The sequence below is a fragment of the Poromitra crassiceps genome, assembly GCF_964638095.1.
Source record: "Poromitra crassiceps genome assembly, contig: HAP1_SCAFFOLD_238, whole genome shotgun sequence".
In the NCBI taxonomy this organism is placed as follows: Eukaryota; Metazoa; Chordata; class Actinopteri; order Beryciformes; family Melamphaidae; genus Poromitra; species Poromitra crassiceps.
This window is the reverse complement of record NW_028152155.1, coordinates 117139-189227: the sequence shown is the minus strand read 5'-3', so window position 1 is coordinate 189227 and position 72089 is coordinate 117139. Positions and strand designations below refer to the sequence as shown.

The 72089-nt window shown below is 44.0% G+C and overlaps 1 protein-coding gene across 1 annotated transcript; it reads right to left on the bottom strand.

Annotated features, from left to right (window-relative positions):
* Nucleotides 1–12045: 12045 nt before the first annotated feature.
* LOC310770827 (protein O-GlcNAcase-like) lies at nucleotides 12046–63447 on the bottom strand (the record flags this gene model as incomplete). Its single annotated transcript, XM_083663538.1, has 23 exons — nucleotides 12046–12182; nucleotides 12960–13119; nucleotides 13227–13419; nucleotides 15316–15407; nucleotides 15681–15855; nucleotides 25252–25430; nucleotides 27172–27375; nucleotides 27909–28154; nucleotides 36283–36473; nucleotides 36675–36842; nucleotides 37143–37427; nucleotides 38442–38524; nucleotides 39477–39584; nucleotides 40274–40419; nucleotides 56219–56371; nucleotides 56895–56972; nucleotides 58207–58308; nucleotides 58969–59271; nucleotides 59810–60055; nucleotides 60848–60946; nucleotides 61059–61121; nucleotides 62654–62767; nucleotides 63163–63447. 23 exons carry the CDS (start codon nucleotides 63445–63447, stop codon nucleotides 12046–12048), a joined length of 3810 nt encoding a protein of 1269 aa, XP_083519664.1.
* Between the last annotated feature and the right edge of the window lie 8642 nt (nucleotides 63448–72089).

Genomic DNA, 72089 nt, shown 5'->3' with positions numbered 1-72089 from the left:
TATAATAGTAAGAGTTACAGCTTAGAGTGACTTCACCTGTGTACTTTAATGTGCTGATAAAAACTGCTGTATAACAGTAAGAGGTACAGGTTAGAGTGACTTCACCTGTGTACTTTAATGTGCTGATAAAAACTGCTGTATAACAGTAAGAGGTACAGGTTAGAGTGACTTCACCTGTGTACTTGAATGTGATGATAAAAACTGCAGTATAACAGTAAGAGGTACAGGTTAGAGTGACTTCACCTGTGTACTTTAATGTGATGATAAAAACTGCTGTATAACAGTAAGAGTTACAGGTTAGAGTGACTTCACCTGTGTACTTTAATGTGATGATAAAAACTGCTGTATAACAGTAAGAGTTACAGGTTAGAGTGACTTCACCTGTGTACTTTAATGTGATGATAAAAACTGCTGTATAACAGTAAGAGTTACAGGTTAGAGTGACTTCACCTGTGTACTTTAATGTGATGATAAAAACTGCTGTATAACAGTAAGAGTTACAGGTTAGAGTGACTTCACCTGTGTACTTTAATGTGCTGATAAAAACTGCTGTATAACAGTAAGAGTTACAGGTTAGAGTGACTTCACCTGTGTACTTTAATGTGCTGATAAAAACTGCTGTATAACAGTAAGAGTTACAGGTTAGAGTGACTTCACCTGTGTACTTTAATGTGCTGATAAAAACTGCTGTATAACAGTAAGAGGTACAGGTTAGAGATACTTCACCTGTGTACTTTAATGTCCCATTTAAAACTGCTGTATAACAGTAAGAGGTACAGGTTAGAGTGACTTCACCTGTGTACTTGAATGTGATGATAAAAACTGCTGTATAACAGTAAGAGTTACAGGTTAGAGTGACTTCACCTGTGTACTTTAATGTGCTGATAAAAACTGCTGTATAACAGTAAGAGTTACAGGTTAGAGTGACTTCACCTGTGTACTTTAATGTCCCATTTAAAAACTGCTGTATAACAGTAAGAGTTACAGGTTAGAGTGACTTCACCTGTGTACTTTAATGTGCTGATAAAAACTGCTGTATAACAGTAAGAGTTACAGCTTAGAGTGACTTCACCTGTGTACTTTAATGTGCTGATAAAAACTGCTGTATAACAGTAAGAGTTACAGGTTAGAGTGACTTCACCTGTGTACTTGAATGTGCTGATAAAAACTGCTGTATAACAGTAAGAGGTACAGGTTAGAGTGACTTCACCTGTGTACTTTAATGTCCCATTTAAAACTGCTGTATAACAGTAAGAGGTACAGGTTAGAGTGACTTCACCTGTGTACTTTCATGTGCTGATAAAAACTGCTGTATAACAGTAAGAGTTACAGGTTAGAGAGACTTCACCTGTGTACTTTAATGTGCTGATAAAAACCGCTGTATAATAGTAAGAGTTACAGGTTAGAGTGACTTCACCTGTGTACTTTAATGTCCCATTTAAAACTGCTGTATAACAGTAAGAGTTACAGGTTAGAGATACTTCACCTGTGTACTTTAATGTCCCATTTAAAACTGCTGTATAACAGTAAGAGTTACAGGTTAGAGATACTTCACCTGTGTACTTTAATGTGCTGATAAAAACTGCTGTATAACAGTAAGAGGTACAGGTTAGAGTGACTTCACCTGTGTACTTTAATGTGCTGATAAAAACTGCAGTATAACAGTAAGAGTTACAGGTTAGAGTGACTTCACCTGTGTACTTTAATGTGCTGATAAAAACTGCAGTATAACAGTAAGAGGTACAGGTTAGAGTGACTTCACCTGTGTACTTTAATGTGATGATAAAAACTGCAGTATAACAGTAAGAGTTACAGGTTAGAGTGACTTCACCTGTGTACTTTAATGTGCTGATAAAAACTGCAGTATAACAGTAAGAGGTACAGGTTAGAGTGACTTCACCTGTGTACTTTAATGTGATGATAAAAACTGCAGTATAACAGTAAGAGTTACAGGTTCGAGTGACTTCACCTGTGTACTTTAATGTGCTGATAAAAACTGCAGTATAACAGTAAGAGTTACAGGTTAGAGTGACTTCACCTGTGTACTTTAATGTCCCATTTAAAACTGCTGTATAACAGTAAGAGTTACAGGTTAGAGATACTTCACCTGTGTACTTTAATGTGATGATAAAAACTGCTGTATAACAGTAAGAGTTACAGGTTAGAGTGACTTCACCTGTGTACTTTAATGTCCCATTTAAAACTGCTGTATAACAGTAAGAGTTACAGCTTAGAGTGACTTCACCTGTGTACTTTAATGTGCTGATAAAAACTGCTGTATAACAGTAAGAGGTACAGGTTAGAGTGACTTCACCTGTGTACTTTAATGTGCTGATAAAAACTGCTGTATAACAGTAAGAGGTACAGGTTAGAGTGACTTCACCTGTGTACTTGAATGTGATGATAAAAACTGCAGTATAACAGTAAGAGGTACAGGTTAGAGTGACTTCACCTGTGTACTTTAATGTGATGATAAAAACTGCTGTATAACAGTAAGAGTTACAGGTTAGAGTGACTTCACCTGTGTACTTTAATGTGATGATAAAAACTGCTGTATAACAGTAAGAGGTACAGGTTAGAGTGACTTCACCTGTGTACTTTAATGTGATGATAAAAACTGCTGTATAACAGTAAGAGTTACAGGTTAGAGTGACTTCACCTGTGTACTTTAATGTGCTGATAAAAACTGCTGTATAACAGTAAGAGTTACAGGTTAGAGTGACTTCACCTGTGTACTTTAATGTGCTGATAAAAACTGCTGTATAACAGTAAGAGTTACAGGTTAGAGTGACTTCACCTGTGTACTTTAATGTGCTGATAAAAACTGCTGTATAACAGTAAGAGGTACAGGTTAGAGATACTTCACCTGTGTACTTTAATGTCCCATTTAAAACTGCTGTATAACAGTAAGAGGTACAGGTTAGAGTGACTTCACCTGTGTACTTGAATGTGATGATAAAAACTGCTGTATAACAGTAAGAGTTACAGGTTAGAGTGACTTCACCTGTGTACTTTAATGTGCTGATAAAAACTGCTGTATAACAGTAAGAGTTACAGGTTAGAGTGACTTCACCTGTGTACTTTAATGTCCCATTTAAAAACTGCTGTATAACAGTAAGAGTTACAGGTTAGAGTGACTTCACCTGTGTACTTTAATGTGCTGATAAAAACTGCTGTATAACAGTAAGAGTTACAGCTTAGAGTGACTTCACCTGTGTACTTTAATGTGCTGATAAAAACTGCTGTATAACAGTAAGAGTTACAGGTTAGAGTGACTTCACCTGTGTACTTGAATGTGCTGATAAAAACTGCTGTATAACAGTAAGAGGTACAGGTTAGAGTGACTTCACCTGTGTACTTTAATGTCCCATTTAAAACTGCTGTATAACAGTAAGAGGTACAGGTTAGAGTGACTTCACCTGTGTACTTTCATGTGCTGATAAAAACTGCTGTATAACAGTAAGAGTTACAGGTTAGAGAGACTTCACCTGTGTACTTTAATGTGCTGATAAAAACCGCTGTATAATAGTAAGAGTTACAGGTTAGAGTGACTTCACCTGTGTACTTTAATGTCCCATTTAAAACTGCTGTATAACAGTAAGAGTTACAGGTTAGAGATACTTCACCTGTGTACTTTAATGTCCCATTTAAAACTGCTGTATAACAGTAAGAGTTACAGGTTAGAGATACTTCACCTGTGTACTTTAATGTGCTGATAAAAACTGCTGTATAACAGTAAGAGGTACAGGTTAGAGTGACTTCACCTGTGTACTTTAATGTGCTGATAAAAACTGCAGTATAACAGTAAGAGTTACAGGTTAGAGTGACTTCACCTGTGTACTTTAATGTGCTGATAAAAACTGCAGTATAACAGTAAGAGGTACAGGTTAGAGTGACTTCACCTGTGTACTTTAATGTGATGATAAAAACTGCAGTATAACAGTAAGAGTTACAGGTTAGAGTGACTTCACCTGTGTACTTTAATGTGCTGATAAAAACTGCAGTATAACAGTAAGAGGTACAGGTTAGAGTGACTTCACCTGTGTACTTTAATGTGATGATAAAAACTGCAGTATAACAGTAAGAGTTACAGGTTAGAGTGACTTCACCTGTGTACTTTAATGTGCTGATAAAAACTGCAGTATAACAGTAAGAGTTACAGGTTAGAGTGACTTCACCTGTGTACTTTAATGTCCCATTTAAAACTGCTGTATAACAGTAAGAGTTACAGGTTAGAGATACTTCACCTGTGTACTTTAATGTGATGATAAAAACTGCTGTATAACAGTAAGAGTTACAGGTTAGAGTGACTTCACCTGTGTACTTTAATGTCCCATTTAAAACTGCTGTATAACAGTAAGAGTTACAGGTTAGAGTGACTTCACCTGTGTACTTTAATGTCCCATTTAAAACTGCTGTATAACAGTAAGAGTTACAGGTTAGAGTGACTTCACCTGTGTACTTTAATGTCCCATTTAAAACTGCTGTATAACAGTAAGAGTTACAGGTTAGAGTGACTTCACCTGTGTACTTTAATGTCCCATTTAAAACTGCTGTATAACAGTAAGAGTTACAGGTTAGAGTGACTTCACCTGTGTACTTTAATGTCCCATTTAAAACTGCTGTATAACAGTAAGAGTTACAGGTTAGAGTGACTTCACCTGTGTACTTTAATGTGATGATAAAAACTGCTGTATAACAGTAAGAGGTACAGGTTAGAGTGACTTCACCTGTGTACTTGAATGTGCTGATAAAAACTGCTGTATAACAGTAAGAGGTACAGGTTAGAGTGACTTCACCTGTGTACTTGAATGTGCTGATAAAAACCGCTGTATAACAGTAAGAGGTACAGGTTAGAGATACTTCACCTGTGTACTTTAATGTGCTGATAAAAACTGCTGTATAACAGTAAGAGTTACAGGTTAGAGAGACTTCACCTGTGTACTTGAATGTGCTGATAAAAACTGCTGTATAACAGAGGTACAGGTTAGAGTGACTTCACCTGTGTACTTTAATGTGCTGATAAAAACTGCTGTATAACAGTAAGAGTTACAGGTTAGAGTGACTTCACCTGTGTACTTTAATGTCCCATTTAAAACTGCTGTATAACAGTAAGAGTTACAGCTTAGAGTGACTTCACCTGTGTACTTTAATGTGCTGATAAAAACTGCTGTATAATAGTAAGAGTTACAGGTTAGAGATACGTCACCTGTGTACTTTAATGTGCTGATAAAAACTGATGTATAACAGTAAGAGGTACAGGTTAGAGTGACTTCACCTGTGTACTTTAATGTGCTGATAAAAACTGCTGTATAACAGTAAGAGTTACAGGTTAGAGTGACTTCACCTGTGTACTTTAATGTCCCATTTAAAACTGCTGTATAATAGTAAGAGTTACAGGTTAGAGATACTTCACCTGTGTACTTTAATGTGCTGATAAAAACTGCTGTATAACAGTAAGAGGTACAGGTTAGAGTGACTTCACCTGTGTACTTTAATGTGCTGATAAAAACTGCTGTATAACAGTAAGAGCTACAGGTGTTAGAAAAGAACAGACTTGAATCATATGCAGCTCTAGTGAGGCAGCACCTTATAGAATATATTTTAGTTCATAGATTTGATTTCTTCAAAACAATAAACTTTGACTTTATCAATTCTAACTGCGATCCAGTGTGAGATTTTTGACATTTCCCCCAGTATCTTCTATCATTTTTCAATAAAAAGAAAAATACAGTCTTTGGTTCCATTCTGTTCTTGTGAGTCATCAAGAACTTGTGATAACGTAAAAATACAGTTTATGTAACATTGCCCCCCCACCCTCCACAGGCCCAGCTTCTGTTGGAGTGCTGTGTTGGTCGGCCTCAGGTGGTGGAGACGAAGCAGAAATTGGGCTTAATACAGCAGCATACAGCCTTTCTCTTTCTTGTGTGTAACAGTTACATTCCATGAGTACGTGTTTCACAGTTTGTTGATTTTTGCATGTCGCACGCAATCCATCTTCATGTTTTCCCATCTTTGCCAAGTCCCATGCCAGTCCACAGTGCCCCAGTCTCAATCTAGTCATCACAACTGTGTGTCTTCTCTCACTCCCTAAATAACAATGCTCTTTTCTTACACTATTTTGTATATCAAAGTAGTGCCGCCCCTTCTTTTCATTTTCCCACTCTTTCTGCCACACAGCTGTTATTCTTCTTTTGATAATGGAGCTACACTCATACGTCCCAATGGGCACTCTCAGATCGACAGCTTTCTTCAGGGACTTTTTAGCTGCCATGTCAGCTACCTCATTCCCTTCCACTCCCACATGGGCTGGCACCCACAGAAACCCCACTGAACCTCCAGCATGCTCAATCCTATACAACAGAACCAACAGCTCCACTACAAGATCTGAGCGGGCTCCCAGGCTTCCTCCCCTCAAAGTCATCAGAACTGAGGCCGAATCCTGGCTCGGCCTCACCTCCTCCACCCACTGCAATGCCCATATTATAGCAATTAGTTCTGTTGTATACACTGAAACCCCCTCAGACAGTCGTCTAGATCAGAGGTTCTCAAATGTTTTTCAGCCAAGGACCCCTTACAAGATAGAAAATATACCGGGGACCCCCTCATTCTGATTTGTGATTTTGGGCTAAGCTTAATTGTTTCCACGGTAACGTGCTTGACTTTTAATTTGATAGGTTTGTTATTAGAATGTAATCCATGAACCATTTTAGATTTAAAGCATAAGCTATTTTCGTTGAACTATGAAGATTTTGCACACACACATTCTTTTTTATTTTTTTTATTACATTACGTCATTTAGCAGACGCTTTTGTTTTGTCCAAAGCGACTTACAATATCACAATTTGTCAACAGTACAGAAAACCACTATGCAACAAAATCAATTACAGCCAAGATATTTTGATAGACTAGCACCATGTAGGAAGTAGTTTGAGAAGGAATAAGTAAAAAAAAAAAAAAAAAAAAAAAAGGGGGGGGGGGGGGGGGGGTTTACCTGAAAACTTTTCGCGGACCCCCTGGCAAAGTGCCACGGACCCCCATTTGAGAACCACTGGTCTAGATTTCACAATTTCCAAATCTGGAATGTAAAATGCAAATCCAGATTTTCCAGTTTTGGGATCTTGGGCCCCATCTGTATAAATTTGGAGATAATGTTCCCAGTTGTTTTTTAGCCTTCCCCCCACTACTTTACTATAATCTGTATTCTCATGTTTTCTTATCGTTTCTAAAACAGTGAAATCTATTTCTGGTGTAGGCAAAAGCCACGGTGGTACCAGTGAATTATAGGGGCCACCCCTACCTGTCCCGACTCCAGCTCTTCCATCTCTTTATTAACTTTGAAGTTCTCCCCTTGGTGTCCCCTTAGTTTACTTATATATTGCATTGCTAGTTTTGTTCGTCGTATTCCCAATGGAGTTTCCCCCATTTCTACAAGTAGAGCTGGAATTGGAGAGGTACGGAAGGCCCCACAGCAAACTCTCAGTGCCTTTGCCTGCCCTGCACGACCTCCACTTTCTTTTTCTTTTTTTCAAGATTTGTTTTATTTTTTGTACAGTTGCTCATTCGTTGACAATATTACATAAACATCTCTGCTTGAGCACACGCACATTGCGTAAAATAAAACAAGACAAACCAAACAAAATAAACAAATAAATCCCAACCCCATCCCTCCCCCCACCCATCTCCCTTGTATGGATCTCTACATACATACATACATACATACATACATATATACATATATACATACACACATACATACATACATACATACATACAAACATTTTCTAGCATTCATTAAAATTAGGTTTGGTCCAGGTAGAGATGCTAATTAGCTATGGTCACCTGTTCTTAGAGACGGTAGCATATCGATAAAGGGCCCCCAAATTTTCTGGAAGGTTGCAGGTTTCTTTCTTACATTATACAATATCTTCTCTGGAGTACAGTAAGACACGAGCTCGTTAATCCAGTGTCTCTGTGATGGAGATACTTGTGATTTCCAGTTGATCAGTATGCATTTTTTAACTGCAGTACTACCAAGTAGGATAAAGTATTTCTTGTACTGGTTCACTTCAGCAGAGCTCATGTCCCCCAATATCCATAATTTTGGGTCCTGTCCAATTTGAGAGCCTACTATCTCTGAAGTTAATGTAATAACGTACTTCCAAAACTCTTCAATCACGGGGCAGCTCCAAAGCATGTGTAGGAGGTCCTACCTCCAATTTCTTGAGAGATGATTTGGCTGCTGTTCCATAACATAAACACCCATAGTCTATTCTTGATCTTATCATTGCTCTGTAAATCATTAATTGTGCGTCCTGACCTGCACCCCATGTACTTCCTGAGAGGGACCGCATTACATTGACTACCTTTTCACACTTTGTGACTATGCTGTCTATATGCTTTTTCCATGTTAACCTTTCATCAAGGTGCACTCCCAAACATTTGAATTCTTTTACCCTCTCAATTGTCTGCCCATACATAAACAAACCCTGACACTCAGTTTTCTTATTACCAAATACAACATACTTTGTTTTTTCCACTGATATCTTAAATCCCCACCTGCTTCCCCAATCAACTATTTTATTCAGTGCTTCCTGCATTCTCTGTTGTGTGTTTAATATTTCTGCCTCTTTTCCAGACTGCCCCATCATCTGCAAATACGGAGAGTCCAAAACCAGCCCCAATGTCGTGAAAGAAAATCAGCTGTCTTCTTCTGTTTTCTCGTTTTATGGCGGTTGGCAGAGCTTTTCGTGCATTACGGCCACCTTCTGAAATTTTGCAGTAATGATTACATGGAAACTAATGAATCCTGAATTTCCCATAAAATACAAGCGCTAAAAGACAATAAAAAAAAGAGGTGTGTCCTATGTGTCATTACACACAACACAATTCAATTACTTTTCCAAAACTTTGTATGTAACTACTTCGATTACTTTTCCAGGTCTGGAAAATATGATTTTGAAATTCTACGACTTCCAGGTTTTCCATGACTGTGGGAACCCTTGTAAGGAGGTTTAAATAGATCATGTGAACGGGACAAATATCTTAACCTCTTCAATCCAAACAGAACATTCTGTGCAGCACCGATAAGAAGAGCAAGGCAGTAACACTTATCATTTATTCGTTTTGAATCTTATCTTACATACAAATGTTACATAAATTGTTACTTTTATGACCCCCCCCTCCCCTCCCCCATCCCCGAACTCAAATTCCAACAATGTATAATCAAAAATATACAACCGAATCGAATATTTCTCTCAGTTACAGCCTATATGTCTATGAAATCAAGTTGTCAGAGGAGAAAGCTCTACACCAACTGCAAAAAGAACCATTTCAAAACGAGCCAGGATGAACAGCAGGTGTGATGTTGAGTCTAACACCTCACAGCTGGGAAGGGAAGGGGGGCGGGGCCAGGATGAACAGCAGGTGTGATGTTGAGTCTAACACCTCACAGCTGGGAAGGGGGGGGCGGGGCTGGACAGAACAGGGCAGTGGGGCATCCTTTTAAGAAAAACAGAATGGTGGATATAACTTCAACAGACAGATATACAAAAGAATAACACTATGATCAACAGTGTTTACAGACTGTCTACAGTATGTACTGTATGAGAGTATTATGCACAGAGGTGCGTGGCATGCTTCCTCCCCCTATGCGGGATACGATGAGGTTATTCTAATGGCTGCCCACAGCAAACCCCAATACACCTCATCATGCCCATCAGAAATGTACACAGTATCAAAGCATCACATTGGCAGGCAGCTACTGAAAAGCATGAGCAACAGATGATCCGTTTTTTTCTTCTTTTTCTTTTTTAAACTCTCTAGATTTACAAAAAGAAATGGGAAAATGCGTCCGAGTATAAAACATTCAACAGAGATAAGAAAAGGCCCGGGAATATTGATTCCAGAACCCCCACAATTAGTACAACGGTGTGGGAGTCAGTGCCACTTTGGTGACAGGACTCAATAAGCTCAGCGGTCCAAAGTGCGCTGGCCAAGGCTTCACTGAGAGAACATACATTCAAGAGTGTGCAGCAATGTTGTAAACGGCGCAGGAAGGAACGCAGCCAAATGCAACCCAGAGATGTGACATGACTGACTTACTACCGTGCCAAGAAAAATATATAGTTTAGCACAGCAACACCTGAACATGTGCTAACACTGCAATCTCTTGAATATACCCCCAGATGACCACCTGCTTTGTGGTTCAGGTCTTGGGTTAGTGGGAGGGTTGAACGCTTACTCATTATTGTCGACGGGATTCCTACACATTTTTTTACTAAGAATGTGAATATTTACCAGCCTCCCATTTCAAATGTTACATTTTTCTGCTAAATAGCTGGTCGGAATGTCTCGATGCACTTTTCCACTGGGCACTGCTATCACGTTGGGTTTTGTAATAAGGACATTTTTCGTTGACTTCAAAAGGTAACGAGCTATACCAATGAGCAAGTTTCACATGAACTACTTTACCAATCAAAAACCCATTTATGAAACAAAAAAAACAATGTTTCCAGAACCTTTAGAAAATGTCAAAATTTCTATTAATTTTCCACCATCTGAGTTTTTCAGTCTGTGCTGGAGTGTGAGATCAGGTAGGTTACTGATAAGATCAGGTAGGTTACTGATAAGATCAGGTAGGTTACTGATAAGATCAGGTAGGTTACTGATAAGATCAGGTAGGTTACTGATAAGATCAGGTGGGTTACTGATAAGATCAGGTAGGTTACTGATAAAGACATTTGACAGCTGATGCCAGGGAGTTGCAGGCTGCACGGCCAGAATTTGAGCCACAAATCTTTTCGCTGTAACTGATTGACACAGATAAGAACGCCTTGAAGCAGAAACAAGCCCCTGAACACTGGACTCTGCAACATCAACTAAAATTCAAAGGCAATTAACCAAAAGGCAAGAGCTAAGAGCAAATATAAATGGAAAAAACTGCCGATTAAAAGAAAAGGGAAAAAGTATGGCCAAAAGCAAAGTGCTGGAAAGGGATTGGCTGAGAACTATGCTCATTAACCAATAGAAGAAGCTTCTCTCACTTCCCAAAATCTGAGGATTTCTATTGGAGTCTTCAAAAGTCTCAACAGATGCTGCACTTTGCTGGTCTGTCACTACCAACTATTTAGGGCTGTAGCAAACCACAAAAGCCATATATGTCACCCTCCATATGCATGCACCTGGTGTCTTATGGCATATACATGCCAGATTTTTCTGTCAGAGTGATGCCTCTTCACATCATTCTGTCAGAGACATACCTCTTCAAATCATTCTGTCATTCTATCAGACATGCCTCTTCAAATCATTCTGTCAGAGACACGCCTCTTCAAAAATCAGGAGAATATGGTGATGGTATACTTAAGGCCTCGTCTTTCCCCAAATCTGTTGAAGAGCCAATGGACATACCATAAGGTGTGATGATGAAAGACAACATCTCACATAACACCTTACAACCCGTATAGTAGTAGTGTCCTGGTTTTGTCCCAGCTTGGTAACAGCAGGACCTAAGAGGGTAGTAAGGCACTACGTGAGACACAGCTCTGCTCTCTCCGTGTCACATTCAGACACTTGACCTTATGGCACGCGGGGGCCAGAATCCGTGTGGCGACTAAATCAGAAAAGTGGAGTTGTTGTTTATGGACTTGTCACCTCCTGCCTCCTGGAGGTATAACGAGGGAAGAAGCCCAGAGGAGCCTAGAACTCAATGCTGGAGGACGACTCTTCCATGTCGGCTCAAATCAACGCACTTATCGAGACTACAGATCACGTCTTGGCCCTTTAAAGCTTTTGGATTCTCTGAATCCAACAGCACTGGGGGAAACTGTGCAACTGCTGTGCTTCTGTACACAATCTTAAAAACAGGTTCTCTCGGGGCTAGCCCAGATGCTAACGTAGTATAAAATCATCGTGGACGTTTGTCTCATGACGGTAGCAAACATGTTCATCAGCCTCGACGTCGACTGCTGACTGCTGCTTGCTCTCTCTCTCTCTCTCTCTCTCGGGTCTGTTTGGAGCGGGTTGTTGTTATCAGTGCACACTTCCTCATAGGCTGCGTCCCATAAGGATGACATCTTTGGGAAAGCCCTCCATCTTGGCGACCTCAAAGCAGCCCAGCTTACTGTAGAAGTCCAACATCCTCTTATCGCTTTGACGCACCTCGCAGAACGCGCCGTGCGACCCTGGAAGTGAAAGACAAAAAAAACTGACGGAAACAAACGCCAGTCAGCAAAAGAGGGTGGGCAGAGGGATTTTAACACTGGCATCAATTCCAGTTACTGACTCAGTGGCCATTTTCAAAAAGAAAAATATGTAATAAAACATATCTATCTAATTGATTCCGGTTGATCTCTCTCTTCGTCTTGCTCACACACGCTTCCTGTAGTTGTAGTAATAAGTAGTAGCAACAATGGTACATTGCCTTTACATATTGAAACAGGCAGATACAGAGGGACGGCGGAGGAGGATAGGATTTGTGAATATTGTGAGTTGAAGGAAGTGGAGAATGAATTTCATTTTATTTTGTATTGCCCATTGTATCATGACTTACGAGAGATACTATTTAAAAAAGTTCACTCCCCTGAGCTAAACTTGTTAGATTTTGAAGAAGGTGCCATACTTGAATTTCTCTTTGACAACATCTTTGCTTTTTCCGAATACATTTCTCATGCGTGGGATAGGAGGAAAAAGATGACATATGATAGATAATTCATATATTTTACTTACTACACATTGTAGTTAAATCGGTGTTTTGCTGTTCATGCCGCGTGTGCTGTGTGTGTGTTTGTATGGTTTTGTATTGTTTATGCACCGGAATCGATATGGTAATTACTTTATGTTGATGTGTCTGATAATCCCATGTGGGATGGGTCATGTAATTTGTCCTGACACGTAAATAAAACTTTCATTCATTCATTCATTCAACAATGGTAAAAAGCAGCAGCAGTAGTGCTCATTACCGTTGGCCTTGATGGAAGACAGCAGACAGCCCATCATGCTTTTAGCCACACTGGGGTCAGTGACCTGGGCGTGGATGTCGACCTTGATGAGAGAGGGGAAGTTGGAGAGGAACGACTCTGGAAGACAATCGTCCTCTTCGTGGAAACTCAGCATCATCTTCTACAAGGAGGACAGATAAGACAAGAGATCGTCATGTCCAACTGAATAATGGCGTGAATTCAAGAGTATGAAGACGATGAGGTAAGAGAGGTGCATTTGGAGTCTACCTCAGCGTCTGAGAGGTCCTTCTCACAGTCCGGTTTGAGGTATTTCTCTTGCATGAAGGGGATCCAGTTCAACTTGCACTTCTTGAGGAAGGGCCGGACGTCCACGGTACCGAGAGCGTAACCGCAGATCCCTTCCTCGTCTTCGAGCACAAAGCCGTAGTTTGGACTCAAAGTCAGGAAACCTCCTACTAACCTGTCGACACATAGTGAACATTTAGTCAGCCATATTGATTTGCACTGCAGAGAAAAGCTGCAGGCGAGGCTCTGGTGAGCAGCTACTGTGGACCAGTGTTGTAGTGCTCGAGTCCAGGACTCGGACTCGGGACTGATTTGACTCGACTTGTACTTGAGCAGTGAGCACTGATGACTCGGACTTGGGGTCGAGCATTCATGCATTTGAACTCGGGAGTTGGTGACTCGGATGTGTTGATAGAGCCTTTTTTTATATATACTGTAAATACCTCCGCCACAGAGTTGGTGGAGGTATGTACCCTACCGAGTGCCCTCTAGTTGTTTTTGCTATTGTTTTGTAATAGGCCCTAATAATTTGACTCAAACTCGACTGTCTCTTTTTTGGTGATCAGGACTTGAGCACTGGGGACTCAAGACTCGATTTGGCCTTGAGATATAGTGACGTGACAACAACACTGCTGTGAACATTTTAGGGCTGCAACTAACGATTATTTTGATAATCGATTAATCGGTAGGGTTAGTTGTCGATTAATCGATTAATCGGATTAAAAAATGCACTGATATTGTTTCCATCCGTTTATTGAAAAACAACTTTTTTTTTGTTAAACAAAAACTCACCGGGCTTTGCTACATCAAATAGCTTTGACAGGGCATGAACGAATACAAAATACATACAAATGTATGGTGTAAGTGCAAAAGATATCTTCATATCTTCTTAAATAAAGTGCTTTAACGCAGTGGTTCTCAACTGGTGTAGCCTCAGGACCCACTATTTTCCTTGTCATGAAGTCGCGACCCAAATTTCGGATTTTTTTTGAACCACTCAAATTAATTGCACAAAAAATAGCGCATTAATTTAATACACAATGCCTTCATGCACTGTTATAAACTTCAAATGAACAAAAAAGTGCAACAGAAGTGCAACTAGGGCTAAAAACCAATTGAAATAAGGCAGACTTGAATTACAGGCCTATATGTTTTTAAATTTAAACAAGTCAAACTGGTCATGCTCAGAAAGTCTTATTTGAACTGTACGAAATATGAAATAAAATGCAGACTTATCTTGAATTACATGCCTATATGTTTTTAAACAAGTTAATAATAATAATAATAATAATAATAAAACAAGTTAACCTGGTCATGCTAATCCAGTTTCAATAGTCTGAATTTAACTAATATGAAATAAAAAGGAATCACAGGCAGGCTATATAATAATATATAAACCTACCTGTTCTCCCAAGCCTACAACCTCCCCTACCCCTGACCACCTCCTCCAAACCATAGCTCCAAACCATCACCCTCCCCCCCCCATCCTCCCCCCTCTTCCTCCCTCCTGTTATCTTCCTCCCCTCTGCTTCTCCATACTACCTTGCCCTGAACCGCCACTGTCATCTGTATCTGTTCCCTGTAACTGTTGCCTGTTACTTGTATCTGTTGCCTGTTTTGTTCCCTGTTGCTTGTCTCTTGTTCTCTGTTAAGCGTCTTTGGGTCTGGAAAAGCGCTATATAAAATAAATGAATTATTATTATTATATGATTTTTAGTTAAACTGGTCATAACTTTTAATTAAACTGGGGCCATGCTAATCCAGTTTCAATCATCTGAATTGAACTAAAATTAAATATGAAATTAAAAGGCAGACTTCTCTTGAATTACAGGCAGAGCATATGCTTCAGCTTGTTAAACAAGTAGAACTGGTCAGGCTAATCCAGTTTCAATAATCTGAATTTAACTCAAATGAAATATGGAAAAAAAAAAAAAAAAATTGCCAAAAGGGCAACGAATCGATAATCAAATTCGTTGCCAACGAATTTAATAATCGATTTTAATCGATTTAATCGATTAGTTGTTGCAGCCCTAGAACATTTACTAGTCTAGAATATAACTGCATATCTTACCGGTCTCCTATGAGGTCAGGATCCTGCTCAGGGAAAGGAAGTTCTTCGATTCCTTCAGAGTACATCTCTTTGCAGATTTTATAGACAGATGTCTGCAAAAAGACAGACACAACGTATATATAATAATTGAACCCATTATGGCCTCCAACAGTGCATCTAACGTCAGATTAGCCAAGCCCAGAAAATGCTACATCAAGAAGCTAGCTAAAGCTCTCTTTATTCAGCACATACATCTGACGACATACTTTCAGCAATCATACATGTAAATCATGCAGTGCTTCTAAGCATTTCTGCTTTGTGATACTCAAAAACAAAGGAACCCCCCCCCCCACACACACACACACACAAACACCCGCATATCTCACCTGATCTCTGGGGAAGTATGGCCTTATGGAATAGATTTTGGAGGTTGGCGTTGAGGGTGGAGGTTGGTAGAAAAGATCATTTGCCCCATCTATTGGTAACAATCGCTGTGGGGAATCAAAACAGAGCGGTTCAGTTTCCAGGTGAGCAGGTGTTGTGCTGGCCTTGGCTGACTGCCTCACAGCCTATTTGCTGCAGTTGAGCTACTATCAGACCAAGGGGAAACTGGGGAAAACGGTCGCTCTGGACTGAGAAATATTGTAAAAAAAAAAAAAAAAAAAAAAATCATCATATACAGATGTAACATAAAATGACCCATGTCCCTTGTTGATCTGACAGTGGACCACAGCAGCAAACATCACACAACACCTTTCTGACTTTTGCTAAAAGAACAGAGGACAACAGGCAATCCACATTTCTTTGTCAAATCAAATGAATGAAAATGAGGGTAGCGCTTTGGTCTGAGTAAGGCTTTTCCTGGCTGAAGGAGATGCTCCTTTCCCTTTTGTTAAAGCATCACAATAGATTTCGCTGCGCAGGTGGCAGGACCCCCCTGTTGAGAAAAGTCATGATGCGTGCGCAGAGAAGACAGAGAGAACTCCAGGAACAAAGCCAAAGAGGTCAATGGAATAAGACTTATCAGAGATCATTCCCTCATAGCGGATCGATCGATCGATCGATCGATCGCCACTAATGAGTCTTGCTACTCTCCAAAGTTGGAGATATTAATTTTTAGTGCTGGTACAATTAGTGTGTTTGTTTGTTCATAGAGTTTTCCACTTGTGAACACGCTTGCGTTCTCGCTGGCGCGGTGCGATGCGCGTGCTTGCGCGTGCAAAGGGTTGGGGGGGGAGGGGGGTTTGTGTGTGTGTGCTGTGCTTTCCTGCAAAGAAATGAGATGTCATGCTAGCTTGCGCTGTTGTGTGTGCTACGGAAAAGCAGCATCTCCTTTTGGGCAGCCGCTGAAAGAAATCCAAATAGAAAAGTCCGTTAGAAAATGCGGCGCCAAAAACATTGGCTGTAACCTCTCTTTTTGTGTGGATGGATTTAAGCAACTAAAGCTTACGTGTGCAACTCAGGGGAAATCTAATCTAATTTAGGCTTAATGCATTTTTTTGTAATACTTTTTCGTATTGTAGCATTGCGGTGTGGCTAACAAGCTAGCAGAAAGTAGGCAGGAGACAGACATTCACTTTAGCTCAGCCGAGCGTATTTAATACCTGCCGCAGCGTACAGTCTAACCCCGGAGTTGGAGGTGTGCCGGGCGAACGTGACAGCTGGCCGGTAGCTGTCGTTAGCGTCAGACCCGCTTCTATCAGCTCACTTCCAGTTCAGCAGCTAACGTAGTGACATGCTCTACTGTCAGACCGGTCACAACATCCTGGAGTCCCACTCTAACTCTTCCCCGTATTTCCAACCCCGTTCCTATCCGGCCAATACCCATACGGACACACCTCCCTCCAAACAGAACCTCCGAACACAGTAACGTCCTTCCCACTCCTCCCCAATTCCCCAAGTCCATCTCCCCGCGTTACACAGCCCCCCCCTTTTAATACTCCTCGCCCCCGAGGAGATCCACCTCATAGTCCCCTAAACGCGGGGGAGGCCTCCTCCTTCTCCTGGGCCTGGCCCTCCTTGAAGTTCCCTCCCCCCCAGTGTCCACTTCCCCCGTCCCCGCTCCCAGACCCGTACTCGGACTGTCCACTTGCAACGGCTCCGGGGCCGCTTGCAGACCCCCCGGGGACTGTTGAGGCGCCAGTTGACCCCCCTCCCCCGGTGATTGTGGCGGCGTCCTGTTTGGCCTCCCATCAGCAGCCTGGCCCGTCCCTCGGTACGGTGCCAGACGATCGCGGTGCAGCACCACCACCCGCCCCCGCGGAGCCATCTTCGTCCTGTAGGTCACCTCCCCCATCCGTTCCAACACACAGCACGGCCCGACCCAGTGGCTTTGCAACTTGGGTGATTTCCCCTTCGTCCTCTTCGGCCCATATACCCACACTAAGTCCCCTGCCCGGAAATGCGTTCCCTTAGTGTGCAGGTCATATCCTCTCTTCTGCCGCACTCCAGCCATCTCCGCTTGCTTCCTAGCAAACTCGTGCGCCACTTCCAATCTCCCCTTCAGCTGAGACGCATACTCCACGCCTGCGGGCACCTGAGGCGCGTCCGGCGGCTGTCCATATGCCAACGCTGGCGGCGTTCTGAGTTCTCTCCCCAGCATCAGCAGGGCGGGGGTACATCCTGTAGTCTCCTGGGTTACCGAGCGACATGCCAGAAGGACCAGCGGCAGCTGTAAGTCCCAGTCTTTCTGATCTTTAGACACCACCAGGGCCAGCTGTACCCCCAGGGTGCGATTGAACCTTTCCACCAACCCGTCGCTCTGAGGGTGGAGTGGTGTCGTACGGGTCTTGTGTATGGACAACTGTCTGCACATCTCTGCAAACAGTTTCGCCTCAAAATTCCTCCCTTGATCCGAGTGTAGCTCAGTGGGGACCCCGAACCGGCTGAACATCCCTTCAATCAGCACTTCACATACTGTAGCTGCCTCCTGATCAGGAACAGCATAGGCTTCGGGCCATTTTGTGAAATAGTCCATTGCCACTACAACGAACCGGCTACCCCGCGGGGTGCGAGGGAAAGGCCCGAGCACATCCACGGCCACTCTGTCCATAGGGGCCCCCACCTGATACTGCTGTAATGGAGCTCTGCTTCGTCCCGTGGGACCTTTGCGGGCCACACAGGGGTCACATTTCTGGCAGTATGCCTGCACATCCCTCCTGCAAGTGCTCCAATAGAATGTCTCTCTGACCTTATTGAGCGTTTTGTTCTCCCCGAAGTGTCCCACCCCCGGACGGCCGTGACTGAACTGCAGCACTTCTTCCTGCCGGCCCTTAGGCACCACCACCTGCCATTTCTCCCGGCCCGAACTCGGCTCCTTCCACCGCCTGCAGAGCACACCATCCTTCAGCGCCAACCCCTCCCATTGTGACCACAGCCCCCGTAATGAAGGACCTGCGGCTGCAATGTCGGGCCACTCTGGTCTCCGATTCTCCGCCAACCACCCCAGCACCACCCTCAGTTCCGGATCAGCGTCCTGTTCCCCGGCCCAGTGTATCGGGTCGTCGAGCCGCAGAGCCATACAGAGTTCTGCTCTCCCCTCCCTTGCATCCGCACGATTGCAGTGAGAGCAGTCGGTCCCGCACGGCCGTCTCGAGAGCCCATCTGCGTTGGTATGGACGGTTCCTCTTCTGTGCTCAATAGAGAAGTTGTACTCCTGCAGCTTCTCTATCCACCTCGCCACTTGTCCCTCCGGCTCCTTGAAGGACATGAGCCACTTGAGCGATGCGTGGTCTGTCCGAACCGTGAAGTGGATCCCACACAAGTAGTACTTGAAATGCTTCACTGCGTCCACCACTGCCAGCAGCTCTCTCCGGGTCACACAGTAGTTCCTCTCTGCCTTATTGAATGCCCTGCTGTAATAAGCGATCACTCGTTCCCCCTCAGGGGTGACCTGGGCGAGCACCGCTCCCAGGGCATCTCTGCTCGCATCTGTATCCAACAGATACTCTCCATCAGGATCCGGAGTCGTCAGCACTGGGGATTGACACAGAGCGGCCTTGAGTGCGTCGAATGCCTGCTGTTGCTCGGGGCCCCAAGTGAAGCGTACATGATCCTTGGTCAGGAAATTTAGGGGCGCCGCCACCGTCGAGAACCCCGGAATAAATCGTCTGTAGTAGGCCGCCAGACCCACAAACGACTTAACCTCTGATACACTTGTTGGCATTGGCCAGTCCCGAACCGCAGAAGTCTTCTTCTCCACTGTACTCACTCCCTCCCCGCTCAGCTTGTGGCCGAGGAAGATGAGCTCTCTGCGCAGGAACTTGCATTTCCCCGGGTTCAATTTTAACCCCGCCTGCTGTATCTTGGAGAAGGCCAGGCGAAGCGCCCCCAGAGCGGTGTGGAAGTCCGGTCCGTGTATCAGGACATCATCAAGGTAGATCTCTCTGTTCTGTGCGGGCACCTCAGCCAAAACTCTGTCCATAAGTCTTTCAAAGGTCGCTGGCGCGTTGCACAGCCCGAAAGGCATCACTGTGAATTGCCATAATCCCGAGCCTGTGGTGAAAGCTGTCTTGGGCCGGGCAGCAGCTGACAGTGGCACCTGCCAGTATCCGCTCTTTAGGTCCAACGACGAGAACCAAGCGGAGCCCCTGATTCCATCCAGTGCATCGTCGACTCGGGGTGGGGGGTAGGAGTCTTTGACGGTCACGTCATTCACTGGCCGGAAATCCACACAGAAACGCAAATCATCCACATCTTTCTTTGGCACCATGACTACCGGTGAGACCCATGCGCTGTTTGAGGGCTCAATCACTCCAGCCGCCCGCATTTCCTCCAAACACTTTTGTGCTGCTGCCTGTCTTTTCAGCGGGATACGTCGCGGCCGCTGTCTGATGGGGTGAGCCTTGTCCGTGTCTATGTCGTGCTCAATCAATTGCGTCCGGCCCAAGTCTGTGGGGGAGGTGGAGAAAACGGACCGATACTCCCAGAGCACATCGTGCAACTGCCGCTGCTCCATCTCCGAGAGTCCCTCTCTGTTCTGTTCCCACATTGTCTTTACGGCTTCCTCCCGGGGGTCGGGAGTGGGGGAAACCACCGCTCCGCACACGGCCACTGTCTCAGCCGCAGGAACTCCAATCGGTCGGTGCCTCCGCTGGGGTAGGGCCTCCCATGAGGGCTCTGCAGGGGTCTCCTCTTCTGGAGGGGACATATTGAGCCCCCCCTCATGTGTTTGGTCCCTCATCAGAGCATCGTGCTCCCCCACCGGCTGCAACGGCCTTTCCTTTATATCCGCTACGTGCTCTGTCTGTGCTTCCCCCGGACACGCCCCCATTGAGGCTGACTCTCTTAAATCCCCGTCATCCCCCGTTTCTGCGTCCCGGGCCCCCCCCCACAACATAGGCAGTGGTGTGCCGCCTTTAAATGTCACTGTCCCCCGTGGCCAATCTACCACCCCCCCATTAACCTTCATGAAATCAAACCCCAGAATGCACTGTTCACGGATATCGGCCACCCACATGCGACATGGAAAACTCTGTTCCCCTACCTGCACCACCACTGCATGCTGACCCAGTGTGAGAGCCCTGTCCCCCGTCGCTGTGAGGAAGGGGCGGACATTAGGATTCACTTGCAGCTCCTCCCCTAAAAGATCTGTGCGAATGAATGTTCCCGAAGACCCGGAGTCCACTAAGGCCATAACATGCCTCCCGTTGATTGAAGCCTTCACCCTTGCTACTTCAGGCCCTTGAGGGGCCCCTGTGCACTCTTCAGCCAGACAGTTGTTAAGGCCCGGCGACGGCAGAGAATGTGTCAGGTCCGGGGCGGAGTAACCTCTTCCTACTCCGCCCCCCTCTCGTTTCCCGGCGGGTGCTCCCGCTGGAGTCTGGAGTCCATGGCTAAGGGGCAGCTGTATTGGATGTGCCCCTTCTCACCACATCTATAACAGACACGGTCCTGTGCCTCTGTCCAGCCACGCTGCGATTCTCCGTCCGTTCTGGGGTTTTGAGGGAACTGTGCCTGTGCAGAGGGTCTAGCTGGGGGAAACAGTGATTCTCCGTCCGTCCTGAGGGCTTGAGGGAACCGTGCCTGTGCAGGGGGTCTAGCAGGGAAAAACTGTGATTCTCCGTCCGTCCTGAGGCTTTTAGGGAACCGTGCCTGTGCAGGGGGTCTAGGTGGGGGCAACTGCTGGGGTCTCCTAACCCGTCCTTCAGTGAGTACCTGCTCCACTTCCTGTGCGCGCTCCAATGCGCTATCCCACGAGAGAGGGTTGCTGAGGCGAACCTGCTCCCGCAGTCTGTCAGGGGTCAGTCCACTGATAAAAGCCTCTTTGGCTAGGATGAAACGGTGTTCCTCGCTGAACTCTGGGAATGCCTTACGGGCCAGGTGGCGTAGATCAGCTGCATACACGCCCAGCCTCTCTCCATCCCCGCGTCTCCTCTCGTTGAACTGTTGGCGGGCAGCAGATTTGGATGTAGGCTCCCCAAACTGTCGCTCTATTGCCTTCGCTATTGCCTGGGGGTTGGCCAACTCCGTCTCAGAGAGATCCAACAGGACCCGTCTCCCCTCCCCCTCCAGGGCTGCAGCCAACTGAACCGCGCTCTCAGCCTCGCTCCACCGGTTAGCCCTGGCTATGAGCCGGAATTGTGTCCAGTATGTCTCCCACCCCGGACCACCATCATAACGACCCACTCTCACTGTGTCCCCCCCCCGATAGGGCGCTGCGGCGGTGGCCGGAATTATCCCGGCCAGAGCCCCCGCCAGCGCACTGGTGAATGCACTAGTCAACATCGTAGTGTTGTCTGTCTGCCCGTTGTGGGAACAGGCAGGCTGGTTAGGCGGAGGAACGGTGTAGCTCATATTGACAGTCTCAGGGCCCCCAGCTCGGCTAACAACCGGGCTATAAAACACAGGCTGCACGGGTGTGCTGTGAATATTAAAGCCGCCAGGCCTCCCCCCCGCACCATATCTCACCCCCCCCGAATGTCCAAACATACCCCCCTCATGTCCATTCTCTGCATCCCCGTTATCATTCGCTCGAGAAGCTCCTCTCCGCTCCCCTACCTCCACACTCCACCCCTCTGCACGTAGCTCCTCCGTCCATTCCTCCTCTTCACCCCGCTCCAGGCCAGCCGGCCGTGATGCATCCAGCAGCTTCACTCTGGGTTCTGGTTGAACAGATGACGGTACTCCATATCCCGCCATGCTTTCTTCTCTCCTCTTCTATCTCCTCTTCTTCTCTTTGCTTATATTTATTATCTTCGTTTTTATTTTTATTTTATTTTATTATTTTTTCTTTCCTTCTTCCTCTTTCACCCTCTCTCAGCCACTGGTTGCGTGGCCAGGGAAGAGAAAAAAAAATCACGCCTCGTTCTTTCTCCTCCAATTTACTGATACTTTCTTTTTCTTCCTCTCTTTTCTTTCTTTCTTCTTAAATGTTCGTTATTCTTTAACACTCCCTCCTCCTTATCTGCTTTCTGTTAGCCACAGGCGACGTGTGTAAAAAAATCCACACTTCTGGCACCAATGTAGCATTGCGGTGTGGCTAACAAGCTAGCAGAAAGTAGGCAGGAGACAGACATTCACTTTAGCTCAGCCGAGCGTATTTAATACCTGCCGCAGCGTACAGTCTAACCCCGGAGTTGGAGGTGTGCCGGGCGAACGTGACAGCTGGCCGGTAGCTGTCGTTAGCGTCAGACCCGCTTCTATCAGCTCACTTCCAGTTCAGCAGCTAACGTAGTGACATGCTCTACTGTCAGACCGGTCACAACATCCTCGAGTCCCACTCTAACTCTTCCCCGTATTTCCAACCCCGTTCCTATCCGGCCAATACCCATACGGACACACCTCCCTCCAAACAGAACCTCCGAACACAGTAACGTCCTTCCCACTCCTCCCCAATTCCCCAAGTCCATCTCCCCGCGTTACAGTATGTTTAAAATAATCACTTAAAAACAAATGACTTTTTACCCTATGCTTTAGTTTACTAATATGTCAATGAAAAAGTGTCAGGACAAAAAAGCTTCATAATTATGTTATGATGGTCTTGCAAGAATCTAGCTCATTCATGCAGAGGGACAATGACCAAAGAGAGGGCGCCATTTTAACACCATATAAGGACATAATGGGTGTGCCTTGATGTTTCAGTAAGTGCAAGTTGCTTCAGTTGAAGAGCATCAATATTGAGCAGGATGGTGGATATCGGAAGCCAAAAGCACACAACTCAAAGTCTAAAGCTGTAAGCTTCAGCTGCCATCACCCCACTCATCTCACCCACTCGTGTGAAGTCACATTGTCATGGTGTCTGCCTCGTCACATGACCAGGGAGCATGGTGTCTGCCTCGTCACATGACCAGGGAGCATGCGTCATCCAACCAGGAAGACAGAATGAGAGGTTAGTATGATGATCACCCCTTGTATCAGGAGGCCTCTCTCATCTTCTCATGCAAAGCCACGACCAGGACAGCCCAGAGATGGGTTGTTACGCTGCAGGGGACCCAGCCTGGGTAGGAGGATATCTAAAACACTTGGGTTCATTGTGACTACGTATAGTAGTGCTGCTGCTAGCAAAGTTACAGCAGCTGCTTGTCACAAATTCTCTACAGCTACAAAGGTGGAATGGCTGTGTAACAGTGGTGACGGGGACGCCCTGTCATGTGACCAGACAAATGCAGCGCGCGCGGGTATGACACCTAGCACTGTTGCTTTCAAGTATCAACCTGACCCTAATGCCTTAAGACACTTCCTCTGATGAGAGCTGGCACAGCACAGCACACAAGATGCACCCACAGGGGGGAGGAACTCAGAACTGGCTTCCCTCAGCATTCCCAAGTGAAATAAGGGACTAACAATTAATTGCTTCTCAGTGGATACTTCCAAATGAATGATCTACCAAGCCTGCTTAGTCTTCTCGATGCAGTCACCGTTAGGCAGCAGACTTACAACTCTTGGTCTTGCTTGGTCCAACCAAACATCTGTGCTAGGCTTAGCACACTGACCATAACTATTCACCTTATGTAGCCACGCCCATTGTGTGACCGGTTGTGTGGTCGTGTGATGACTTCCGGCAAAGAAAGAGAAAAAGAAAAATGACGGCTGCTCCAATATCATCTAACTCTGAATTAACTAATAATTTAGCCAATTGTATGTAATATACAAAATAAAAGCAAACGGCAATGTCTAAGAAAGCAAAGCCATGTAACTGGCTCGTTAATTCTCGCATTCCAGGGAATTACGTTAACGTCTGCGGGTCTTATTGACGTTAGTGGCTCGAGCTGCGCTCGGAGGAGAGAAAACTATCTGAAGCTTTCTTTGTTGGAGTCCAGGTATGTTTTACAAGAAAGTGCTCGTCATTGTCGACGATAACGTTATCTGACCTGGTTAACAGTGGATACTCCGCTTGCTTGCTGTGGACCGAGCTCAAGGTAGTAGGCTACGTTCTTTGTTTTACCCCCTGCACTGTCCGCTACAAACACAACTCTCTTCTTCTGACGTTCTTTTGGAAGTGTTAACACGACCCGGAAGAATTTGGCCCGCCCCCCGCGCCTGAACATAAGGTGAATAGAGTTAAAGCTATCTGTGAGAAGAATGACGATCATGTGTCACGGTCAAATGTCAAAAGCCAGGTGTGAGTTCTCCTGAGTAGGTGCATCGGGGCTGGTCTGAGCCATCTCTACTGTATGAGCCTACTGATAGAAACAAATGACAAGTTAGAGAGAAGCTGTCAGAGAGAAACATTTGGGAGTTAAGACTTATCACTCAAAGCTAAATCGCTGCGCAGAATGTGACTTCATCCGGAGGGGAGCCGTGTTCTTTAGATATTTTGAATATCATAAATATCCATAATAATAACAAGAAATAGCGATATGGTGATGTTGTGTGTGACTGTCTCTGAGACTGACTATGGTCAGTATTCCCAGATCCAATCACACTATTGCTATACTTCTAATGTGTAGGGGGTAAATAAGGGCCCTGTGTTCTCATGTGTAGGGGGGGGTAAGGGCCCTGTGTTCCTGCTCATACATACCAAGCCACTGGACAAAAGACTTGACCAGAGAAATGATGCTCTTGATGCCCCAGATGTACGTGTACAGGTCGTACAGGATGCTCCGGTTGGGCGAGTTGGTCAGACTTGTGAACATGTGGATGACGGAGCAGCAGATCTCCTCAAACTGCTCGGCCCTAGATTGCCACTCTGCCACCTGCGGCACAAAACAGTGATTGGAAATGAGGGGAAAAGTTGTGGAAAAAAACAGTTGGAATACGAGTACATGTAAATAACGGGCGACAGAGGGACAACGGTCTAATCCGGTGATTCCCAAAGTGTGGCCCGTGGAGGTACTGCCTGGAAAGCCATCCTGGATCCTATGAAACTAGAAGACATCCATTGGCACCGACCATGTCCTGCTAGCTTGTCGGGAAGAGGGATAAATAACGCTGCAAATGTAGGCTAAATCTTGGTGAGGGAAAAACTATTTCAAAGGGGTCCCTTGACCTCTCACCTCCAAGATATCCGAATGAAAATGGGTTCCAATGAGTCTCCTGTTTACAGATAAGGTAGCATTTTTCACAGCATTCATAGCTTGTGGACTGATTTTTTTTTCCCCTGTACAGTTTTCTCAACAAATGTGTTCTGATGAGTAAGCGAGGAGAAAATGTTGGCAATCTGGCTTTTGGGTATTTTGTCAAATGTTTTATGTGGATGGATTATTAATTTCAAGTTCACATGTCATGCTCGTTTTTTTAGATTTTTTTTTTTTGCCTTTTTGCCTTTATTAGATAGGACAGTGGGCAGACATAAAAGGTAGGGAGAGAGAGAGGGGATGACATGCGGCAAAGGACCTCGGGTCGGATTCGAACGCGCGTCGGTCGCGCGAAAGACCGAACCTCCGTGGTACACGTGCTACCAGGTGAGCCTCAAAAGCACGTTCACATGCTCTGTTAACAGAATAAAAAAATATCGGGATATAGTTCATCTGAAGTCTCGTGTGTTGATCAGAGTTGTGATTAAAAGGGTTGGGTGGGCCCCGGAAGATTTTCACATTTCAAAGTGGGCCGTGGCATTCTTACGTGGCTGGGCTTAATGGCTGGGCTAATCTATTTACCCAATACACAGTTACTACAACATGAAGCTCGTTATGTTTCATCTCCCGCCACAAGCACACCACCCAATGGGCAGTATATTGTAGTGCCTAGCACCATCCCCAGGCCTGAATAAGTTCCTTGTCAATAATGGAACAGTTCTAGCAATTCGCTTGGGAAGTTCTTGGTTATCTGGGACCCGTTTCTGGCCTATTTGGTCGAGGTTAATAGCGATACGTGACTCGCCTAACTGACCTCTCATGGACCCTTTACGTGGGATCCCACGGATCTTGCAGGCACATAGGCACCTTACGCGGCTGGTAGTGCCAAGCTGTAGTATTGGAATGTGAATTATATGTTTGTTTTTCTTTCTTTCTGTGTCTGAGCCTTTTGTTCTTCACGTTTTGAAAATTGCAAAATAAAATATTAAAAAAATATATATGTAAGGGATAATGTATATTGAGGCGGTGATTACGGGGGAAATAATGACCGACAGGTGATGATTGAGCCCGACGCGCAGCGGAGGGCTTAATATTCACCTGAAGGTCATTATTTCTGACAAAAATAATTATTCAAATAGATTTTTTAATAGCGTTTTCAACGACAAAGCGGTTTCATTCGTAATTGGCACACAAGACACCACAGCTGCAACTGGTTGGCCTAATTAGTAGTGTTTGCTGACAAAAAGCTCTTATCAACTGATTAATCCAGGTGTGGCAGAGCAGCGGTCGTTTGTTGAGAAATAATGACCGGTGAATCTTGTTGATTGTCTGATTGACCAATCAGAATCGAGTATTCAAGAGAGCCGTGTTCTAAAATAATGTAACAGTTCTCTCAGGGAGGGATGAGGCTCAAACCCACCTTCTCTGGCTCCTCGCCCTCACAGTTGACACTGACGATGCTGCTGTTGGCCCTCAGCCAGTTGAACTCCTTCAACATGTGCACGGCCTTGGGTCCGTGCTCGTAGGGCAGGTAGAAGAGCTCCGCCAGCAGACCCAGGTCCTCCAGCGTGAGGGGCTCTGCTGTGAACAGGGGCTTCTCATCGGGCCCAGGAACAAACAGATCCTGAGGAAACTAAAAAAACAAGCCATCGTGGGACTTTCTAGCAGAAAGGCGTTTTTGTATTCAACTGCAGTGGATGCACACATGGGTGGGGAATCACCAGGTGTCCAACAACACGATATTATCACGATACTGAGTACTGCAATATTGTGATATATTGTGATTTATTATCTTTTGTCGACTGCAAATTATGTCACGAAAGGAAAACCTTGTGTCAACATCTCTTTTATCTAAGATAAAGTTTCCAGTCTGTTCATCTCACTTCAATCATTGTTATTGCAACAAAATTGCCATGCAGACAGACTGACCAACACGTCATAAATGTTGCATGCACCTGATAATTTAAATGATAAAATATTGCAATACTTGGCATTCGTGCGATACAATATATTGCAGCACAAAATATCACGATACTATGCTGTATCGATGGGTTGGACCTGGGGCCCAAGTGCAGCATTGGGCAGGAGAAAGGAAGCATTGGCGTTCTGTGCTATCATGCACGAAGAGGATGAAGTCACTAAGTATGCTGTTTGAGGCTGTTTGAGCAGCTCATCTGTTTGCATGGGAGCGATATCACTTCCACAGTCTTCCTGGATGCACTCCTCAGGAGACTTGAACTCTGCCAGGCTCTCCTTGTCTGTATCCATGGGCTTGAGGTCCTCAGCCATCTTGTCGGCCAGGATGACAACGTGTTTGCCCTCTGCGTCAGCCTCGGCTTCTGTCTCGTCCAGCTTCTCCACCACCATCTCCATGGGTTCCTCATCGGAATCTTTCTTCTCCACCTCCACAACAGACGGGAACAATGTCAAAAATAATTCTCATAACCTTTTCCACAGATGCACACAGAAAAGATTTTGTCGAGACCCACAGCGCATGTGGGGTGGGGAGGGGATCCAGAAATTGGGGGGAGAAAGTCTCTTTTATTTATTTCCTATTATTAATTACATACTACCCAATAAAGAACAGACATTATTTGTAGCCATATGTTTTCTCAAGTGTAATATCACACAGGGACAGAGTGAACAATGTCACACCTGTCTGAGTAAGCAGAAGTTGCCTCTTGGTGAGCACAGTGCAGTGACTCTCTATGGGGTGTAGGGCTGCAACTAACGATTATTTTCATAATCGATTAATCTGACGATTATTTTCCCGATTAATCGATTAGTTGTTTGGTCTATAAAATGTCAGAAAATGGTAGCAAATGACGATCAGTGTTTCCCAAAGTCCAAGATGACATCCTCAAATGTCTTGTTTTGTCCACAACTCAAAGATAATATCAGTTTACTGTCATACAGGAGTAAAGAAATCAGAAAATATTCACATTTAACTCATTCTCTGCCAAGGACGTACCCGGACGTACTTTTAACAATGGCGTTCTGTGCCAAGGACGTACTCGGACGTACTTTCATATTTTGGTTGTTTACATTACATCAGACACTTTCCCAGCCTGTGACATTGTTTCAAGTCAAACTGATAAAAGGAACCCGCTAGTTTAGTATTTATAGTATAGTCACCCATTTAGCAGTAATCTATTTAGCAGTAGCTAGATGAAGAGAGGCGGTCGCCGGCGTGGCCGCAGCCGCAGCACTGCTGGGCGTCCTCAAGGCCCACACTTGGATTCCCCTGGGCCCAGTTCCAGCACGCACCGCGGTCCACGCCAGCGGACAATCGAAGAGACCATGGGGCTTCGTCGTCCCGTGCCCCTGCCCAGGGTCCAGATGGAGCCTGTGGTCGAAACAGAGTCCGACCCAGAGTTCTCGGATGGCGACGATGGCGAGGAAGACGCCGGTGTTTATTTTGTTGTTGCTCCACGACGGAGCGTCAGGGCGACGAAGGCTCCCCTTCACAGCGTTCTGATCCGTCTGACACAGATGAATCGGAGGAGGAGGGAATGGGTGCCACTTCGAGAGAGCGATGACGATGGTAAGAAATAGCCTATTTTTTGTATCGCGTTTGAGATGAAATGATCACACACAGCCGTCTGTGTCACATAAACATTTCAAAGTTTACAGCACTAACGTAGCTATTGTGTGATCTTCTGTGCTAAGTAACGTTAGTTATGAGAGGTAACGTGACAGCAGGTAACGTTACAGCACTCGTTATTCCTGTGTGTGTGTGTGTGTGTGTGTGTGTGAGAGAGAGAGAGAGAGAGTGTGTGAGTGTGACCACATAAGGGTTCATTGGTTCCATTTGTTTATGCTTTTATCAAGCTAAGCTAAAAATCCACATGGCAACTGTAAAAGTAAATTATTTATTTGATTTTGTGCACATATTTATCATACTTTGATATTTTGTGTTTTCAGACTCTGAGTCGATGGAGGCGCAGTCCAGTCCTAGTCCCAGTCCTGTGTGTAGTCCTACACCACCTATTTCGGAAAGACCATGTCTCGAAATAGGTTCCAACTTATTCTGAGGTTCTTCCATTTTACTGACAATACTGTAGCAAGGAGGCTGCGGCCAAGCCTCATTTGTCAAGAAACCCCAGGGGCCAGACTCTCTCTCTCTCTCTCTCTCTCTAGGCTCTTTCACACCGGCCTTGAAAGCCGAAAAATGCACGGAAAATAGGATTCGCGCCTCCGATGTGAAAGTCGTGAATGCGCTTTGGTGGACAATTGTTTTACGCCTTTTGTCCCGCGACGGGAGGTAGTAACAGTGCCGGGTTACCTGGCAACCCGCCTCCACTTGAAAGGTCGTCGCAGCGAGCCGGAAAAGGTGGGAATGGTCAGCTCATTCATAAAAAAATTACAGGGGAAATCACCTCATGTGATCAAGAAAAGTGCAGGAGTGAAAGTAAAAAAAGTAGCCTATACAATCATGACTGCAGGGACGCCAGGAGGAATGCTCCGTGCGGTTAGGCTTTATGCTCAAACGATGTTGACATTAGTAGGTAGGCTACAATTAACGGATATAATAATAAGCTTCAGAGGGCTATAGCTGTCTGTGGCGAGTTGGTCTGACTCAGACCAGGTTATTCCCTCTCGAAATCAGCTCTGTGCATTCCCTTACAAAAACTACTAACGTTATTAGTCATGTGCATTTATAGCCCATACTATTCCCCCGACGAACGTTATGCAGACTGCAGCTGTTTGATATGCGGGCGGTCGTGTATCGTTTCAATTTTAGTAGGACACCATATCGATCTGCCCGCCCACCTTGCGAGTGCGGCGGCGGAGCCCGTTTTGGCGAGTCCGCCCACCATGCGAGTGCACCTATCCTCTCCCAGCTCAGCGGACTAGGAGAAGGGAGGGAAGTATTGTTGTTGAATTAATTCGTTCATCATACAGTAGCCTAGGCTACACTAACCTATGAAAATATTTATTTGGGCTAGGAGGAGCTGGAAATCCCTCCGCTCGCCTTTCAATCCGGGAGCAGGGGATTTCACCTGAAAGTACACCACAGCACGGGAAAGTGGCCGTGCTGCTTGGCGCTGTGTGAAAGCAATTTCTGTGGCGAGGGTGCGAGCTTTGCGGGACTCCTAAACGGCAATTTTTGCGCGATCTGTGTGTGAAAGAGCCTTCTCTCTGTAGCCGCTCACTGGGCGGGATGGACCGACACAGCTCCCTCAAATACATTCTCTTATTTTTTATTTTTTTATTTGGGAAAACAAATACTGTATATGTCTGATGTGTCACTGAGGCAAAAAATAAAAGGCTCAAAAGAGAATTCTGCTTGAAACGGTGTCCTTCACTAAAAACCTCTTTTTCTCCTATTTCTCTTCCGAGGAGGGCATTTTTAGTGAAAACAAGCTAACTTCCACTGCTTGTAACTAAACAAGGAAACATGGTAGAGTTTCAGTTTTTTACAAGGGGTAAGAAGAGAGTCTCTGCTTTATTGTGAGATATGTTGTGTAATTTTATTCCTAGCACAGAATATTCTGTGGGTCCTGGAAGATCAGGAAATATGCTCAAAATCCTGGCACTGGGAGCACACAGACCGAAATGACCCTGGCAGAGAATGAGTTAAGAACCTGGAATCAGAGAATTTAGACCTTTTCTCTTAACACATTCACTGCCAGCCATTTTTTTTTTACTGTAGGTAGCTTCTGCCAAAGGTTTTTTTTGAGGATTCTGGCTCATCTTACAAGAGCCGAGGATTATTTTCTGCTTGGACTTTGTGAACACAAAATATCTAAAAAGTACTAATAGAATGTGTGCTTTCTCTGTCTAAAAGAGTTAGTTTGTAGAGTTAGTAGTTATGTAGATATTAGCCGTTGAGTACAGCATGGTTTCAGCGTCTGAGACAGAAAGCTGAGATAATCGCAGTTTTGTGAAATTCAATCAAACAGTCACTTTAACCATTTATTTTTGGCATCAGTAACACATAAGACATCTAAACAATATAGTTCTGAACAGTAATTTCCTCCATATCAGCACCCGCACCCCCTCTCCTTCAAACTCCTCCCTCCGTGGGCGTGTCTCTGGTGGCTTTCAGCAGCGTTTGTCACAAGCGAGTTTCTGCTGCCTGTCTGAGCAGTGAGCAGCCTCCCTCCCTGGCGAGTCTGGATGGGGCTTGCTCGTTTCTTGGGTTTTCGGTTGAGAGCTTTGATGAAGCTTTGTGCGATTCTAGGCTTTATGCTGCGTGTTTCAAAGTGTGTTTTGCACCGAGTCTATTTTTGGAACCCCCCACCGTTGTGCGCCACCGTTGTGCACCAGCGTGAAAGCGTTTTCGCCTACAGTATGAGAATGAGGCTCGTTCGTTTCTGGGTTTTCGGTTGAGCTCAGCTGGAATGAAGCTGCGTGCGATTGTGGGCTTTCTGCCGGTGTTTCAAAGTGTGTTGCACCCATAATCTATTATGCAAATTTGCAATCCCCCACCGCCAGCTCTCAGCGTGAAAGCGAAAGCGTTTCCGCCAATCCATTTTACAGTATGAGAATGGTTTCCTCGCGCGTTCCCCTGCAGTTTTGGCTCTGCTTTTTCTAGTCTGGAGAGCACTGTCGCCCCTTAGTGGGTCGGTGGAATGGGTTGTACACGTTCGGTGGCTCCCATATTTTTATAGGAGACGTGGGGGGCGTTGATCCACGTCCCACCGTCAATTTTTTTTTTTTTTTTTTTTTGACGACTTGACTCGTCAATGGCAGTCAACCGTTGGATTTTTTTGACGAGTCAACTCGCCATTGGCAGTGAACGTGTTAAAATTGTACTCAAAACGATTATCAAAATAGTTGTCGATTAATTTTCTGTCGATCGACTAATCAATGAATGGTGGCAGCTCTAATGGGGTGTGTAAAGCTCACCTCCTCCTCCTCCTCCTGCTGCTGCTGTTAGGATGACGTCATCATTCCTACCTTGACGTCGTCATTCCTACTATGATGTCATCGATCACTGATGATGTCATGATTCATAAGCTTCTTTCATGCCTTTCGCTGGTGATGTCATAACACAGGTGATGTCATATTCACAGTCGTCATTCCTACTATGATGTCATCGATCACTGATGATGTCATGATTCATAAGCTTCTTTCATGCCTTTCGCTGGTGATGTCATAACACAGGTGATGTCATATTCACATCTATAAGGGCCTGTTCCGGCAGGCTCTCGCGAGTGATTCATAAATTCACATCAAGGATCATACCAATCTCTGCAACGTCTGCAACCTGCAACTTCTGCAACCAGCAACTTCTGCAATCTCTGCGACCGTTCCCAAAACCTCGAACAGTGCAGCTCCAGCTATCAAGCTATCAAGTTCCACAACTCCCCTACTCTTGGAGAGTGTCTTGCCCCTCAACTACCCGCGAATAGATCCACATGTCTGACACCGATCCTGACAGTATGAATCACTCCAAAGTGGATTTAGCGGGCAAATTTAGCCGTTTAGCGATCAAGGAGGACCCACTAGGCGACCAGTCGAAGCAGCGCCGGAGTGAATGGCTGTTGCCCCCCTCGTTTGCTTTCCCCCCCGGCGTTTCCGCCTCGACCTCTTGGGGGGTTCCTCGTCAGACGCCAGTTCCCCCGCCGCCCGCTCCAGGTGGCCTACCAGGCGACTCAACGAAGGGTCTTGTCATCGAGGAGATCTTACAAGCCGTGGTTACCATGATGTCAGACCTGCTTGACACCCAGAAAGTTCAGGCTTCCAAGGCCGAGGATCGGTACGCCCTCCTGGTAAAACGGCTAGATCGTCTCGACGGACTAAACCCCCCTGAGGGTGTCATTCTGCAGACTTCCGCTCCTCCTGCCCCAGCTTCCGAGGGCACTGTCGTCCCGGAGGTTTCCAGACCTGCTACCCCCCCCCTCGCTACTGCGGCCGTTGCTTCTAGCTCTGCCTCTCGGCCGCCTCCAGCTGCTAAGGGCATATTCTGGGGGGGAGTTCGCGTCATCCCAGAGCAGGGGCAGCCACATTTGAGTCCCAGCAGCCATCTGTACCGTGATCTGACCGGCAGGGTTCGCATCACACCAGAGGAGAGGCAGCGCCGTTTGGACACCCGGAGCTGCCTGTACTGTGGTCGAGCCGGGCATTACCTCTCCGCCTGCCCCCGGCGTCCAGTAAGTGGTCCCACCGCTCGCCGGCCCGTGGTACTCTCAGTGGATCAAGACTCTACGTGTCCAGCCAAGAAATCTGTACGGTTGGGTAGCGTTCCCTGCAGGACCCAGGAGTGGCAGTGTGTCTCCAAGAGGGTTAGGGAGTTGGAGAGGACTGTCGATCGTCTCATGGGGAAGTTCAATCGCTGCCTGCAGATCGGCTCCGTCCCCCCGCAGGGGGCCTCCGAGTCTGCTGGCCCTGAGGCACAACCTATGGACCTGCCCCTCGCCGAGTCTGAACCCGTACCTGAGGCACAACCTGTGGACCTTCCCCTCGCCGAGTCTGAACCCGTACCCCAGCAGCAGCCAATTCCTGTCCCTGACCAACACGTAGGTTCCAGCCTCATGCTGGGAGGCTCCCGTAGTGTCGCCAGCCCTCGGTCAAGAGCAAGAAGAAATAAGAGGCGTTTAAAGGAGGAGACGGTGGGTGACCCCCCCAAACTACAGGTCGGGAGGGCAGGCCTCGCTGTGTCAGATCCCCCTGCGGCTCTGCCTTCGGTGACGGCGGCATTTGACCCTTTTGATGGTCTCCAGCCTCCCGTGTTTGGATCGTGCCCCGGGGGATGGCCGGCCCCAGAGGATCCACCGGACCCGGTGGAAGTTCTGGCTACGTATCGGTCCATCTATGGCTTCGATATCCTGTATTAGGGAGGAGCACCTCCACTGTCCTACACCCCCTTTGGGGTCTGACCACCTGCATCTAACCACCTGCTGAAGAGCACCTCACTCTCTTACACCCCCTTTGGGGCCTAACCACCTGCGTTTAACCACCTGCGGAAGAGCACCTCCACCAGAACCTACGGATTTTTTGTCTCCCAGATGCCATCCTTGATGGCCTCATTGGACGCCAGGTGACGTCCGTTGAGGGGAGGGTACTGTTAGGATGACGTCATCATTCCTACCTTGACGTCGTCATTCCTACTATGATGTCATCGATCACTGATGATGTCATGATTCATAAGCTTCTTTCATGCCTTTCGCTGGTGATGTCATAACACAGGTGATGTCATATTCACAGTCGTCATTCCTACTATGATGTCATCGATCACTGATGATGTCATGATTCATAAGCTTCTTTCATGCCTTTCGCTGGTGATGTCATAACACAGGTGATGTCATATTCACATCTATAAGGGCCTGTTCCGGCAGGCTCTCGCGAGTGATTCATAAATTCACATCAAGGATCATACCAATCTCTGCAACGTCTGCAACCTGCAACTTCTGCAACCAGCAACTTCTGCAATCTCTGCGACCGTTCCCAAAACCTCGAACAGTGCAGCTCCAGCTATCAAGCTATCAAGTTCCACAACTCCCCTACTCTTGGAGAGTGTCTTGCCCCTCAACTACCCGCGAATAGATCCACATGTCTGACACCGATCCTGACAGTATGAATCACTCCAAAGTGGATTTAGCGGGCAAATTTAGCCGTTTAGCGATCAAGGAGGACCCACTAGGCGACCAGTCGAAGCAGCGCCGGAGTGAATGGCTGTTGCCCCCCTCGTTTGCTTTCCCCCCCGGCGTTTCCGCCTCGACCTCTTGGGGGGTTCCTCGTCAGACGCCAGTTCCCCCGCCGCCCGCTCCAGGTGGCCTACCAGGCGACTCAACGAAGGGTCTTGTCATCGAGGAGATCTTACAAGCCGTGGTTACCATGATGTCAGACCTGCTTGACACCCAGAAAGTTCAGGCTTCCAAGGCCGAGGATCGGTACGCCCTCCTGGTAAAACGGCTAGATCGTCTCGACGGACTAAACCCCCCTGAGGGTGTCATTCTGCAGACTTCCGCTCCTCCTGCCCCAGCTTCCGAGGGCACTGTCGTCCCGGAGGTTTCCAGACCTGCTACCCCCCCCCTCGCTACTGCGGCCGTTGCTTCTAGCTCTGCCTCTCGGCCGCCTCCAGCTGCTAAGGGCATATTCTGGGGGGGAGTTCGCGTCATCATTCCTACTATGATGTCATCGATCACTGATGATGTCATGATTCATAAGCTTCTTTCATGCCTTTCGCTGGTGATGTCATAACACAGGTGATGTCATATTCACAGTCGTCATTCCTACTATGATGTCATCGATCACTGATGATGTCATGATTCATAAGCTTCTTTCATGCCTTTCGCTGGTGATGTCATAACACAGGTGATGTCATATTCACATCTATAAGGGCCTGTTCCGGCAGGCTCTCGCGAGTGATTCATAAATTCACATCAAGGATCATACCAATCTCTGCAACGTCTGCAACCTGCAACTTCTGCAACCAGCAACTTCTGCAATCTCTGCGACCGTTCCCAAAACCTCGAACAGTGCAGCTCCAGCTATCAAGCTATCAAGTTCCACAACTCCCCTACTCTTGGAGAGTGTCTTGCCCCTCAACTACCCGCGAATAGATCCACATGTCTGACACCGATCCTGACAGCTGCCCTCTTTTGGCCATGGGGTGTGCGTCTGGGTCGGGGCAGAGGGAGGGCAGGGCTGGAGACATGACGGGCTGCTGGAACACAGTGGTGACTGTCGTAGGGGAGCAGAGAGGGGGGGCACTCAGGGACAACACGTCTATGGTTGAGTTTTGGGCACCGCTGTGAGGCACCTGTCGACCTGGAAGACAAGAGCAGAGCCTCATGGCACGGTGTTCCCTCACCTAACGTAAAAAATAGCATTTTAAGACGATCCATGAAATATTATGAGCCTGTTTTCAAGATGCCAGAAAAGCCATAAGCATGGAGCTGTGACACTCACTGCACAACACACAGACACAACACAGGCCGTATGGGAGGTAACAATGGGGGCTACTCTTACTGTTGTATTGGTGAGGCACGCCAAACTCCACGAGCCACTCTGTGAGGGCCAGTTTAAGGGCGAGCTGAGGACTGTACAGCAGGTCTGTCTCCAGTTCCTCATCGCTGCCCTCGTTCTCCAACTTATGTATCCCAATCTGGATGGACACTGTGCTGTCCTCACCATCCGCTGGGAAGAGGACAGAGGAGGAGGAGAGAGAGAAAAAATGACAGCATTAATATACAGTCCTATTACTATACCAGATGATGTGTGGCACAACCTCATACTGTTTGAACAAACCACTATTTATTTATATATATATATATATATATATATATATATATATATATATATATATATATATATATATATATATATATATACACACACACACACACACACACATATATATATATTATATTATATATATATATACACACACACATATTAATTATAATATGGGTTTGTAAACGTTCCCATCATACTTACTCATGACCACATCCTTGCGCACCCCGTTCATGTTGGACTTGTACCAGGTGGCCAGGGTGTGGATGGGAACAAAGTTGGACTCAAACTCGCAGTTGGGGTTGGTGAGGACTCCCTTCAACCTAGGGATGAGCTCGGTGGTGCGGCCCTTGTACGGACCCAGGAAGAGCCTCTTCTGGTCATAATCGTTGGCGTGGATGTTGTCCCAGATCACCGGGGATCTTCTCAGGATCTTAGTCACCTCCTCAATAGACTCCACTGTGATATCTTTGGACACCACCTTGGGCCCTGGAGAAAGGACACCACACACAGGGATTTATCATGTGAATCTTTGAGGCCATTTACACCTGGCGTTAACATGCGTTTTCTGTGATCAGATTGCAATCAGATTGTGTTTTATGACTTGAAATGCCAGGTGTAAACACCCCCAAAACGCATTGAAGAAGGATTCCAATCTGATCGGCCAAACCACCTCCGGAGGTGGTCAGGGATGCATTGTGTACACATTGAACTCAAGTGTAAATGCAATGTGTCCTCTCAATCTGGATACAGCATCTTTATGCAGATTGAGAGGACAACCATTTCTGCAATCAGATTGCAGAAAACGCATGTTAACGCCAGGTGTAAATGGCCTCTTTGACTCCAAGTCATGAACACTAATGTGCATATGGTTAGTAATAATAATGCTGTTGGCCAACTGCCAATAGATTGCGTCTAGGGCTGGGAAATCTGGGAATCCATCATTTAATTAATATATATATATATATATATATATATATATATATATATATATATAATTTCACAGTAGCAAGTAGTATCAAAACTTCTTCAGTCAAATACCTGCATTCAATCATTTTGTACACGGATCTAGAAAAAAAAACTCTTTATTTGGTTTTGCTCACAGCCAATCACCACAAGTCTTCTTAGATGTAATGCAACGTGTGATTGGCCCACTCCCACAGCAGCTACAACTCATAAGGTCTGTGGTGGTGAAGTCGAGTGTGTCACATGTGACAGAGAGTTGGTAGTTTGGCGCCGAAAAAGGTATCGAATCGAGTTCTCTATTGGTATCGGTATCAGTGTAAGGGGACCGGTCCGGTAGGTGCTGGTATCGTAATTTTTTAACGTAAACACACAGCTGCTCATGTTCTACACCGGATATTGCTCCCAGAATTATTTTACAGCGGAGGTGGATAAATAAAGTTGATTTGATTTGACTTGACAGAAATATTAAGACAGACTTATTGTGAGGTAGGAAAGTTAGCCACCAAATGTATGGTTTATCATACATTTTCCACTGGCCCTGGAGGTCAGCAACCTCGGCCGCCTCTATATTCCTCCACTGGACCAATGCATTAGCCAGGTCAGCCTCCTTCTTCTGGCTCCTAGTGAGGGGGGAAACCACCATCAACAAATAGGATTCACTACAGCAGGAGACTTGACCCGCCCCCCCAATATAAGCTGTTCTCTCTTGCATCGCACCAAACTCCATTCAAAAATCTGGCAGTTTAAAGCTGCACTTGCTCAGCAACAAGGTAACATACATGGTGATGAACATCACTTCAGACCTTTATTATGATCTGTTAGGAACCACTCCTCAATTCAGCACACATGGAATCCACTAATTAGCACTTATTTCATTGTCATTTAAACTTTAAATCTTTTCCCACCCAAATACTAAGTGATGAGCAGGCAGCATAGTGGCTCACTTTCATGCCAACAATTTAGATTGTAGTACTAGGTATGTAGGTACAGTATGTATGTATTTATGTATGTATGTATGTATGTATGTATGTATGTATGTATGTATGCATGTATGTACAGTATGTATGTATGTATGTATGTATGTATGTATGTATGTATGTATGTATGCATGTATGTATGCATGTATGTTTATTGTTTCGATTAAACAAGGCGTTGTTAAATTGCCAGAATGTGTTGTATGAAATTTGGCATGTATGCTTCTTCTCTCAAGATAACAGTTTTTCTACTTTACATCCATGTATTGGTGCTTAACAATGATTTGGAATTGCCAATTGCAGAGTGATGAAATAGTTTCTTAACCTGACTCCGCCAGATGGGGGCGGTATTGTTCACAAATTCACAATGATGTACGTTGTGAAACAAATGTGAACCAACCTACATCCATCTGGCAGCGTCAGGTTAAAGACTACTAGGCCAACATGCCATGAAACAAAACCTCGCTCTGAGCTAGACAGGAATGCCTCCTTAATGTATTCGCCATGAGTGAACGGTTTGCCATGTTTTGCAATGCAATGAGCAGTGGTGTTTTTTTTTAGCAGTGACAAAGGTTTTGAGGGTGTTTGTTTCCCGTACCTGGACACGGAGCGTTTTACAGATTCAGCCTTGTCTGTCTCATCCTTGAAGACGTTCTCGTGTTTCGTGTCAAAATGGCGTTTAACACTTGTCGTTCGGCACACAACACTTTCCAGACATAAGGTGCACACAGCACGGTCATTCATATGCAATAACCCCCAGTCCTCTGTCGGCTGGAAAGGCCTGGATCTTTTAAAGGGCTGCCCTGTTTGTCTTTAGCGCGTAGCACTTATCTGAGTTCTGCTGCTGGTCAGCTGCGTATCTGGAATGTATGGAATGCAGGAGGCAACCAATCAGAGGCAGCTAAGTACACTGTGGCGCTACCGTAAAGACCCTAAATAACAGGCCGCGCAACTGCAAATGGTTGTGAAATAGGTAATTTGGCAAGGCGCGTCAACATTTCTACAAAAACACTCAAATGCTGCTGTGCACTGGCGTGCCGACCCATGAGAGCAACTTATGATTGATTGTGATTCTTCAATGATCAGGTGTCAGAGAAAAGCGGAGTATGATGGGGAGACAGACAGATTGGCCTAGTGGTTAGTGTGTGTGTCTAACCGTAAGACAGACCATCCATCAAGGTGAGCCTGGAGGGAGGGAGGTGAGGGGGTCTGGTGGTGCCTTCACGTGCCGCTCGGATATATAATGAACACTCCATTAAGTGAATGAACAAACAACTATCACTAATTATTTAAATAGAATGCCAAACAATAACATATTACACATACATAGGCCTACATAGCCTACTACGTAATTACATTAGATACATACATACATACACACACAGACACACATACAAGTGCGCACGCAGGAGCCCATCAATTTCGGCCAATTCTGAAGCCCGCCGGCTGCGGTTGAAGGGAAAGAAGAAAATGTTCATGACCTCGGTGAACCTGGAGGCCCTGGCCTGCTGGAGGAAAGACTCCAGCTGCAGGGTCTCGATCTGACAATGGAACCCTTTTCTGACACGGTATTGGCTTTGTCGTCTCTTAAGGCAGTGGTGTGTGAAAAGTATGTTCAGAAATATGCAGAAAAAAAGGGTCGAGAGGCGAATGTCAGGTCTCAAAAAACAGGGTTTATTTGAAGAAAATAGACTTGCATTCAAAGGACAAGATGGCTGAAAAAATAACCACCGAGAGAAAATCAGAATATGCTCTATCTGTTTCTTGGCGCGCATCGACTTAAATAAACTATGACTCTCCTCTGCTCCTCCTCTCAAGGCTCCACCCCTCCAGACTACCTGACCATTCACAGCTCTCGCTGTCTCTCCCTCTGTCCAATCAAAAGCTTCTCCAGAAATGTATATGTGCTTAGCTCTCCGTGTGTTTCAGTGTGCACCCTTTTGTTTCTCTTCCTGCATTTTATCTCACCTTGCATCTTGTCTCCTCCTTTGAACAAAGGCTAACCAAATGCTCTCCCTATTCAGCTCTCTCTCTCCCCAGAGCCCCCCTCTCTCTAACCTTTCAAGTTCCTAGCCCAGAGAACCCCCTCCTTCTCCTCTCTCTCCTTAAGACAATACAGCTGCTGTTTTTAGGTGTATGTGCTTCTCCCTTCCTGCGTTTGAGTGTGTAAAGGTGTGACTTCTCCTGTCTTCCATCCTTTGATAGCAATCAATGCCTTTTGTTCTAATCTTAAGTCTCCTCATTTACTACTCTCTCCCCCCTCCCCAAAGGAGTCGGACTGTCTGGCCTTTTTTCCCTCTGCTCCTAGTTAGTTAAAAGGTCACATGCTAGTCTGTTCTTTACACCTCCTAACTTAATATTTAAGAATAAAAGACAACTACAATATACTATAAGTATCACTAATTATGATAGGCAGTGGGCAGCTGATATACCACATGCCCCCCTTGCTAATGAAAAAAATACATTAGCACAAAAAGCCAGATTGTTAACTTACTAAGGGTATGTCTGATACTAGGCTATCCAACTAATCTCTAATCCTAATCCTATTTTCTCTTCTCTCATTTGTCCTTAAAACATGCCATTTTCACTCAAACAATCCCCATCTCTCCTATTTATTGCTATTTATCATCGATCCTCGATTTGGGATCTTACTTAAATTCCCACACACAGGGATTACTTAAAGTAAGGTAAAACTACTTCATTTTTTTCTTTTAACTCTTAGCTCATTTTGTTCTCAAATAACCTCCTAAGAAGATCAAACATTTCCTCTCTACTTTTCCACATGCTTTGCAAAGAGAAACACTGATCATCTCCCCCTTCTTCTCCATTACTCCAATCATTTTTCTCTTTGCCAAGAATGCATCATTGCAGGATTTTCATAGATATGTCCAATCTCCTTTAAACATTAGTGAGGTATAATCTTCAATTCTGGCCAAATAATCACTCTTTCTAGAAAAAGTGCAAAAAAGACCAGTGAGATTATTACGCCTATCAAAGCAACCTTCAGCCAATTCGTTGCCATTTCCACATGCATTAAATTCTCTATTTTACGCCAGACTTTTATCATTTGACTATAGCTCTGAGACCTTCAAAAATAAGTCCAATTATTATAATCAACATTTTCCTATTTACTTACCATCCAAATTGTTGTCAATTCAATTCAAATTAACCTATATCACTAATTTTACAAATCTATATCTACTAGAGAAAATCTCCCTTAACTCATACAGTTTTAGTCTATAATCACAGTTATCAACATTCTTAAACATTCTCTTCCCACTATTACACACATCAAAAAATATAAAAACCTGTAAATCCAAAAACATAAAAATCTGCAACCTTTAACTTCTTCAGATTCCATTGTGTTCCTCAAAAACCCCTGTTATCTTTTAACCCCCAAAGTTTCCAAGTCCAGCTCCTTCCAGGAGAGTGTCTCCAGTGCCTATCCAGGGTCAATTGTCCCTTGTTAAGTCTCTGAGTCCTTGTAACCCCCAGACAGCAATATTCTGGACACTCCTGGTTCCTCTTCGGCAATTTCCTGAAACCAGAAAAAACAACCAGTATCTTGCCCCGACAAATTTTGAGGATAACACATTGGTCTAACAATTATTTTCCCTCTAAATCAATCATGCTCATTCCATTTTAGCGACTCTCCACATTAGCCTCTTTAAACAGTAACCTTTTCCCCTCTTTGGTTTCCCTTAAACAATACTTATTTACAATAGAAGCATATGCCTCCTTTTTATTTCCCTTATTAATTTTCTCTAAGTCTCTATTTATGGCTGAGAGCATCTCTGATTTAGTTACACACTAAGTCACCTCTCACACATTTTGAGGTCTCTATATACATCAGTTGACACTCATACATTCCCCTCCATTCAGTTTAATCAATTCACAACCTCCACTTCTATGTAAATTAAACTTCATAACAACATCTTAAAAAAGTAAAAAGAACAATAATTTCCACACAATTTTTCTCATTGAAATAACTCATGCAACTCATTTCAACAGGTTTTTCCTTTTTCTATTTTTTTCTTTTTTCCTCCTTCCCCCCTCTAAACTCACCTCAAGCCCACCTCTCACTTCTCTACTCTTTCTAAGGCCTCCTACTCAAGCTATTGTTCTCCCATAAACTGAAACAAAACATCTCCCACAGCCACAAAAATCCCCCATCTCAAAAGAACCCATCTCCATAACAGACATGACAACCAATGAACCAAATCATAATTGAATCTCCCCAATTTCATATGACTACATTAAATAATCACTTGATGTGTCCTACCACATCATAGCAGACTTTTCACATTAAACTCAATCATCGCGTGCACTCAATGACCAATTTTAACAGAATGTACTGCTATTCTATAATTTCAAAGTTGTCAAACCCCATTAAATCTATGAATCAACCCCAAACATATAACACTCTTGTTACCCCTTCAATTCCCATACATGCTTCATAGTTATTCATGTTCATATCCACCTTGATGTTCTTCCATTTTTTTCCCTTTACCTGGGCCGGGCCCTCAAAAATAATCATCACCCGATGCTTGTACATACTTACCCCTCACCACAACTGTAGAATTATTATTATCCATACCCCCCTTCTTCCTTCTCTAATGTCATAAAAATCCCCCAAAAACCTCTATTTAACAACTTTTGAATCATTCATTATGTACTCAGCTCTCAGTTTGCTTGTTGCAAATTATCTGCTTTTTCCACTAATTTCCATTCATTTTTAGACCACCACTCATTCACACTGAAAAAGATGTCACAAATGAAATCCCACTCATTCACTTCACTCATTACATGATAAAACACTCATCCTTTTTTTTTTTTCTATATGCCTCAAAATAACTCTCTGCATTTCCACACCATATGTTCCACATACTCCCTAGAATATGAATCAACCTTCTATCACCCATCTATCGCCAATCAACTTCCTCTGACCCTCTTTAATTACCATCCTATAAATCATGACATCACAAATCATAAATCATCATTCACTCTCATCTCTTCAACATACCATCGCTTTCATCAAAAATGTTTCTCATTACCAACTCCCCCAAACCCATTCTCTCTCTGAAACCATCTGAGACATGTCCAAATAATACCAACAACCCACTCAGATCCTATCTGCATCCTTCCCCCAACTAAATGCATTCATACTTATCAACAATAACATTATCCTCCATCAGATAGATTCCACAACCGGCATCAACCATCACTCATGCAGTAAGAATCCTATCTATCTCACATCACACTCAAATCAACTCAAATATACTGAAACTTATAGCATGCAAAATCAACCATTCACACCCCCATGTAATAATCTTCCTCATTATGTTTTATCATACTACAATCCCCCTCTCTCTCTGAGCATGGTGTCGACCTCAATTCACGCAGTTCACTCAAACGACAGGCTATTAGTGCCAACGGAAGTATTTCTATCCAATTTAGCCCCTTTTTTCCCCCAAATTCTCACTAGACGGTTTTTTAAAGCACCCCATATAAACATAATTTTTGCAAGAGCATTTTGATAACTCTGTCCACAGATTCATGACCCTTTGTCCAAGGTAACTCAATCTAGTATCCCCCAACTAGGAATGATCTCTTTATACAGAAACTTAGCCACTGAGTGTACATACTTGTGTTTCGTCGGACAGGCCTCTACCAATCTGCTATATTTGTCACTAACAATTAACATATATCTCTTCCCCCCCCACTGGCTTCACCACATCACAGTCATTTAACCATTAAATCTCGCATTGGCCCATTTGGTGTTGAAATATGCCCTAGATGAACTAGAACTCCTCTCCCCTCACTCTGGATACATCTAACTTATGTGCTGCACATTTAGCTATCACTATCTCTTTAGGCTTCATCATAACTTGTAGCAACTTTCATAATCTGCACACTGTGTTGTATTGGTGAGCCATCAGTTTTCTTAAACCCACGACTCTTCCACACTGCTCCAAAAAAGATGACAGACTGAATGTGCATACCCCAAGTCTATATGTATGATCACTCTCTTACCTTCTGCCAAACTACATGCTTCTGTCAGAGCTATTAATTCTGCTAATTACTGCCCTCATTGCTCCTATGTTTCCTATTCATAATCCTCAGCTACCCTCAAAGTCACATATGACAGACCCCCTCCTATGCTATACTCTCTCTTCCAGAAAGTCATCTTTGGTTATCTTCATTGCTACCCCCCTTTCTGTATGAATGAACTCTCTGTACAGCTCAGCAGCTGCCGAACGAGATATGTGATTGGTAACCCTACTGTAAATCACTTTATGTATGCCGATGATTTGATTATCCTGCCTCCAAATAATACTGGTTTCCAACAATTGCTGAATATCTGTTCTAACTATGTAGGTCTTCTTGATGTAAAATACAATGCTAAAAAGAGTGTCACTATAATCTACAGAACCAGAAATGACAAGAATCTCTCCCTTCCCTCCTTTTTATCCTGTCTGGGCAGGTACTAGCAGTTTGCTGTCCAACTAAATATTTGGGTCATATTATAACTGCTCAAATGAGTAATGATAATGACATATACAAACAGAGGCATATACTGTATGCTCAAGCTAACATGCTGAGGAAGAAGTTCTAATTTTCTCAGATGATGTAAAGGTAAACCTGCTTAGAGCCCACTGTACTCCTCTATATACTGCCCCCCTCTAGGTCAAGTAAAAGCAGACTAGCATTAAAACCCCCAGATTGCTCATAACGACTGCCTGAGGATCCTTCTTAGGAAGCCAAGGTGTAATACCACTAACAAAATGTTTTATGGAACAGGAGTGAGCACCTTTCATGTCCTATTGAGAAACCTGATGTATAAGTTTATCTGTCGTCTGAATATGTCTCAGAATATGCTCATTATGTTGCTGTCTCAGCCTAATCTCAGTGACATTAAATACCTGCCTTCCATCTAAAAACATTGGTACAGTGCCTTATCGTAGTATTGTTGTTTTGCTAGTGTTCTTACTGTGTTGCTTAACTTGTTTTACCTATATTATATATTTCTTATTGGACCTTGTCTCTAACAATACAGTAATGATGCTAATGTTGTCACTAGCAGCTAAAAATAATTCTCTGATGTTCTTCTACTCTACATCTATCCTTAACATAGCCACTGGAATATTATCTAAACAAGTATTGGTATTCTTCTCTGTTGCTTAAGTTACAACTCCACTAGTGAGTGGACAATATCAGCTGCTTAATCCACGTCCTCTCTAGTTCTAATGCAGGTGAACGCTGCTCCACTATCAGCCATTACTTCTAAAAGCCAACCCTTAATGCTCACACTAACAATAGGCTCTAAATCTAAACTGATCACCAGCCGATACCTCCCACTCTCTATTCAATAAACCTCCCTATTGGTATGCTCCTCCTCCAACTGGCCCCCTGTAGGAGTTTACCAGCCCCATGCCTTGTTGCCCCTGCTGCATCCCACCATAATCTCCCCTCTGGTTGCCTCTATAACTTCCTCTACCGTTCAGCCCCCTCCTCACTCTCTCACAGTCACGTACCAAGTGTCCCAACAACCCACATGCAAAACATCTCATCTGCCTCACTCCCTGGTCATAACTCCCTCTAATTAAGTTCCCTCTAGCTCCCCCTCTCCACTGCTGCTGAGGCGCTGCAAAAGGCCACGGATATTCCATTCGACCTATTACCTGTGTCTGAGCTTGAATCGGACCTTGTGGCATCGATTGACTATTGGACTGCACTACTGCTACTACTGCTTGTTTCCTGTCTTTCTCTTGGCTATCTGTCAAGTGTATCACATACTCTAAGTTCCTTCCTCTCACCACCATCGGCTCCATCTTTCCCTCTCCTCTATTCTCACTTCTCAGACTGTATCTCCTCTCAGCCTTCTTCACCCTAGCCTTCTTCTTATCTAATGCTTTCATGTCCTTTCTCATCCGCTGACGTTCTTTCTTACTGCTGGTTCCAGCTTCCATCTTTCCCTGTAGCTCCTCCCTTCTCTCCTCCAACTCCAATAGTTCTGCTCTAACTCTCCTCAGCTTCTTTTCTGCTTCCTCATCCTCCTCTGAGTCTTCACTGCTACTAGTTATGGCACACGCACTCCCTTTCTTACTTCTGTCTCTCTCAACTCTAGACCCTCTCTTCTCTGTTCCAGCTAACAGCTTCCTCACCCCTGCTGCATCTCCTCCACACTCATCATCCCCCTCTAACTCAGGTGCTCTATCTCCACCTTTCCTACCCTCCCTCCTGTCCTTATCCTTTCTGTTCTCTTTCTTCCCCTCATCTGGGTATAGCCCAATAGCTGACTTACAATCCCCTGTCTCTATCACTCTGTCATGACCATCTGTCCTCTCATACCTCCCTTCCTCTCTGATAAATGGCAACTGAGAATGGGTCACTACCTCACTCTCTCTCTCATATGGAGGTGTATTGCTCCTTTCTAAATGTGTAAATGGGGCGTCGACCTTTGTCATCAACATCCCTCTCTCCTCCAATTTCTTTAAAATAGCATCTGTCACTTCCTCTCTCCTGTCATCAGTCACCTTCAGCAACTTTTCTCCCTCTAAAAAGAACAACTGCAAAACAGCTAACTCCATCTCTCTCTTCATCTTCCTCTTCCTACCCTTCCTACCTCTGTTTTCTTCCACTTTGTGAGACTCAATCAGTACTTGTAATGTTTTAATTACCTCCAGGTCAAATGTCCCATTAGTTGGCCATGGATTTTTGATGTCCAGCCATCTCTTGCTCCACTTGTCCGAGACACTAGCTATATTTCTTATTAATGGGTTATTCTGCTTCACTATCCCTACTGGAGTAAATGATTTCCCTGCTCCAACTCCCATTTTAAACAGTATTTACCCTCTAAACTCCCAAAATAAAATATCAGCTGCTCAAAACCCCACTATAAAAACACAACCTATTTAATGTGTACTATCATGTCCTGAAAATATAAGTTTGCCAGTGGACCAATGCAAGATTCAATAATATCCTAAAGTGATGTAATTCACAACTCCGCCACCTATGGGAAGTACTACGAATTTGATCGTACAAATTTACACTATATCATTAATCTCCTAAGTAATTACAATCAGGCGTCAACTGCTGCATTCACCTTTTGGGAAAAAAGAGAAAACTACTTTGCCAATACCTAAAAAAGGAATGGGAGGAAAAACACAGCCAAACAGTTTTCACCTCCTCTCGTTCCCTGTAAAAGAAAAACCCCCACCTTTTCCCCACCAAAGTGTTTACACTCTGGCCTATGTCCACACTCTGTCAAAAGTGTCCTCTCACAATGAAACACTCGGTGCTCAGTCAATGGCCAAAATTCCCCATCACTATGTAAATTAACAAAAATACATGTGTTCCTAAACCTATACGTCTCACCACAAATGTGAATGTAATTATGTGATTATAGTTTTAACGAATCTGTGGACAAAATTCTCACTCGCCTTTTCAATCAAAGACCTCTCGCACCCCGCTGACGGATTTCGATGACAAATGGAGATGTCGACCCAGTCTGAGCCTGTTGATTCAGCATCAATCAAACATCGTAGCCTCCATCCCCGTTTTCCTCAGCCGGAGACAAAAGACAAAAGACAAAAACATGTTCAATACACTATTGCTTAAATATCACATTAGACCAACTCATTCCAACATTCAACATTTAAATCATAAACCCAGTATATACCCTCATACTAAGTCCCACTTGACTTAGAGTTCTGGAACCACTATAATATTTTACAACATAGGAGACCACAACAACCCTCTAAACTAATGCAACCCTATAATGACATCATTTAATAACATTCCCAAAAAATCATTCAAATAGAAAGTCAGATCCACCCAAACATCCTAAATGTATTTACACAATCATGCAAATAACCAAACCTCTTTTAAACTCCATTACATATCAACCATTTAATCTAAAATCATTAAAAGACTTAATCTAATCCACCGCCTTCATCCCATCAATCTCTAGGTTACCTCTATTTATAATTATAATTAATTATTTATATTTTATTGCATTTCCTTTATCGCTATTTAATCTAATTATTGTTAGTGCTAACATGTAACATGCAAATGTGCATCCTTATAAGACGCGTCTGTTGTGAGTACATTTCTATGTGATACACTATTCATTTTACCCAGAAGATGGCGCTGTTACACTGGATATACCACAATCACCTATCTAAACCCAAGCTTCCATTCTCACACACACAGCCAGATACAGCAATGCTCCACGTAACCCAAGCTTGCATTATAATCGTGCTAAATTGTTTTTGTTTAGTTTTTGAAATATTCACCTTGAAAAAGTATTCAGAATTTAACCATTTAACACTACAAAAATAGACAAAAATGTAAGCCCATTATCTACAGACCAATTATATGCCTATGTCACAATGACAACAAGTAGCGTCAGATGCGCAAAACGGAGGTAAAAAAACAGACTCCGCGCAGCCCTGTCAAGTAGTTTTCCAGTCGCCCGAAACTATTCGAGCTAGATTTGTCTTCGTGTTGTACATTGGGATGCCAAAATCGGAAAGCTATTGTAGGAGAGTATTCGGATCCGCCTATTCACACTTAGTTAATAAAATAATAAACGACCGAACCAGGCTGTAACATTATAATTTACCTAATTCTCCCCTCATATCCTGTTCTACGCAACTCGAGGGAACATACACAGCCTCGCACACATGCAGTAGAACACAACACAACACTGAACAGTCTGTACACTATCTGCAAAGCAAGGACTAAAGTTTTACCGAATCCCGTCAACTCATACTGCTTTTAATGCTAACCGTAAATGTCTTTGGTTGCAAGCCGAAAGAGAAAATCGTTAAAAATGCCCAACTTTGCAGTGCTCTCTCATTTCATATCAGGCAAACTATAGGCTGCAGCCACATCGCTCGGTTAGTTAACAACCAAGTAACATTAAATAATGTCTTTATTGAGTTGTGTGCATTATCAACATAACAATATCTCTTTGCAAGTTACAAAATAATTATCTACGCTATCCCCAGTTCTAAAGGAATGTACGATATGTATGGCTGGCCATAGGCTTGGCCAATCGACAGCGCCAGTGCGTATGCGTCTGTAAGACATATCCCATCAAACAACGTTAATTTCAATGCATATCATTGCTTATCACTAGGCGATAAGCTGTGGTAGTAAGCAGACAACTGTATTTTAAACTAAACTATAACTATGTGTTTCAGATGAGCACAGGGCAGACCTGACAGCGGGGCTTTCACACAGTTCCCAATGTCTTATCAAAGCTAGACTGATGGGTTTTTTACGATGCGCGCAGCTCAATGTTGACCGGCTGTATAAGGGGTCTATAGCTATTATCATTACAAAAAGAGAAATCGTAATATAATACTGTAGCGAATCAGCAGTACACATACAGGGGTGAGCATTGGTAGTGTCTTGACTGCAGATATGAACTGATGTGTGGGAGTGCTTTATTGGGGAACACTATGCTGTGGGGATACTTCCGGAGTGAACTGAGCATGCGCGTCAGTCTTCACACACTACTCGAAGGGAAAGCTGCTAGCTTTGAGCATGACAACCGCTGAGAGTTGTAATATAACTAACTGTGAATAAAGACCCTTGTACCATCAAGAAGCCTCTGCCTCATGAGATACCGGATACGTTACAATACTGTAAAAACACACTTAAAATTAGTCCGGATCTTAATTCCCATGTCTTATTTTTAATGAATAGGTTCATATTAATTCGTATTAATATCAATCACCATAATGATCCATCACTGTATATCCCTTTATTTTACTTGTAGCTTTACTGTGAATAAACTCTTGCTTATCCGTATACCCAACTTAAACCAACCAAATAATGTCATCAAAATGATTTAATTATACGCCTCACAACAGCATACTGATACATTTCCTTGCATATTCCATGTTATCATCCATTCACGTATCGTTCATATTCAGTTCTTATCCCCAAACAACCAGCAAACACACATTATAGCGCTGTAAATAGTCACAATATTAACCACCAATGAATGCCTTTTCAAACCAAAACCAGTTAATAGCTATTTCATCACGCTACATGTGAGCCTTGCTAGCAATAGTTAGCTGCTAACCTTAGCATGCTATGAGCTAGCCACATTGACGCGTTAATGCTACATGCTTACGTGCCATGCCAGCTGGCGCCTCCCACACACGGATATTTTAACTCCGCCTCTTAATACACACTCGCGCTATCACTCCAAATACTCTCACTCATTCCACAAACTCCTCGCGACAACATCCATGCAACAGTCATTTCTCAAGTGCCCACAACAACCACATTCTATAAACAGTCCGACGCCATTTTCTCACAACCACACTTTCACATTCGCGTTTTCCTGGAAAATGTCCCATGTGGCTTACCGTCCTTCCCGTACGTCTACCACAAGCCCGCTGGGAAATGTAGTTTCCACCACAGTAACATAACACCACACACACAGTCGCTACCAAAACAGTCATACTACCACACAAACAATCCTTTCAGACGCATCTCCACATTCTACCACAACAAACAAACTCAACAGTCAGCATTCAGCCATACATTACGCAAAAACTTCAGCCATTTTCTCCTCATCCTCTCCAACCAGCCACTTCCGGTCATTTCACATGTCCTTTCACCCACACTCTCTACGCACATACACTCACATTCAACCATCTATATTTAATCTCCAATCTCTCCTACTTATAGAACCCATTCATTCAAACATATTTTTCATTCATATTAAAACATACTAATATTTTATTTTATCTCTCCTCCTTAATGTAACAAATATCACCAACATCTGACTCCAAATGATACTCTAATTAAGTGCTATTTTCAACCACTTTCACACAACCCCGGCCGGGTTACAAACACTTACATTTAGCAATACAAACAACATCACACAGCAACACATCACCAACGCGCATTTTCAACCTATTTGTAAACACCATAATCTAAACTATTTCTTTCGTGTGACTTTTAATCAGTGAGTGCCAAATACACTCTTTTAGGTCTTAATTTATCCAAACTTACACACGCATTTCCCAAATGGTTTGTGTGACCATCAATCTATTTAAAATCTGCGTTATCTCAGTTGCCTTTCCAAATAACTACACACATTTTAACTATCTCCTATAGGCAACCAACGGCTTCGGACCGCATTGCCTATATTGCCATAATTTGATCAATATTCGGGTCCATAAACAATGCCAATTAATATTTCTAATCACGCTTGGAGGGCGGATTCTAATTATTAATTGTTGTCCTAGTTTAATGTGTGCTATCATACACAGGCCCACCTGGCCTCATCTCCTGTCTTCCACGGACAGCGAGATAATTTAGTACAGTTTGCCATAGCCAAAAACTCGCACACAACATATATTATTGGGCAAACTTGTCGTCCTTATTCCCCTCCTTTTTTAACCATATTGTCCAACAACTCCCACACACCACCTGCGTGTTCATTGTTGAATAGGACTGTGTACTTACCGCAAGAAGCAGCTGAGCGACCCGCACTTAGCTGGCTCTTCCGTCCTGGAGCGTCTTCTCCGGGAGGTCCAAATTCATCACGTCGGGGTCACCACTTGTCGTCTCTTAAGGCAGTGGTGTGTGAAAAGTATGTTCAGAAATATGCAGAAAAAAAGGGTCGAGAGGCGAATGTCAGGTCTCAAAAAACAGGGTTTATTTGAAGAAAATAGACTTGCATTCAAAGGACAAGATGGCTGAAAAAATAACCACCGAGAGAAAATCAGAATATGCTCTATCTGTTTCTTGGCGCGCATCGACTTAAATAAACTATGACTCTCCTCTGCTCCTCCTCTCAAGGCTCCACCCCTCCAGACTACCTGACCATTCACAGCTCTCGCTGTCTCTCCCTCTGTCCAATCAAAAGCTTCTCCAGAAATGTATATGTGCTTAGCTCTCCGTGTGTTTCAGTGTGCACCCTTTTGTTTCTCTTCCTGCATTTTATCTCACCTTGCATCTTGTCTCCTCCTTTGAACAAAGGCTAACCAAATGCTCTCCCTATTCAGCTCTCTCTCTCCCCAGAGCCCCCCTCTCTCTAACCTTTCAAGTTCCTAGCCCAGAGACCCCCCTCCTTCTCCTCTCTCTCCTTAAGACAATACAGCTGCTGTTTTTAGGTGTATGTGCTTCTCCCTTCCTGCGTTTGAGTGTGTAAAGGTGTGACTTCTCCTGTCTTCCATCCTTTGATAGCAATCAATGCCTTTTGTTCTAATCTTAAGTCTCCTCATTTACTACTCTCTCCCCCCTCCCCAAAGGAGTCGGACTGTCTGGCCTTTTTTCCCTCTGCTCCTAGTTAGTTAAAAGGTCACATGCTAGTCTGTTCTTTACACCTCCTAACTTAATATTTAAGAATAAAAGACAACTACAATATACTATAAGTATCACTAATTATGATAGGCAGTGGGCAGCTGATATACCACAGCTTCAAATTAGAGTACGCTGTCACTTCACAGATCAGTGCTGCTGTTGGATTCATACATTTTCCAGGGATTTTTCCATTTGAAAAAAAAAAATCAAAATGATTTACAAAATTTTTCCATTAATTATCAGAGGGTTTCATGGTCCCAAAAGTCATAAAACTTCTACCAATGAAGGATCCTTCAGCTGCAGTGAAAACATGAATGATGAGGTTACTTTGTAGGTGTAATGGATATCAAATGTATTTACACCTACCACATATTTACACTGTAAATGCATATGATGTAAATTACTTGGAACATTGCTATTACTATTTAGTATTTGGCCAAGTTCATACACGGCCCAAGAAACATCATACCGGAATGAAATGTTGGGAGCGGGGGAGTCTGGTGCAACGCACAGGTCCTGGACCTGGTGAGACGTAGGAGGAGCCCGGACAGGAGTCAACCCACAGAGCCCAGTCCCTCCAAGTGCCAGAGCCTCCCGGTCCCGGCACGGCAGAGTAGTTCTGTCTTTCCCTAGAGGGCTGACCGTGGGTAGCTACTGGGACGTAAGTCGGGGCTTGATCACCCCCGGCTGGGTCACCTGGGTGAGGGTGTCTGATGTCGCAGTACCCGAAACATCCTATGACCCCAGGGTACATCACTGATGATACGTCCCAGTTGCATCCATGTGATGTTTTTTCTATATATATATATTAAAAGGTTCCTTCCATTGGAAATCTCAACTTTAGGAAACATCTAAGACGATCATTTAATAATACTGACCGATCCATTTAGATTGTGATTTACACATAGCCTTTATAATACTGACCGATCCATTTAGATTGTGATTTACACATAGCCTTTATAATACTGACCGATACATTTAGATTGTGATTTACACATAGCCTTTATAATACTGACCGATCCATTTAGATTGTGATTTACACATAGCCTTTTGCAGTACGGTCGATATGGAATCCCTCAGTCTGTGGTTCAGATGTTCTCCGCTCAGCTGAACTGGTCTGCACGGGAGACTGCCTCTGCCATGGACCTGCTCAGACTGTCTCTGCCATGGACCTGCTCAGACTGCCTCTGCCATGGACCTGCTCAGACTCCAGCAGCTCCGCAAGCAGCAGCGCTTGGCAGTGAGTAGCCACTCATGGAAGGAACTCTTCAATCTGTCTTTAAAGGGACAGCTCACCCTAAAATCCAAAATACATATTTTCCCCCTCACCTGTAGTGCTATTTATCCATCTAGATTGTTTTGTGTTAGTTGTCTAGGTTTTGGAGATATCAGCCGTAGAGATGTCTGCCTTCTCTCCAACACAATGGAACTGGATGGCACTCGGCTTGTGGTGCTCAAAGTGCAAAAAGAATACATTTGAAAAACTCAACAGCCATGTCTCTTTCCAGAAATCATGACCCAGTTACTCAAGATAATCCACAGACTTGTTGTGAGCAGTTTTATGTGGGAACAATTTTGGACTAAACTACACCTGATAGCTAGCTGCTGCTCTGCTGCTGCTAGTTTCATGTGGGAACTAGTTAGCAGCTAATGGGTGTAGTTCGGTCGAGAGAAAATAGATGACAAATAAAAACAACATAGAGAAGAGAGACTATAGGCCAAACTGGCTTTGTTTTCTTATTTCCTTCTTGTTTCTGTTGCATTGTGTGCTTTGTACAGATTGTCATTTGGTTTTCTGAGGTAGAATAAGTCCTTCTAGGCTTTCCTGTCTCTACCTGCATATTATTTTCTTGTTTGTATTTTGTTTTTAATCCATTTCCGTTTTTATTGTGTGCAAATAAATAAAACAAAATAAAACTGTTACTGGCTTTTCTAGAATAATGGTTACTGCAATTGACAGCAAGCTTTCATGTCACAAAAATCAATACTGCCAGACAAAGTATTACAACCCTAGAACGGGTTGTCCATCCAATGTGGCTCAGAATAAAGGAGAGCAGTGGGGAGATGGTTTGATTGCCGTTTTAAAATGAAGGTGCACATTCAAACCCACATGCTCCAGCAACTGTTGGTGCCTGCTGCACAGGAAGTGTGTTTTTTAGTTTTAAAGGGGCGCTAAGCCCCCAGAATTCAATACAACAACTGGAAGAAGCAGTGTGAAATACAATTCAAATAATAAAGGGAACTGATACAAATATATTTAATTCATATTTACAGATTTATTACGTTATAAAGAGACATATTACAAAGATACCATAAGACACCATAAAAAATGGTGGAACTTTTTTTTTTTTTTTTCATACTCCAATCTGCAAAGCATGAAGATAGGGGGAGATGATACCATTTGCAGAGAATAGCGAGAAATAATGGTGGAACATGACAAATAAAATAAAATAAAATAAATAAAATGTGTCAGAAGCACACACAAAAAAAACAATTCCACGAATACAATAAGATTATTAATAACAGTTGCTTGATGACAACAAGTATAGAGAGAACATATTAACAGTTACAGTAGCCTATGCACCGTTGCCAGAGCCATTGGTTGTTGCAATGCATACAACAGCTGTCCTCATTGGTTGTTGCAATGCATACAACAGCTGTCCTCATTGGTTGTACGTAGCCTCCTCCTTGCTTATCTATCACCCTTTATTTTCCCAGCCAGCTACGAAACTTGCGTTACCCCTCGATAACAACAAAGACGATGGGATTTCAACCCCTGCTGGCTGCATGTAGTCATTACAAAGATCACATCGCTCTAATTGTTGAATTGAAATATACCAGACAAGCATTCATTTCGCACTTGATGATATAAATGAAAAGGGGGGTGTGTGATTATAGACGGACGTATCGTCGTCTGGCAGTGACCTGCCTCCTTGAGGCAGCTGGCTCGGGGTGTTTCAGGGGGGGAGGCAGTGTGTTTCGGGGGCAGGCAGTGTGGTTTACTGGTAGCTTCTTCTTGCGTGGTCTCTTGGCCCGGGCTGGAGTGTTTTCATCCCCAGGGCTGAGAGGACGCTTGGCTGAGGGACGGGACACAGGGCTTGGCGTTGGCGTGGACGGGGAGAAGCACAGGCCCCGGGGAGGACAGCAGATCACCGGCTGTTGAAGAGGGGGAAATACAATTCAGATTAGATTAGATTTCACTTTATTTTCGGACAAAGTCCGAAATTTGTCCCAAGACACTTTCCCATAAATACAACTAGAACGACCGCACCACGGATTTATGCCTCTGCCATTAGTTCATTCTTGAGTCCAAATCGCCATTTGAGGCAAATTGGAAGAAATTCCATCAAGGCGCTCCTGAGATGTTGCGTTAACAAACTTGGAAATGGCGTTCGTGAGGTCAGTGACCTTGAACTTTGACCACCAAAATGTAATCAGTTCATCCTTGAGGCCAAGTTAATTGTTGAGGCAAATTTTATGAAATTCCGTCAAGGCATTCCTGAGATATGGCGTTAACAAGCTTGAAAATGGCGTTCGAGAGGTCACAGTGACCTTGACCTTTGACCACCAAAATCTAATCAGATCATCCTTGAGTCTAAGTCGATGTTTGAGGCAAATTTGATAAAAAATCCTATTTCCCCCGGTGGCAAATGTTCACCATAGAGGCCTCGTTACTTACAGAATCTTGTCCTGTGTTGTTAGACACCAGTGGGGAGCTGAGCAAGCTGGCCATTCCCGGAGTCATCCCAGAGTGCTTCTGTGGGTGAAGATGGGACGTTGTCAGACAAACATTAAGCAAGGGTATTTTGTGAGCAAAATAATACAATATGACCATATATATACAATATATATTATATATATATATTAGGGGTGCACCGATCGATCGGCACGCAATCTGTATCGGCCGATTTTGACCTCAAATATGTGATCTGCTGCTGCAGATATTTCTTTATTGTCGCCGATCGCATAGCTGATCATGCTGCACGTGAGAAACATGAGGCAGCCCATTTTCATGTCTTCAATGTCCATCGTTTAACTTTCATATTGTGCTCTAACGTTTATATCATTGTGTTGCAAAGCACACGCTTTGCTTTCGTCAGCCGTACTTTCCGTACTATAAGGCGCACCTGAATATAAGCCGCAGCAGCTAAATTGAATGATTGTTACATATATAAGCCGCACTGGACTATAAGCCGCAGGTGTTTTAATGTTTAAAACTGGTCAGGAGGCGTAGCGCCTGCCTGTAACAGAGATCTCCGTGTCTTATCAGCGGAGACCGTTTTGAGTCCGATGAACAAATCAATCAAAAACACTTCACTACGTCCAACATAGGCTACAAGATTCGTTTCATTCCATTGAATTTGGCAGCGCGGACGAAACATGGGTGGAACGAAACATGCAAATTACATGTTTTGCATCCTCATCGTCGTAACACAGCCAGTTCTCCATCTTTTGAAGCATGATGTTAGATTACAACGAGCTAGTTGTGTGGCTTAGCCTTCCAAAATGTTGCCGTTAAGTTTTTAGAATGTAATACATAGAATTGGGAACGTTACATTCAATTTCATTCAGACTGTGTTTCTGGCTCAATCGACATTTTCCCCCCGGAGCGAGGGAGGGTGAGAGGAGGGAGGGTGTTTTACAGTAGTGGCTGATAGAGCGTAGTGGCACAGTGCTCCAATCAGGTCGCGAGGCACATTTTTTGCAACATCATCCAATCAGGGTCTCGCTCTCGTAATGTCTGTCTTGCTCTCGTTCTGTCTCTCGTACCAAAATCCATAGATTTAGGAGGTCCCCTAGTGGCCGTTAGCTGTAAAAATCCATAGATAAGCCGCACCGTTATATAAGTCGCATTTTATATGTAAAATGGAAACTGTTCTATAATAGACTGCTATAGCTGCTTACAAAATAAATAAATAAAAACGTGATCGGTGCACCCCTAATATATATATACTATAGACTATAAATATACAACTAGGGTCACTAAGCACCTCAATGTCGTCATCCGGCACGTCCAGGAAGCAGTTGTCCTCATCGTGGTCCAGAGGGCTGGTGAGGCAGAAGCCTCTCAGATACATGGGAAGAGGGGAGAGCTGGACAGGAAGAAACAGAAGAGGGTTAGACTCCCGGGAAAATATATTTGAGAGAGATCTGCTGGCTATTGTAAGTCTGACTGTTTCCAGGTCCATGTGTGGCTTGACCATTTGCAAGAAAATGTCTTATACATTCACATTTTACATTTTACTTTCATAGTTCTTTTCTGGATTTTCGCCCATTTTCTCCATAATTGTACTTGGCCAATTCTCCCCCTGCTGTCCCACATATTAATGCAATGATCCACCTCCTCTGCCGATCTGGGGAGAGGCATAGACTAGCACATGCTTCCTCCGATACATGTGCAGTTGCCAGCCGCTTCCGTTCACCTGACAGAGAGGAGCTTCACCGGCAGGACATAGCGTGCGGGAGGATCACGCTATTCCCCCTAGCTCCGCTCCTCCCCCGAACAGGTGGCCCGACTGACCAGAGGAGGCGCTGTTGCAGGGACCAGGACTTTATACCCCACCGGCTTCCCACCTGCAGACACGGCCAATTGTGTCTGTAGGAACGTCTGACCAAGCAGGAAGCACCACTGCCGGGAACTGAAGCCACATCTCTTGCATCTACACTAACCCAGATATGGTCTTGTACATGTATTGTGCTTGGTGATCAAATGTGATTCTTATTCGTGTGTGTGAAGGCAGGAGTTGACGTACCGTGAGAGCCGCTGCTGTGAAAGCAGTGTCTCCACTGTTGAAGGAGGGCATACGGCGCCGCGACACCGTCTTGGTTGGTTTCTTGAAAGCAAAGCTCTCCTGTAAACTGGTGTGTTTCAGGGGGGACGGAAGTGCGTTTCGGGTGAAAGCAGTGCTGTTTAGTGGTCGCTTCTGGAGGCGTCTGTACTGCTCCGTCTTGCTGCGCTCGCCGGCCCAGGTGCGACTCTTGAGACGAAACGTCCTCAGGTCCTCTTTGAAATCTTCGTGATGCATGGGACGATATGACTCAGGTTCACATCGAGACTGCAGGCGAGAAGGAGACAGATATTCAGACGACCAAACAACAAGATGTGTTCAAACTACAATAAGGTCAAAACAAATGTGAATTTTTGGGGCGCAAGATTCCTATGAAAATACCCCCCACCCCCAAAATAAATAAATAAATAAAATGAAATTCTAATGCACGTGCTCCATAAATCATGTTATCTGCCCAGCCATCTGGGCAGATAACACTTATGACATCACTCACCCAGCTGCTGTACAGCACTGCTGTTCTGAATGAATGAGCCCAGCTTGAGACCAGATCATAACAGCAGTGCTGTACAGCAGCCAGGCTGGCAGTGATGTCATAAGTGTTATATGCCCAGATGGCTTCATGTGTCAGCTGCTTTTTACAAAAACCAGTCTAGATGCAGCCATGTGTGAAAAAAGAGAGAGAATCCTATTGCTACATACCAGTCCCGCACATTAATGCAACGTGGTCTCCAACCTGCACAATGCTCTTTAAAGTATGCAACTGAAGTCCTTTGACAAAATGAGAAACAGATTTGGAAACACAAACCTGAAAATGAGGGAAGAATTCTTTGTATCCTCCCTTGAGGATGTAGAGTTCGGGGTAGTGGAGATTGGGGTAATCGTTCATGTTGCGGTCGCTCTCTCTGACAAAGCGGCACATGCGCGGGCCGCGCTCCGAGGAGAACTCGCAGTGGAAGACGATGAGGACGCGTCTGTCCGGGGAGGACGCCGTGATGGGTACTCTGAGGAGGTAGTCTTCCACCTGCTGCTCCTGGTGTAGGTTCACAGCTCCCTGAGACAACAACAACAACAGCTACTTTACTCACAATGTACAGGAAGTTATCTGATGACATTGGTGCACAGGCGTCAAAACAGAGTCAACACTCAGTAACAAATAACAGGGGGAACAGGACCTCAGACCCAGTAGACTAGAATAATATAGAGATGGTCATACATTTCAATGTACAGCCACTACATGAAGTGGTTAAATACAATGCCAATCTGGGCACAGTCTGACGCCTCATAAGACAGACGGCTGATCATATTTGGGGAGTTCTGGTGTAGGGCGGTCGCCCCCGGCAACACTTCCACTTCCATGGGCCGGGTATGGGTATTGGCAAGGACCTCACGATACGATGCGTATCAAGATACATGGGTCGCGATACGATTGTATCACGATACATTGCGATACAATACATATTGCGATATATTGCAACACTCTACACAATTTACTCAACAACAAAACAAGAAAACAAAAAAAGAGCTAAAAATACAACACACTGTGTACCACCCAGGTAGTGTAATAATATATACATCACTTTATATTGATAACTTAGTGGACAAATTGAGTGCAAACTATTGAGTGTTGAGTGTGTTACTGTCACTGAACACACTGTTCAGATATCGATATGGGAAATATCGATACAGTATCGCATAAAAAATGTCTAAATGCCTTTTCAGAAGCCTTTCCATCCTACCAAGACATTCCTGCACGAGACGAGACAGTCAAAACAAAGTGGATTTTCACACCAGTCCTTTACTATAGTCTTATAGTATAGAGGCGGACATGTTGGCAGACGCTCACCTTGATGTGTCCGCCCTCAAACTCGTAGGGGTAGCGACAGTCGATGACGATCACGCGTTCCACGAGCTGACTGAACTGTCCACTCAGAGCTGCCACCATCTGAGGACCACAGAGGGGAAACTTTAATGTCACGTTTGAAATACTGCAATTCATTCAATACAGAATAAAAGACCGATCAAACAAAACAGAAATAGACAAATACTCTACTCACCGTCTCTGGGGTAATGTACTTGAGGTCCACATGTTTACCGCCCACTGTGGGAAGTACAAAAGGCTGGAAGAAGAGGGGAATAGGGTTAGGAAAGTAATTATTTGATGCAATTTAGTTATTAGGGCAGGAAACACAGCTGAAACAATAGAAGGATCTTATAAGCACACATGCGGCCCGCGATGGAATTGCATTCTTTTTTTTGCTGAATAAGTGTCCAAATGTTCATGTCATTCTGGCCAATACTCCACTTCTGTTATAACATTTCAGTCTGGAATATGGAATATCTTTCAATAATCTTTAAGACTAAAAGGCTCAAAGTAATCTCATGTGTAAGAAATGACTGTTCTACAGTCATTTCTTGCGGCCCTGGGGCCTAGAGTCTAGAGCACACATGAGCAAAATGCAGCCCCAGGGCCGGACTCAAAGAAAAACAAAACACCCCCAAAAACTCAATAAAAGGCAGAATTATGTTAACACATTCACTGCCAGCCATTTTTTTTTTACTGTAGGTAGCTACTAGCTTCTGCCAGAGGGTTTTTTTGAGGATTCTGGCTCATCTTTCAAGACCTGAGGATTCTTTTCTGCTAAGATTTTGTGAACACAAAATATCTCAAAAGAACTAATAGAATGTGTGCTTTCTCTGTCTAAAAGAGTTAGTTTGTAGAGTTAGTAGTTATGTAGGCATTAGCACTTGAATACAGCATGGTTTCAGCGTCTGAAAATTTAAGCTGAGATAAATAGCTTTTTGTGAAATTCGATAGAACAGTCACTTTAACCATTCATTTTTGGCATCAGTAAGACGTCAGACATCTAAACAATAGTTTTGAACAGTAATTTCCTCCATAACAGCAGGAAACACCCCTCTACTTCAAACTCCTCCCTCCGTGTGTGTTCTTCTTGGCTGCAGCGGGCGTGTCACAAGCGAGTTGCTGCTGCTGCTGCACCTGTCTGTTGGCGGCCGCTGGGCAAGTCTGGATGGGCTCGCTCGTTTCTTTTGCGATTCTGGTCTTATTTATGCTGCGTGTTTCAAAGTGTGTTGCACCCATAATCTATTATGCAAATTTGCAATTCCCCACCGCCAGCAATCAGCGCGAAAGCGAAAGCGTTTTCGCCAATCCATTTTACTGTATGAGAATGGTTTCATCGCGCGTTCCCCTGCAGTTTTGGCTCGGCTTTTTCTAGAATGGAGAGCACTGTCGCCACTTAGTGGGTCGGTGGAATGGGTTGTACACGTTCGGTGGCTCCAATAATTTTATAGGAGACGTGGGGGGCGTTGATCCACGTCCCACCGTCAAATTTTTTTTTTTTTTTTTTTAAGCCGAGATATCTCGTCATTGGCAGTCAACCGTTGGATTTTGTAAGCCGAGATATCTCGTCAATGGCAGTGAACGTGTTAATAAATCTGATCTGCTACAGCCGTTGGATTTGTATCACTATTATATCAGGAGATTAACAAGAAATGACCAATCACAACGGGAGAGAGGGTTAAAAATAGGGAGACTCCCGTGAAAATCAGGAGTGTTGGCAGGTATAATCTCCAATGTGTGGCCCTTCGCTTACTTGATGTAAGCCCACCCCTGCCTTATAAGCCTTACCTTGGTGAAATCTCCTATCAGGTCTTCATCGCTGTCATCACCGTCCAGCACCGTGTCAATCTCCATCTGACAGGACTGAAGGTCTGACGTGGACTTCTGGAGCGGAGAGCAGCCCTGGATAAAGAAGAGAAATTACTTTTTAAAAGAGACTAGAAAGCTTGAATAATGCACTAACAAACTAGGTTTTGCAGTGGCTCTGGGGGGGTTGCAGGGTGATTGTCAAAAGAGAGAGAAAAAAATCTCTCCCATCATTATTAAAGCTCCCATACCAAATGGCTTAATGTATTATAAAGCTATATCAAGTATAAAAACTATTCCAGTGAGTGAGTGAAATCAGTGTGTGAATGCATGCCATGCGCACTGTCATTGGGTTGGGTTGTGGTGGGAGAGAGAGAGGGGGGGGGGGTCGCTAAACCCAGCCTAACAAAACAAAAGGTGACACAGTAACAAGGTGTTTTCAGCAGGGATACTGTGAATTGTCTGTGTGTGGACGTGTGTTACAGATCTACCTGCTTGCGTGACTGTCCTTCCTCTATGAAGCCGCTTTGCGTCTCAGTTTTCTCCAGCTCTCTCTCTGCATTCTCAGGCAGGACCATCTCAAAGTGGTTCTTGGGAAGAGGGCGTGACATCAGGCCCTGCTTCAGCATATTTACCATGCTTTTGGCGTATGCAGGGTCAGTCAGCTGCTCTTCACTGTTGATATTCAGTTTGTCTCTCAGTGGCGTGCGGCCGCGGATCAACCTCGGGGTCGTGGCCCCGCGTAGGGTCATCGCTCCTCTGGCCTGGGGGGTCATGTCCTCAGACCCCTGACCCTGCCCGGACGTTCTACAGAAGATGAAATGACACAAAATTAAAAAATAATTAAAAAATAATCCTGAATAAAGAATTCAGAGGAAGCCACCTCCGTCAAATCTCATGCCATGCAGTGATGTCACTGGTCCACACTTTAACACTCAATAACTGTCAAATTAAATGACAGACTTCAAAACCGTTTAGTTTTCTGATATACTACTGATGTTCTAATGATACAAAGCTGGTTGAAAATGGGCGGAGTGTTCCTTTAAGTGTCTTATTTTGGTATGAAATAGGTGACTGTCACCTAAAGGTGACTAGTTTGCATTCCTGTAAAATGTAATTTTGGTCCCTTAAATGGATAGTTTGGATTATTGTTTTTTGCTCCCGTGGACAACATTTAATTTAATTTAGACAGAGACAAACAGTTTCGACCCAATCTGGATCTTCGTCAGTGTCATGTGAAGCACATACATTTTAGGAAGTGTTTTTATAGGGACAGGTACATGGTGTATTCTAGGCCTGCACGATATGAGGAAAATCTGTGATGTGCGATAACATTGTTCAATATAGCGATGACGATACGACTGACGAAGGGTACGCCCACCGACAACGACGCGGAAATAAACAGCAAGCCGATATGCTGCAGATTTGACGCAGAATATTATGAAACATGGAGGAGGAAAGGGAGGAAACTGCGACTACAGAAAAAGAAAAGGAAATGCAGCTACAACAAGGACTGGGAAACTATTTATCCGTGGGTGAAGCCAGTGCAAGGCCATTCTCAGAGAGTTTTTTGCGACGTCAGTTTTCAGTTTCACATGGAGGTGAATACGATGTGAAATGACACAAACAATGCGAGACTCACAAGAAACGTGTTGCTCAAAAGGAGGCTTTCCTGTCTATGGATACGTTCCTACTGAAACCCAAACCAGATTCCAACACAGATAAGGTAACAGCAGCTGAAGTAACTACTGTTTACCACACTGTGCAACACTGCCAATCATACAGGTCAGAAGACTGTGGCAGTAAGCTAACGTCGGTCATTTTCCCAGACTCTGAGATTGCAAAAAATGTTCATGTGGTCGTACAAAAGCAGCGTCCATATTTACAGATGTACTTGCCCCTGCCTCTGTGGAGAGTTGCTTGAAAGAATTAAAAACGCCAGTGGTTCAACTCCCAGGTGACAAAAAAGCCCACACGCCATTGTTTTCAGTGGCTTCAGATGCTTCTAATCATGGTACTACAAAACTCTTCCCACTGTCTCTGAGATATTGGACACCAGAGTTGGGTTTGAAAAACAAGATCATTGACTTTTTACGAGGATAGCGATGAGTCATCTGCTACCATACACCGCCAGATTACAAGCAAGTTAGAAGAAAAGGGCCTGCAACTGGACATGATTTCAGCATACACTGCCGATAATGCAAGTGTAAACTATGGAAAAAACAACTGTGTTTTCCAGAAGCTAAAGGCAGACAACAGTGGCATCATTAAGGCAAACTGTACGGCCCACATAGTACAGAACTGTGCAAAACATGCTGGAGACAGGTTGAACATTGACATTGAGTCTGTCGTGAACAAAAGATTCAGTCACTTTTCATCATCTGCAAAACGTACAGAAGAATTGAAAGCAGTGTTCGCCTTTGTGGAAGAAGATGATCAGGTTGTACGGAGACACGTACCCACAAGATGGTTGAGCCTGTGGCCTGCTGTCAAGAGGCTACATGACAGCTGGGCAGCTATCAAGAGCTACTTCTTGTCACTGGGAGAGGATCAATGCCCAAAGGCACTGTGGCAGCGGTTTAAAAAGCATCAGGATGGTGATGGGCAACCCCTTGAGCTACAGGTCTACCTGGCCTTCCTCAATAATGTGCTGAAGATCTTCTGTGATGTTGTGCTGCAGTTGGAGAAAGAGGATGGGACCGTCTGTGAGCTATATGACATGACGTTCACTCTCAAGACAAAGCTCCAACAACGCCAGATGGATTCCTTCTTTGGAATGGAGACTAGTGCTATCCTCCAACAGTTTCCAGACCAAAAGGCAGCAACAATCAAAGATGATATTTCTAACTTCTACAAGGCTGCACTCAACTACGTTGAAAAGTGATATGACTTCACAGACAACAACTAGCAGAAGAATGTTGCAAGCTTGGCAGTGGAGAGCAGGTTCACATTCTCCCAGCTCAGTGAAGCGGTGGAGGGCCTACAGATAAGGGGGAAAGTGGACATGGATGAACTGTATGATGAGTACTGTGTCTAGAGATGCTGCGATCCGATCATGTGATCGGATATCGGCGCGATATCAGCCAAAAAACATGGATCGGATCGGATCGGATTCCAGCGAAAATGACCGATCCAAGGCTCCGATATAAGCACTCCATTCCATGAATCCGCTCCAGGATTTCTATCCAGCATGCAGCAGCAGCAGCACAGAGGCCGCGTTGAGCCTAGGATGGCCAGGGCCAAAACGTCAGACACACCCGTCCTTAACCTATGTGCGATTCGAAATCACGCGTCCGCACCAGTTTGACAGTTTCAAATTATAACAAAACAACCACTATTGCAATTTGCAATACATGTCCCGCAAGGTTTCTGAGATTAGGGGAAAGTCTGAGCTGGCGTTACGCTAAACCAAACGTGGGGATGAGGCAGTGGATTTGTTTTGGCGTTAACGTTAGCTGTTGTGATGATGGCTAACGGGGCTAACGTTAGCTAGCTGGTTAGGCTAGTTGCAGGGCAGCGCTCCACAAGCTTGTTGTGACCAAAACCCCCGCATTTAAAGCATTTCATACTCCCAGAGCTGGCGTAAACCATAGAGAACCTCATGCATTAGCCTACTCAAAATGAAACGTCCAGTGTTTGTGTCTCCAAAATCAACTAACGCTAAACGTTACATGCAAGCTAACGTAGCTAGCTGCAGAGCACTCATGATCTATAAGGAAAACGAATGCGCACATAGCCTACATAATTGTCAACATCACATACATGTATTTTCTTTAATCTAGACTACAGGCATCATTTTTCAGTCAAAAGTGAAACGACACAGATATGATGGCGTATAGTGAGGCTTTCCATGCCTCACTATAGAACTGGCCCCATGCAAAATTCAGACCGCTTATATGTTGCCGTCATGCCAATAAGAGTCTAAATGTAATTTTTTATGTTTTATCTGCAGACTAAGCAGCTAGGCTTTCGGTTCTATAAAAGCCATTATTTTTTGTATTGACTATTGAGTGATACACTTTACTAAAAAAAATATTATATCACAATAGTGATGTCAGATTTGCTTAGGTCAGAGCTATGGAATATTAAATCATCCATCCCGCCCAGCCCTAATTTGATTGTTATGTTTTAGTTTTACATCAAATGAATTAGATGAACTAAATCGTTTACATACTATATTACCAAAGCACACACATACATACCTAACCCTAAAAATGTTTGTTGCCTGCTAGCTATCAGACAGCATATGAGACTTAAATATGTGCTGTATCGGTATCGGATCGAAATCGGTATCGAATCGGGTATCGAAATTTGATCGGAATCGGATCGGTTTTGAGCTAAAATATCGAAATCGGATCGGAATTGAAAAATCTCGATCGCAGCATCTCTAACTGTGTCACTCTGTCATGCCAGCAGGTAATTGTGGAGAACAGCTCCTGTTGTGAAGAAGTGGTCAACCTTGCTTAAAAGGCACAAAGACACCAAATCTGTCTGCTGTTGCATCCTTTCTCTTCAGCATTCCCATTACCAATGCTTCTGTAGAAAGTGTTTTCCCTTATGACTGCAGTGTGGAGCGACCAGAGGAACCACAGAGTGACTCTGTATAAGTAAGGGCCTGTGTCCACCTAGCGTCTTTTCATCAGCTCTGCTGACGCTAATGTTGAATCATATTGTGTAGTGTTACTTATACAGTCACACAGCATCATAGCACTCTGTCTGTTGTCTGTCTTGCTTTAGCTAATGTTGAATCATATTGTGTAGTGTTACTTATACAGTAGGGGTGGGGGAAAAAAACGATTAACTTAAAGGAACACTCCGCCCATTTTCAACCAGCTTTGTATCATTAGAACATCAGTAGTATATCGGAAAACTGTAAACTGTTTTGAAGTCTGTCATTTAATTTGACAGTTATTGAGTGTTAAAGTGTGGACCAGTGACATCACTGGTCCACACTAACTCAAATTAATAACTCATTAACTCAAATCAACTCTCAATAACTGTCAAACATTCTGTCATTCATCTAGTTTGACAGTTATTGAGAGTTGATTTGAGTTATTAATTTGAGTTAGTGTGGACCAGTGATGTCACTGGTCCACACTTTAACACTCAATAACTGTCAAATTAAATGAGACTTCAAAACAGTTTACTGATATAATCAATCAACTTTTATTATCAGACACAAGGTCCATAGAAAAACACATACATGAACAACACTTTAGAAAAAAAAACACACAAGAAAGAATTAAGATCTATAATAGAATGCACCTATACCAATAGGACCACATTCGTGAGTTGTATCTCACAGCACTAAACACAGGGTTGGTTAGCAGTACTATGATGGCATTCTGGGACACATTTAGTCTGCCGATAAATTTATACATTAGGTTTCTAAGGAGGGCCTGAAAAGTGTAGACTCCTGCCTTACAAAACAGGTCACTTGCACTACTCCACCTAGGTTTTTTTCATCAAAATCCGCATACAATCGTTATATGCAACCTGAAGCTTATGTTGGTGGCTCGCTTTTTTGAAGCTCACCCACAGGGGGGGCAGTATAAATGGGGGTTCAGTAGGCTCTGAAAAGGTTCATCTTTACATCATCAGAGCCTGAATGAAATTTCCTGACCAGCATGTTAGCCTGCCCATATAGCACACGCCGCTGTCTATACATGTCCTCATCATCAGACATTTGGTCAGTGATGAAGTGACCCAGATATTTTGTTTTATCACAAACAGACAGAACATTATCTGACAAATAAAGGCAGGAAAAGTGAGGTCCATGCATGGACAGTACAATATATGGACCAACTGAGCTATATGTTTTTGACACGGCAAAATGAAGCTCACTTCCCGATATTGTTTGATTTCGTTTGATTGGATGAATGGATTTTCCTGTTGCATTGTGGGAAATCTGTTCAAACCTGGAGCCGGGAAAACAGGAAAGGGCGTGAGCGTGGACGGGACTCGGGGGAGGGTTTCCTCCGCCACGGCATCCATCTTGTTCATGTTATTTTCCCTGCTAGCCGTTAGCTTGGCTAACAAATGTTGCTAACGTTAGTTGCTATTGCTAGCCTTGCTCCATTGCTGTCACAGTGAATACAATAGCCCGAAGAAAAACCAGAGTATTATTTCCTCCAGACCTCGCGCGGCGTCACCAGCCTGCCGCTTGCATCTTCCACAAAATCGAGGTAATCTTATTTTCTAACGTAACGCTAATTGCATAGCATGACATTAACGCTAGCTACATGTCCATTTGTCATTACAGGAGGACGTTAGACTAGAGTAGCATAAGTTAACGTTATACAACGTTAAACAGTATTGCATGCTGCACAGATTCGGACGTAGACAGAAAACAAACGCAGTTCTGTTTACCTAGGTTACCTCTTTGAGATGAGGCAGACTCAAAGCATACTCATATGATCTACCAGATATAGCGTTATATATCTAGCTAACGTTAGATGAGGGGGAACAAGCTGGGGGTTCAACTCCTCTGGATAGTTTATCCACCTCTGCATTTACAGTATTTACCAATCGCACGTAGTGTTGGGTAAGCAAACGTTAACGTTATACAGTGATTAACAGTGTCTAATTCGTTTCTTCCAGGGGTAGCTGCTGTCCAGTACCAGATGGGACACACAACAGAGGATCATGATTTGTGAAGATCAAAGCTATAATATTCTGTTCTCCTGAGATTAACGCTAAACTATACACGTTACTGCTGATCAGTTGTTTCAACATAGGAAATTGCAATAACATAGGAAATTGCAATAACACACAAGCCAAATGCTGACATGAGAGATTTGCTTTGAACAATTGTAGCTAGTATCTGCCAGTGACCGGAGAATATTGTTATATTTGCTTGTTTTAATGCTTTTGTCAATAAACATTGTCAACAAAGATAGCCTTGTTGTATATTATCATGTATAAGATTGTTGATGTCGAGTGAACACAAACCGAAGATTGGACCAGAGGAGAGGACGACGGAGAAACTTAACCGACCAGCAGTCTGAGTGCTTCAATCAACGAATGCTTTATATTTATTGAAATGAAATATGGTGATATCTGGTGGTCTGAAATTACTCTCTCTAGCTAGGCTAACTGGCTCATATTATGTCATATTATTGTAACGTCTGAATCAGCGTTTCATAACAGCCTTACGTTTATAGCCTGGATGACGTTAGCTAATGCTACCCATCCTTCCATTGGTGTTAGACGTTATATTTTTAACTGAGCTTTGCGGAATTACCTCAACACAATTGTGTATCAGCTTTAAATGTCCAATATATACAGCGTTACACAAACGACCAGCAGCATTCAAATGTGCAAAAACGTTATATTTATTGAAATGTGGTGATCATGTCACAAGTCACATTACATAACAACTGGCTCATATTATGTCATATTATTGTAACGTCTGAATCAGCGTTTCATAACAGCCTTACGTTTATAGCCTGGATGACGTTAGCTAATGCTACCCATCCTTCCATTGGTGTTACACGTTATATTTTTAACTGAGCTTTGCGGAATTACCTCAACACAATTGTGTATCAGCTTTAAATGTCCAATATATACAGCGTTACACAAACGACCAGCAGCATTCAAATGTGCAAAAACGTTATATTTATTGAAATGTGGTGATCATGTCACAAGTCACATTACATAACGATATAGCGTTAGGTGTTCTTTTGATCAACAGATTTCGGGGGGCTCTATACTGTTGCTACGTTGCTAGCTAGCTAGCCGCAGATCAGCTCTGAAGCCCCAACTTCAGAGCTGCCCGTCCACTAAAACCCGATTTTGATATAGCGTTTTAGGTGTTCTTTTGATCAACATACCTCATCACGGGGATCTATACTGTTACGTGTGTCTACTAACATCATTAAAATATCATAAGGGTAACGCTGTTTCTGTTATTTTACTTTTAATATCTGGCTACGTTGCTAGCTAGCTAGCTAGCCTGCCTTGGCAACTGGTTGGAATCATCTGGTTTCCTGTGGCTGGTGTAAATCAAAGAAAATCCCGCCCCCAAAGTTATAATTTTTATCGGCTCTTTTACTCGAAATGGGACCATAATTTAGAAAACGGAGCCCAGGAGAGCATGAAAAAGACTTGAAATTGTTTATTCAGACCATAAGCTCATTCGGAAAATGTTTATTTAAGACACAGAACGAGAGAGAAGTCGGCTCATTTTTACATTGGAGCCAATGTACGTGTCGTCACTTCCGGACCTGACGTGCGCCCCCCTGCGGACTTTTCGAATTAATGGAATTCCAGAACTGGCTTCATACATTCCCTAGTTCACTTGCCCACTGGGTCCATGTCTCCCATTGTTCTACAGATCATGACAACACTCTTTTTAGCATTGTATTTAACGTCAAATTTGACACCATAAGCAGAACATATATTCAATAACTGTTGGAACCCAGCACTGCTGGGGGGAAAGATTGCCAGATCGTCCACATACATAAGATGGTTAACCAGGGTGTCACCAATCATACACCCAGTCCTACACAGTCTTAGCTGGACAGATAATTCATCCATGTACAAATTAAAGAGAGCAGGGGAGAGTAACCCCCCCTGCTGGACCCCATTACCAACACCAAAGGGGGTGGAGACTCTATTTCCCCACTTCACCTGCATGCTCTGATTGTCATACCAGTAAGACAATATATGTATTATACTGCCAGGCACACCCCTTTCACTCAGTTTTAAGAACAGTTTCTGATGATTGACTCGATCAAAAGCCTTGGAGGCATCAATAAAACCAATTAACACAGAAGAATTCTGCCTTCTATACAGTTCAACAGTTTCTTTCAGGGTGTATATACACAGATCAGTACTAAGCTTAGCCTTGAAGCCAAACTGATTGTCTGTAGTAGAGATAAAAAGGCTCAACCGATCAAGTAAAATTATTTCCAGTACTTTGGAAAGCACACTGGCTAGTAGGGGTGGGAGAAAAAATCGATTCACTTAAGTATCGCGATTTTTAATGTCACGATTTTTTGGATCGATATTTTATTCAAGAATCGATAATCGCAAAAGCAAAAAAAAAAAAAAAAAAAAAAATTTTTTTTTTTTTTTTTTTTTTTGGTGCTGCAGTCAGGCCACTCACTGAACAGCAGGTCAGGTGCCGCCTACTGGTTTACTAGTGGTTGTATTACTTTATTAGTTAGTCTGAAGTAATAATTACACTTCAGGGTTAAAGTGGGTGCATCTCATTGTAAAATTGGACTTGGCCCAAATTAGGCTTCAAACGGCCCAAATTGGGCTTCAAACGACCGACATTGAGCTTCAAACGGCCCAAATTTCACGCGCGTCGGCCCATATCGGCCTGGCCTGCTTGGTATCTAATGCCCAGCCTGAATTATGATCCCAGTCCGCCCCTGTTTTTAACTATATCGCCCAGCCCTACTCATGATAT